Source organism: Symphalangus syndactylus, chromosome 13, assembly GCF_028878055.3.
Source record: "Symphalangus syndactylus isolate Jambi chromosome 13, NHGRI_mSymSyn1-v2.1_pri, whole genome shotgun sequence".
In the NCBI taxonomy this organism is placed as follows: domain Eukaryota; kingdom Metazoa; phylum Chordata; class Mammalia; order Primates; family Hylobatidae; genus Symphalangus; species Symphalangus syndactylus.
In genome coordinates, this window is record NC_072435.2 from 63,560,266 (window position 1) to 63,632,354 (window position 72,089).

The 72,089-nt window shown below is 39.4% G+C and overlaps 2 protein-coding genes across 2 annotated transcripts in view; both read right to left on the reverse strand.

The window, feature by feature from the left end:
- Positions 1 to 19,559: 19,559 nt before the first annotated feature.
- IL26 (interleukin 26) lies at positions 19,560 to 47,594 on the reverse strand. The gene is made up of 5 exons (XM_055235479.1): positions 47,372 to 47,594; positions 47,230 to 47,286; positions 46,934 to 47,068; positions 20,229 to 20,294; positions 19,560 to 20,142 (listed from the first exon to the last, which is right to left on the reverse strand). The coding sequence occupies exons 1-5, from the start codon at positions 47,540 to 47,542 to the stop codon at positions 20,056 to 20,058; spliced, it is 516 nt and encodes a 171-aa protein (XP_055091454.1). The 5' UTR covers positions 47,543 to 47,594; the 3' UTR covers positions 19,560 to 20,055.
- A 22,573-nt stretch (positions 47,595 to 70,167) lies between these two features.
- The window catches only part of IL22 (interleukin 22), a 5,370-nt gene continuing 3,448 nt past the window's right edge, over positions 70,168 to 72,089 (reverse strand). The window contains exon 6 of the mRNA XM_055238238.1: positions 70,168 to 70,805. Coding sequence (XP_055094213.1) covers positions 70,728 to 70,805 — 78 coding nt within the window. The 3' untranslated portion in view covers positions 70,168 to 70,727. The remainder of the gene's footprint in view (positions 70,806 to 72,089) is intronic.

A 72,089-nucleotide genomic window follows, 5' to 3' on the forward strand; every position in this document is an offset into this window, starting at 1 on the left:
TGATTTCTACTTTTTAAGACTCAGGTTGGACATCACTTGTTCCAGGAGGCTTTTTTTTTTTTTAAGGTGGAGTCTCACTGTGTCACCCAGGCTGGAGTGCAGTGGTGTGCAATAGCACAATCTTGGCTCACTACAATCTCCGCCTCTCGGGTTTAAGCAATTCTCCTGCCTCAGCCTCCTGAGTAGCTGGGATTACAGGCATGCACCACCACATAGGGCTAATTTTTGTATTTTTAGTAGAGATGGGGTTTCACCATATTGGCCAGGCTGTTATTGAACTCCTGACCTCAAGTGATCCGCCTGCCTCGCCTCCCAACGTGCTGGGATTACAGGCATGAGCCACTGCACCTGGCCTCAGGAAGCTTTTGATGATTCATTCAGGTTGAATGCAGTTCTCATCCCCTGTGCTCTCTTAATATATTATATATAGCTCTGTCACTGTACTGATCATATTATCTTATAATTTTATTTATGTGTTTTAAGCTAGGAAGTTTTCCAGGACAAGGAATTTTGTTTTACTCATCTTTGTAATCCCAACATTTAGCACAGAGCCTAACACATAACAGATGCAATTTATTATAAATGATTAATGAATAAAATATATGAGATTTTTTGGGAGGCTGAGGTGGGCAGCCAAGGTCAGGAGATAGAGACCATCCTGGCTGGCACAGTGAAACCCCATCTCTACTAAAAATACAAAAAATTAGCCAGGAGTGGTGGTGGGTGCCTGTAGTCCCAGCTACTTGGGAGGATGAGGCAGGAGAATGGCATGAATCCAGGAGGCGGAGCTTGCAGTGGGCTGAGATTGCACCGCTGCACTTCAGCCTGGGTGACAGAGCGAGACTCCATCTCAAAAAAAAAAAAAAAAAAGATTAAAAAATAAAAATAAAAAGAGATTTTTAACAGAATGAAAAGACAAGCCACAAACTGAAAGAAAATATCTGCAAAACATATATATTCGATGAACAACTGGTATCCAAATTATACCCTGAACACATAAAGTTCAACAATAAGAAAATAAACGGCTTGATTTTAAAATGGGCAGAAGATCTGAACACACACATTACCAAAGAAGATACACAGATCACAAATAAGCATATAAAAAGATGCTGAAAATCATATATCATTAGGGAATCACAAATTAAAACAACAATGAGACAACCACTAGATACTTATTAGAATGGCAAAAATCCAGAACATTGACAACATCAAATGCTGGCCAGGATGTAGAGCAACAGGAATTCTCATTCATTGCTGATGGGAATGCAAAAATGGTACAGCCACTTTGGAAGACAATTTGATAGTTTCTTACAAAACTAAACATAGTTTTGCCATACAATGCAGCTATCACACTCCTTGGTATCTAAACAAATATGTTGAAAACTTATGACCACACAAAAACCTGCACAGGAATGTTTTATTTATAGCAGTTTTATTCATAGCTGCCAAAACTTGGAAGCAACAAAGAAGTCCTTCAATAGGTGAGGGAATAAGCAAATTCTGGTACATCCAGACAATGGAATGTTATGTTGTGATAAAAAAGAAATGAGCTATCAAGCCACAAGAAGACAAGGAAGAAAATTAAATGCATATTACTAAGTGAAACAAGCCAAACTGGAAGGCTACTCAGGATCGCCTGAGCCCAGGAGGTGGAGACTGCAGTGAGCCATGATCTCCAGTCTCGGCAACAGAATGAGATATTATCTCTATAATTAATTAATTATATCAGTAGTTGTCGTGGAGCTCATGGTAAGGGAGAGAGGGATGAATGGGGGGACCACAGGTCATTTTTAGGACAAATTCTATTCTGTATGATACTATAACAGTGGATACATGTATCAAAACCCATAGAATGTATAACACAAAGAATGAACCCTGATGTAAATGATGAACTTTAGTTAATAACATATCAAAATTGTCTCATCAAATGTAACAAATGTTACACTAATGCAAGATGCTAGTAATAGGGGAAAATAGGGAGGGGGATATGAGAACACTACTCTGCTCAAATTTTCTACAAACCTTAAACTGTTCAAAAAATAAAAAATAAAGCACATATAATATGATTTTACTAGTGCTATCAACATGCCTTCCATAAACCTCTGGCCCCTCCAATTTCTAGTCCCTGCCCTCTCGGGATCCCGCCCACTGGTAAATCTCTAGCCCATTCACTCTTGGCTGTTGCTTCTCCTTACACTTTTCACCCACCTTTGAAGCACTCCATTTCCTCCTGTTTCTTTTGGCTGAGTTAGTCCACTTGCGGTGCATTCCACGCCCTGGATGTTTCCCCATCTTGTGTCTTTCTTTCTCCCAAAGGAAACTCTTTTGGGGTGATCAGTAAAAGGATCAAAGCACACGGAACCCAAGCGGCTTATTCATTTTGGGGTGTGGACTTATCACAGATGATAAACCTACATGGTCCAGTCTAGATGAATGGGAATAATGCATCTTTATTTTTGACCATCTCGCTTGCTTATTCCATAAGTAATTTCCTGAAGGTCTTAATTTTCTGGAAGCCATGCTGGAGGCAGGAGTGGTTTAGAAAGATGATCTTTATTATATTTGGCTTAAAGCAAAAGGATTTAAAACATGACCTTTATGTTATTTTTCCAAACTAATAATGGATGTGGTATTAGGGTAATATATCTATAGGTGAGATTCAAGGGCTGATTTAGTAAATATTAATTTCTAATACTTTATCATTCTCACTGCATTATTCTCCTATTGCTGTCACAACAAATCACCACAAACCAGGTAGCTTAAAACAACATAAATTTGTTCTCTCTCAGTCCTGGAGGCTAGAAGCCTGAAACCAAGGTGTCGGTAGCACCATGCTCCTATGCTTCCTTCTAGGGAAGAATCCTACCTTACCAATTCTGGCTTCTGCCTATTCTTGGCACTCCTTGGCTTGTGGCAGCACAGCTCCACTCTCTGCCTCCATCTTCACATGCCCAACTTCCTTCCATTTATGTGTATCTATGCCAAATTTCCCTCTTCTTATAAGGACATCAGTCATTGGATTAGAGTTTACCCTAATGAATTTGGGGAGGACCCTATTCAATCCACTGCAACCACCCTTCATGTACACATAGCTGGTTTCTCTGTCAATTACATATTACAGAGTGAGGACGTTGCCTCTCCTCTAACAAGATATTATAATAACAATTATTGTCAAATTATTTAATAAATGCTTACTATATGACAGTTACATGCATTAAATCATTTAACCCTCTGACAGTTCTATGAAATAGGTGCTATTTTTATTTCTATTTTGCAGATGAGCAGCCGAGAGAGTTTACATAGGGAAAATATCACCATTACCTAGAAAGAACAAAATAAGAGGAATAAGCAGTCCCCTTGTATTTTGGTTAATTAAAAGGGATGGATCTCAAGACAAAGGAAAATGGTTGGGTGCACGAGGGGCCAGATGCTGGAACCAGTTCTGAAGAAGTGTTCCCGGGGCCAAGAGGGCCAGGTGTGAAGACTGAACAAGCTGAGTGTTAAGAACAGCAAAGTTGGCCAGGCAGGGTGGTGCATCCTGTAGTCTCAGCTACCTGGGAGGCTGAGGTGGGAGGAATATGAAGGCCCAGGAGTTCAAATCCAGCCTGGGCAACACAATGAGACCCTGTCTTAAAAAAAAAAAAAATCAGCAAGCTGGGAAGTAAACTGGGGGCACATTGGGCACTTCATCATGAGGAAACCAAAATATCCTGCCTTGGCAAGCTTCAGGAGCCATGCAAGGACTGAACCAGCCTCACCCATCACACTGTGCAGGGCCACTCTTCAGCAACGACATCATGTGGCCGAAGAAAACACGGCCACAGAGGATTCCTTCATTGTGCAATTACCTATAAGAAGAAGAAAAGGAAGAAAAGAGGAAGAAGAAGGAGGAGGAGGAGGAGGAGGTCTAAAAAGGAAATGCTTAAATTCTTGCTGAAAGGTGAGTGAATTTTGGAGTTCAATGTAACAACCAATAAATAACATCTCTCTTCTCTTCTTGGTTCTCTACCCATTGAAAAATAAGACAGAGTGAAACAAATGGAAAAGCAAAGTATTATCCTCTTTCTGATAAAGCAAATAACAGCGAATGTAGCTCTAATTTGTGGGCAAATGGGGGTCTTAAAACTGAACCTCAGAATTTAATCTTTAACCAACTTCTGGTGCTGGACAGGATGGACACCCTCTCCAAGACCCTGGGGGAGCAGGACAAAGCCAGTGCCCCCACAGGTGGTCACTCCCAGAAGGAAAAGCAGAGAGATGTGGAAGGGGCTGGGTACACGTGCCCTGTTTGTCCTCCCAAACACAGCAGACAGAAGAGTCACTCTACCCGGGGCAAAGTGAAGGAGGGGGTGGAGGAAGATCGGGAATGCTGTGCTCATAGATCTCTCCTGACAAGAATGGGGAGAAAAGTTCTACACCAGCAAGGAAGGCAAAGCCAGAGAAATACGGAAGAGGTCTCAGGATCTGCACAGTGAGTTTGTAGAGCATAAACTCCACATCAGTTTATGCGGATAACTCCAAGAAACCACCTTCAGGGAGCCTGCTCGAAGTACTTGGCATGCTGGCTCCTTACACGGTTTCACTTAACATACTATTGTTACATAAGTACTTCTACCTATCTTTTTCTTTTCTTTTCTTTTTGTTTGGTTCATGCTTTTTTTTTTTTTTTTTTTTTGAGTGAATCCTAGGTCAGGAGGCAGTAGGGGGTAGCAAATTAAAGCCCAGATAAAAAACTCTGGTTCAAATCCTAGCTCCATCTTCACTAATTGTGTGACAATGGGCAAGTTACTTAGCTTTTTAGGATCTTACTTTTCTCAATTAAAAGTAGGGAAGAAAATAGCACCTATCCCATAGAGTTGCTGTAAAGAATAAGTGTTGTTGGGTGACTCATGCCTGTAATCCTAGTACTTTGGGAGGCCAAGGCAGGTGGATCACTTGAGCTCAGGAGTTTGAGACCAGCCTAAGCAACAAGGCAAAACTCTGTCTCTACAAAAAATACAAAAATTAGCCAGGTGTGGTGCCTCGCACCTGTAGTCCCAGCTACTTGGGGGGCTGAGGTGGGAGGATCGCTTGAGCCCAGGAGGTCGAGGCTGCAGTGAGCTGAGATTGTGAGGCTGCACTCCAGCCTGGGTAATAAAGTGAGACCCTGTCTCAAAAAATAAATAAATAAAGTGTTGTTGACATTTATGAAACACTTAGAGCTCTACCAGGCATACAGTGAACTAGGATGTTGTTGATGATGATAATCATAATTATTGGCACAGGCCAGGACTTGATAACTCTAATTTGTAATGTGAATCCTATTTAAAAGTATTTCCACTACAACTTAAGAAACTGTCATCAGGTGCAAAGCTCAGGGTAGACAGCAGAGAGTTGGATTTAGCCATGGTTGATTGGAGTTTTTCCAGGAGAATACGATGAAGGAAGACAAGAACAAATGACAGACCATGGAATTGAGGCTTGATAATGAGAGAAGTAAAGACATAAAGTGGAGAGGAACAGTGAAAAGTTGCTAGGAATGATGTTTTTTTTTTTCAATTCCATTGGAATTTAATGATAGCTAGAGTGGGTTATAGAAAGGGCAAGCTGAAAAGTCATAGAGTAGGAGTCATGTCATTGAGATAATGTGGGAAATGGGGGCTGTTGCTGTTACAATGCAAGTTCTAGGATCCTCCCGATGGGAAGAATGGGCTAAAGTAAGATAAAGGGCAAAATCTGAGTGGAAGGGAGATCAGGAACAGAGAGACTAGCATGTTTGAAGTAGCATATGTACACATATTGAAGTGTATGATACGAGGTGGTGTTGGAGAGTGTGACAGTGAACATAGGTAAAATCTTTCTAGAATGAAGAGGAGCACCTGAGGGATCAGTACATGATAACCATGGGGATTAGTGGATAATGTAGTCTGATGATAGGATATTTAAAGCAAGAAGACACTAAAGAGTTTTAAGAAGAAGAGAGGGAGAATGGGGTGCGCTTTGATGAAACACAAGAATGGTACTTAAAGGACCTCCACCTACATGCCCGAGGTGCAAAAGAAAAGGGAAAGAAAACAGATGCATCTAGAGAAATCTGCAAAGGAACCAGGTCTCCAAGGGACAGTCAGTTCAGTTACAGAAAGAAAGCAAAGTTCAGAGAAAGTGTTAAAGATACAAGGGATCTTGCTGGTGACTGACAGTGGGTTCAGGGGACACATTGAAAGGGTTTCAGAAGCTGGAGATAGGTGGAAGGTGAGGTGAGGGAAAAGGAAGTGCAGTGCCATCACAGAAATGAAAGCCTCAGGACAGAGGGGTCACCTGGATGTCCTGGGCTTCTTGGGCCCTCCGTCCTAAACAAGCATAAAGAGCATCATGGGATTATCCTTGGTAGTCTCAAAGCTGAGAGTGATGGGGAGGCTGTGAACATTGAAGATCCTACCAGGGACACAAAGTTTCGGGTCCCTTCTTCAATCCTGCCTGTGGTTACCAGGAGGTTGAGGGAGTGATGGTCTTATTTCCCAGAGGACTAGGAGCTCTGGGCTCCTTCAGGAAACCCTGGAGAAGAGGATGTCCAAGTCTGCATGAATACCAACAGATGAGGCCATCGGAAGAGGGGCTCCTAAGAAAGAGAAACCACACACAGAAAGAAAGAAGTGAATACGACCCATGCTCACACACCAACATGCCTACAGCCTGTAGGAAATATGAGAGCTAGGAGGGAATTTAGGAGTCTCTGAATTGAAAGTATTCATTTCAGTGAGGAGGAAACTGAAGTTCAGAGACGTAGAGTAAACTTATTGTAAGAGGAACCTATGTAATATGTCTTAGAAATCTCTCCTTCAAAATCATTATCCAAAAAGAAAAGAATGGGCCACTTAAAGGAGTATTGATTTATTAATCGGGAAATTTGCTTATGGAAAATAGGCAAAACTTGCTTCGAAATGCTTATCACAATCCACCTAAAATTTCTGTTGGCAGCATCATTATCTGTAGCTGCTTCAGTGGTGACACTAATAAATCCACACTACAGAATAGTAGTAAAGGATTTATTTTTCTTTTACATTTTATATTATGGTCACCAATTGTGAGCTCTGAAGTAAAATGTCCTGTTACGTGACAAATTTAAAACAATACATTTTAGAATTTACCTTGACAACACTGTCAGAGAAGATTATTTTAAAAACTATTGATAAATTAAAAATCTAAGTGAATTATATGCGTAAAAGCTTTCTTTTAAGTGATACTTGAGGGGAAAAAAAGATCATCCCAACATTTTTAGACATTGAACTTTACAAGTGTAGAAATGGTCACAGAAAGCCTATATTATTCTGAAATATATTTTGTTTCAGCTATGTTTGTGAAAGTTGACCAACTATTTGACAAATCTAGATTTTCTTAAAGGCACTCAACTAAATGCTATTATCTCCTGGGACTTGTCTTGGCCATTTTGATTATCATAACTCTCCAATATAGGCTTTAAGATTTCCAGATTCATACTCTAAAGCCCAAAATTATTCCCACTATAATTTAGAGTAGCCTTTGAAATAACTTACAGAAAGCATCAATTGATTCCATATCTAGGGGCCTTCTGAGTTGTTTATAACTTATGTATATCTACATATATATTTATTTATAAAATTTTATTTTTAATATAATTTACAACCAGATTTCTCTTAAAAAAAAGATTCAATCTATTTTAAAAGTATGATAATCAATTATATCATATAATTTGTGCCACAGTTCATACCTATCTATTGATTTAGAAACCACATTCAAGATAATCCTCTCTACCAAGAATTGGCCCCCAGTGTAGCAGCAAAGCACCATTAACTATCATTTCCACCGACAGCTGAGGTTGTGGTTTTGCATTCAGCACTTTTTTCCTTGTGTGGAGTATAGAACAAAAGATGTTACTAATGTAATAATGTGAGTCATCATCCGAATCTGTGGTTACTACTACCATGAAAAGTTTTCTTTCTCAGTAGGAAAGTGTCATTGGTCATTCCCAAGATGTTACAGATGAGCAGGAAAAAAGTGAATATTGTTGGCACTTACATTTTATCTAGGAAATAAAACTGAGTTCCTCACTTGTGGGTAAAGGCAAGTCACTGTGGTGACACACAGTGTTTTTTCAGTAGATGAGGTGAGCAGGAAGCAGCAATCTGAGATGTTTCTTCAGTGCATTTCACACTTCTGACATTCACTTTGTTTCAATAAATACAAATAGCAAACATAAAAATTATTATCTATATACTTATTAAAATCTCTTCTAATCTCCTCCAAACATATATATCATATCAGCATTTTGCTTCCTTAAACGTTTTTCTTATTCTTTGAAGAGAAATCCACTAGTTGTTGTTTTTCTTCTTCATTAGTGATACACTTTTCTAGCTCTGCTTCATCTCAAGATAATCATTTGTATGAATTGGTGATTTCCCAGCTGTTTTCTAGGTAACAAAGACATTTGATTTGACTAAGTGCCTACAAGGCCAATGTATTCTTGGAAGAAACAGTCTTCTAAAAACTCATGTTAAACAAAGTTAAAGAGTTGTTTTAATGTGGAACTTCTCCAACCTGTAACATTCTAATGGGCATTATAATTCCCCACACAGAAAATATAGTTTGCACCATTTTCTTAAACTTGTTAAATAAGAAAACACTTTTGTAAGTTTAAAACAGGAAAACTAATAATATGTTGAGGAAATACTATATATTCCATGCAACAGAGTGAGAAAAGCTGATTTCAGTCACACGTTTGTTTCTTTCTTAAGGGCAAAGTACACCATTACTTTGTGGTTAGTGCTTGCTGTTATATCTGAGGCATCTATATTATTATGATGACCATATATTCATGGTTTGGTGCCAATTTCAATTATGTGGTCCCACTATCCCTCTGAGCATGTTAGAACTTTTCAGAGTTTGTTGCCCAATTTTTCATTCAGAAAATGTATTCACTACATATATGGATAAATAATTTGGTAAATTAAAAGAACATAATCTTCCATAGTTAAGAAGTTGTTTCTGCCGTTTGTTAAAAGTAACCAGATAACTAAGACGCTTACCTGAGAGAAAATAAGGCACAACAGGTGACTCAGAGAATTGTAAAATCTTCTCGATTACGGCTTTAACTTGTTTCACGATAATTATGTGATGTTACTAAAAATATTTAACATTCCCAAGCCTGTTTCCACATCCACATAAATTACAAAACCAAAATTAATAATCTTTTTACTCTCTACTCCTTTGTCATTGTAAGGATCCTTCAGGTCTGTGCAAAAATGTCCCCTCATCGGTGAGCTTTTTCCTGAACAGCCCTTTTTTTTTTTTTTTTTTTTTTTTTCTGGAGACAGAGTCTCCTCTGCCGCCCAGGCTGTAATGCAGTTGCGTGATCTTGGCTTACTGCAAGCTCCGCCTCCTGGGTTCAAGCCATTCTCCTGCCTCAGCCTCCCAAGTAGCTGGGACTACAGGCGCTCACCACCACACCCGGCTAATTTTTTGTATTTTTAGTAGAGACGGGGTTTCACAGTGTTAGCCAAGATGGTCTCGATCTCCTGACCTTGTAATCCGCCCACTTCAGCCTCCCAAAGTGCTGGGATTACAGGAATGAGCCACCGTGCCCAGCCCTGATCAGCCTTTTTTTAAGAGCAAACCAGTACCTGCCCTGCCCCAGTCCCTGAAACCACCCCACTCCTGCTTGTTTGTTCTTGTTATTCTGACATCCTTTATGTTTACTTCTTTATTTGTTTATTTCTGTGTCCCCCTATCGAGAATGGTATGTTCACCTGTTTAACGTTTAGGACAGAGCCTGACACTTAATAAGTAAAACAAATAAATCTTTGTTAGCTAAATCAGTAAAATATGCAATGCAGTAAAATTTGAGGAAACACTTGGAAAGCTATATCAGAATAAAACAGCAGAACCGTAAATAGTTTCCACAAAATCAGGTACATAGAGAAAGCTCAGTATGTATTTATAGGCAATCTTTGATCACACTGGGAAATTAACCAAAAGGGAATATTCACTGTGGGCTACAGTCGCCGTGCAAGACTTAGTAGAGCAGAGGAGATCATGAAGAAAATATATAATTGATCTTGAAATAAAAGAGTAAAGAAGACATAGCAGATGGACAATCTGGCACACAGAAGGACATGAAAGCAGAAATAAGCTTGTCTCGGGTTGGGGGCTTTTTAAAAAACTAGACTGATCTTGAAGGAGGCATACATGTCAAAGGGTAATGAGAATTGGATTTTTAAACTTATTCAGTCATTTATTTGACAAACTCTTGTTGAACACCTACTCTATGCTGAATTTTGGGTTAGGATTGATGAGAGTAAAAGGCCAGATAAGGACTCCCTGAATGTTAGGCTAACAAGTGAGAAAACGCTCATGCTGCCTCATGGGATTATTTTAAGGATTAAGAAAACAGTGCACCCAAAGTACCCCATAGGCCACTCTGCTCTATGATCTTATAATCTGTATCATTACCCAGTTGGTGATTGGTCTGGTGAAAACAACATGTTAGGCCATGCATTTAACCAAATGGCCACAGCCAATATATTTCTGAGGATCATGCAATGTGTCAGAATTTAGAAAGCACAGCTGTGGGGAAAGCAGAATAGCAATAAAATAGATTAAGCACCATCAAAAACAGAGCTATTTTATGTTTTAAGAACAGAAATTTCTAAAAATAAGTTATAAACTCAACCTTTCCAGGAATGGAGCCAGACTCTTAAAAAGATATCTATTCTGAAACTAATAAAACATACTTCTACTACCTCCTTTAGAAGTTGTTGAGTGGAAAATTACAAGTGGTTAAAAGAAATAAATAGCTGTCTAAAGAGCTAACATCTATTCAGAGATATGGAGAAAAGGCAAACGTATGCCATGTTCCTCAAAGCAGTCTTCTGCCACAGATTAATAGCGAGAATTGTCCTCAAAACATCTCTTAATATGAAAATTACTACTTTTATCCTCAAAGAACTGATAATGCCTCTTTTCATTCTGACAAACTTGACAAAACTTCTGCTGCATGTAATAAATCATGCTTAATTCACCCACGAGACTCTTTTGAGCCCCTATTGTGTTCTAAGCTGTCCTTTAAATGTTAGTAATGCAAAGATCAACAAGGTATAATCCCTGCTTTCAAGGAGTCTTTGATTTGGTGGAAGCATCAGACAAGGGAGTTAAAGGTTTTCAATACAGTGTGACAAGTGGCATTCTACAAGTATTAACAGGTATCATGGCAGCAAGAAAAATCCAGAGAAGGAATCTCATTTGACTAGGGATGGGAGTGAGAATGTGAGAGGTGGCAAAAATGAATAGATGGGTAGGGTCACAGACAATATGCACGAGATCTCTCTTCTCATGAAGCTTACATTTTAGTAGAGTCAAAGAAAGCAAGATAATAAACAAGGAAATCAACAAAGAAACAAGATAATTTCAAAGCATGAGGATAATATGAAGGAAATAACCAAGGTGATTTGGAATTACTAGGAGTGGATGGAGATCCTTCCTCAGCTGGGTCGGGAACGTCATGTCAAAGGAAGAGACACTTGAGCTGACATGTAAATGAAAGGAACTGACTGTGGGAAGGCCTGGGGAAGGGTATTCCAGGGAGAGGAGCTAGCAACTACAAATGCCCAAGACAGAGCTGAACTTGCACTTTTCAGAAGCAGAAAGTTCAGCTGAGAGACAACACAGGCCAGGATACAAGGTCAGAGAGAAAAGCTAGGCAATTAATGTAGGTCTTTCTTGGCCAGATAATAAGGTTTATTCTCAGGGCAAGGGAAGCCATTAAAAGGCATCAAACAGGAAGGGATATGCTTTGATTTACACATCTTAAGTTCTCTCTAGAAGCTCAATGAAGCTGGATTCAAGGGCAAGGTATGAGTGGAAACAATGAGACCAGTTAGAAGGACTCTTCCAGTGTCCAGGTGAGACATGGCAGTGACCTGGGCCAGGGTATACTAATGGGGATAGGAGAAGCAGAAGGATTTGAGATATATTGGGGAGGTAGAACTGCAAGAATGTGCTGATGAATTTGGTTCAGGATATGCGGGAAAAGAAGAAATAAAAAATCCTTGTGATTGCAAAAATGGCCCTAGCAATTGAGTAGGTGACAATTCATCATATAATAATAACAACTTATGGGTATAAAGTTTTTATTATATAGCAGTCATGGCTCTAACCACTTTACATATATTACCTCATTTAAACCTCACAACAACCCTACAAGATAGGTACTATTCTCATCCCTATTGTACAGAAAAGGGAAGAGAGGGACGGACAGATTAACCTCACTTTTGTTAAATTACAGCCTCTATGTGAACCCCAGCTTTATCGGCTTCAGAGTCTGTGTGCTTAACCATGATTTCTTTATGTTTTGTATTACCAGGTTTTGGAATACTAGAGAATGAACTGATTTTAGAAGGAGAAACAAATTTTCTGGTTTTGACATATTGTTTTTGAGATGCCTTACATGGAAATATCGAGTACATAATTGAATGTGTGAGCATGGAATTCAGGGACTAGGTCAACCCTGGAGACATTAGCACACTGATAGTATTTAAAGCCATGGGGTTGAATTAGCTGTATCGAGAGCAATAGAGTACATGCAGATTACAAGAAGCCACAACCTAGCCCTGAGTCCTCCAATCTGTAGTATTCTGATAGAGAAGAAACTCACTTGCAAGATCAAGAAGCAGCATCTAAGTGAGACAGAAAGAATCCCAGAGGAGTGTGTGGATTTTCAGAACTGAGTGATTAACATGTTGGCTTGATTCTCAGCCAGTCTCTGGCCTCATGGTGGCAAGATGGCTGCAGTAATTCCAACCAATACTCTTCCAAGCTTATAGTTCATAGAAAAGAGAAAGACTCTTTTTCCAGAACTCATTTGTAAATCCTGGAATCCACTCTGATTTGGCCTTGTTGGGTCATAGGCCCATTCCTGAATCTTCACCAATCATGGTGACTAGAGGACCCTAGAATAGGCTCCCAACCACAACATATGGATGAAAAGCTGGGACTCGACCATCCTCTATGCATTGTACCTTGCAGGAAATTATTACCAAATTTTGAAAATGACTAAAAAGTACCAAAGGGACCTAATTTCTGTGAAGAGAATGCTTTCTCACCAGTTCTGAAAAAAGTCTCAAAAGGTCATCTTATTATGCAAAAGTTAATGACACTTGTGGCTGTCCATGTCTAACCCCCAAATATACCTTCTCAGTCTAAGCCACTCTAAGTCTAATCTAAAAGGACCAAATCATAAATGATATGGGTAAATGGAAAATAGAAAACATTAGAGCCTTATTTGAACGAACCACTTTGAAAATAGTTCTGTTTAAGGGATATGTGACCACATGGTTGGGAGCCATTTTACCTACCACTGTCATAGAGGGTGAGATTAGGAAACAGCCACGGTTGGAATTTTTAGCATCCTTGGCAGTGGTGTTCTCTTGGTTCTTGCCCCTTATCTTTGAACACAGAGTCCACTCATTTACTCATTCAAGAGAAGTTTATTGAGCACGTACTTGTGTAAGAAACTGTTTAGATACTAGACATACAACAGCGAACAAAACATATGAAAGTCTCTCCCCTCATGAAATTTAAATTCTAGTAGAAGAAGGCAGACAATATTAAATGGAAATAATATGTAAGTAGTTTATATAGTATGTTAGAATGTGGTACATGTTTTGGAGAGGGAAAAATGAGATGTGAAATGTCATGGTAAAAGGTTTGCAATTTTAAAGAGGATAGCCACATCTCTTAGATACTTTTTTCTATCTTTATTTGTGAAGAATTTATTTATACCAAGTACCTCTATTTATAAAGCATTTTTTCGTAGGAAGTTAAAAACATAAAACCAGTGATACACCAAGGTATTTAATGGAAGGGGAAGAGTGGGCTCCCGAAGACACCAGGGCAACATCTCTCATCCTTAAAGGCTGCTGGGAGTTAATGGATTGAAGTTAATTCATGGGAAAGTAGAGCAAGTATTTCTCATCCCAAATCAGTAGGATGATCTTCCCTCTTGTTTTGCGGGAGTGGGAAGCAGAGGGAGTTTGGAGAAGCTTTGCGCAGGTGCTGAATAGGCAAGTGAGGGGCTTGCCTTAACCCTACGGGATTCTCAGTCTCCACATCGACCTCCCACAACAGGTGCAAATGCTTACATTCATGGTGGGTTTCTCCCTCTGCCTTGGATACCCAAAGCAGCAAGAGCTGGTGTGGAGCGCTCCCCATTCTAGGCTGGGGGATGCAAGGAGAAGCCATCCTCACAGCAATCTCTTTCTGAGAGATGCTAAGGCGGTGGAGAGACTGCACAATGTGCCTTTCCAGGGGGTGTTTCTCTCTATTGATTATTTGAAATGTTAAACTTGATTACATTTTACTTTAATTGTACCATTTGAAATTAGATTCAGGTAAGATTTCAAACTTACATTTGGGGGAATGTCTCAAAAAAGAAAAATGTAAATAGAATCTACATATAAAAGTGATCAATTTAACAAGCTTTAAGGGGAATGCAAAGTAAAACAATATGATATAATTTGCAGCCATCCGACCGGCAAAAATATTCAAATATTGATAATATCCAGTTTTAGCAAGAAAGAATGTGGGGAAAAATTAGCAATGAAATAGTTATGAAAGTACTTTGGTAGTATTTGGCATATGTTCTGATCCCACAATCCTGCTTCTAGAAAGCATTTCCGTAAAAATAAGAGCACAGATTAGGACACACATTTACAGCCTGTGCTGTATGAACAAAACTGAAATTAACTGGGACTACTGAATAAATAAAATACATTATATTTGCAAAATATATAATTCATAGCTAATATGACATTTTTATTTTTATATAAAAGTATTTTTTTTATAACTGCCCATATGCATATACATGCATGCATACCCAGACAGGTGTATACACATATTTACATACCTGGAAGGATGTTCCTGATGTGTTAAATGGAAAGAGCTAGTTGAAGGGTAGAATAAATGATATGATAACATTTTTGTTTCTAAAAAAGGGAAAGATATTCTATATGAACATATATTTATATTGTTGCTGGAAAAATTTAAAAATTGTGGAAAAATCCCCACAAACTGCCATCATTGGCTCACTTGGGAAAGTAGAGGTGGAAAGGCAGTGAGCTATGATTAGTTTATATACCCTGGTGTTATTTCAGTTTTACAACAAACATATATTACTTTTTGTAATATAGGAAACTATAGGTTTGTAACTAAGAAAATATATATAAATTTCAAGAGGACAGATTTCAGATTAATATGAATAATTTTCTAATAGGCAGGATTATTTGGAGTTAGCGAGGGCTCTTCAAGAGGTCACTAGTCTTTCTTAATTGTAAGTGGTCAAGCATAAGTTAGATGGGGACAGCGTTAGGAAGGAGATTCTGGCATAAGACGCAAAGTTGGACAATGTGGCCTCATCGGTCTTTTTAAATTAAGACATGCCAGGCTTCTATAAAGTCCACATTTCAAGGCATTTCTGCGTTTGGCCAAATGAGATGCTAGACTCTCATTTCAATGCATTTTTGCGTCTTTATTTACTTCAAATTAGTAAGAAATGTTGAAATCTAGAGTTATCCTAAACTATTTATTTAGCTCTGATCCCCCCTCAAGCAGCAAATAAAATTACAACACAGTGTTGTAAGTGCCGTTCTGAAGATGTGCTTTGCAAGGTGCATCTAAGCCAGCCTAGAAGTGGAGGGATCAAGGAAGGGTTGCTGGAAGAGGTGACACCTGAGCTGAGTCTTAAAGGATGTTATCTCAAGGCTCACCTCCTCTGCAAAGTGCAGACCTCCACTTTGCACATGTCTCCATGATCGCTCGCATTGCACTAATTGTCTTTGATATGCGTCCTCCTTCCTAGTTTCTAAATTGCTAGGGAGAAACTATGAGTTTTATTTATCATTACCCCTCAGCCATGACTGCATGACTAGCAGAACATTCAATAAATATTTATAGAATCGATTGGTTTTCATTTTAGTTTATAACTCACAGCCATAGTGAAGGACATCCACTCTTATGAATTCTCATGATGAATAGTAATTCACAGCACAGTTCCGCATCTGCTTTTGAGTTTATTGTTGTTGTTGTTGTTGTTGAGACAGAGTGTCATCGTCGCCCAGGTTTGAGTGCCATGGCACGATCTTGGCTCACCGCAACCTCCACCTCCCGGGTTCAAGCGATTCTCCTGCCTCAGTCCCAAGTAGCTGGGATTGTAGACATGCACCACCAAGCTCGGTTAAGTTTTGTATTTTTAGTGGAGACAGGGTTTCACTGTGTTGGCCAGGCTGGTCTCAAACTCCTGACCTCAGGTGATCGGCCCACCTCGGCCTCCCAAAGTGCTGGGATTACAGGCATGAGCCAATACACCCGGCCTGTTTTTGAGATTTTCTGCTGCTACTCCAGCTCAGCCTGACTGAGCTTTCACTTTTTGTTCCTACCCCTGTGTGTGCATCTGAACAATCCACAAGCCTCACGAACTCCTGTAGTTTCCCTCCCTTCGAGCTGGATCCACCATGACCTCTTGACCAGGGCTGAGGGAGGACGTGGGTCGTGCCACTATCCTAGCACCCTCTGTCAAGAGCCACAGTCATCAGAACCATGGAGTGACTGACTGGGTGAGTGTGCTTTCGTCCCTCCATCTCCGGAAAAAATGACGGGAGCTCTGAAACCATTTTGAAACCTGAACATCCTGGCTTGACTTTTTCTAAACTGGTATCTGTGGGCAGGTTAAAATGATCTGGTTCTAATTTCATATATTTCTAAGTTTGAGGCAGAATGAGGCAGTGGAAATTCATTATAATGCAGTGTTTCCCAATGTGTGAGACGCGTTCTGCCTGGGGTTTGTGAAATGATTCTACATGTACACATATAAATGTGTTTTGGTTTGGAATGTATTTGTGTAAGTTATCTATTCTTAAAGTCATATATTTATTTACGCTTTAGTTGGGCCAAATAAAATAATGTGTTAATTTAAAGTCATTGTTACACAAATAAGCGTGTAAGTGCACTTGGAGAATTAAAGTCAGGAAGCACTGATATATTCCATTCCTCAGGGTTCAGGGCCTGCTCTAGGTGCTGGGGGCCCTAGAGAGAATAAAACAGACAAATGCCCAGCCCTCTAGAGCCAATATTCTGATGCAGTAGAGACCGTCAATAAACAAACAAAAGCATGCCAGCAGGAGAGGAGTGGTTTAGAGAAAAGCGAGCAGGGGTTGGTGGGGGGCTGGGGTGTCACTGTTTTGTGCAGGTGACCCACTGATGATGCCACAGAGACCTGAAGGAAATGGGGGCTGGCCTGGTCTCTCAACCCTGCTGAGGGTTCTTTGCAACTCTCCATGCTACCCACTGGTACTCAAGCTCCTTCTGCTCTACCCTGAGCTAGGCCTGATATAATGGTTGACAGACAAAAGTATCTTTTAAAAAAATTTATTATGTTTCTGTCTTTTCTCTGTGTCCTCACATGGCAGAGAGAAGCAGCAAGAGACGGCCAGACAAAACATCTTAATGGGATACTTAGTCTCTTTGTTTCATCCAAGAGGGATCTACCAAAAGGGATAACCTCCTACAAATGCTAAATGGGTTTAGGGTTTTGTTTTTTTTTTTTTTTTTTTTTTTTGAGACAGAGTCTCGCTGTCCCCCAGGCTGGAGTGCAGTGGCGTGATCTCGGCTCACTGCAGGCTCTGACCCCAGGGTTCACACCATTCTCCTGCCTCAGCCTCCCGAGTACCTGGGACTACAGGCGCCCGCCACCTCGCCCGGCTAATTTTTTGTATTTTTAGTAGAGACGGGGTTTCACTGTGTTAGCCAGGATGGTCGCGATCTCCTGACCTCGTGATCCACCCGCCTTGGCCTCCCAAAGTGCTGGGATTACAGGCGTGAGCCACCGCGCCCAGCCGGGTTTAGGGTGTGCATATACAGCAGCTCATGTGGGTTCAGGGATGTGCAGCCATTTCCTAACGTGTCATCATCCCTGGTTCTGATAAAATCCAGAGTGGGGCCTGTAAATCAGAGGGCTTCACCCCTGAGCCCACAGCAGCACCACCAAGACACGGTGTCCCCACTGTGCACAAGAATACAGCTTCTCTCTTGCTGCCCTTTCAATATTCCAGTCCTTACTCAAGCACATGAAAACTGTGCTTTTGCCCCTGGCATTTGAGAAGTTTGTGAATAAGCACCAGCACTTGGATATTGATTTTTCACACAATAGTGACTTTTAAATTCCTCTATTGCTCCTGACTGAGTTTAGCAACCTCTTGACTGTTCTGGAAAACCAGAGAACTTGGGAAACAATCGAACAAACAAATATGAAATTCAATCACCCAGCAACACTGGGGAGGCAAATGAAATTTTACTCCTAAGAATCTAAAGCCCCCATAATAAATACTTCTTTGCTGACTGGCAAATGAATGTTTCTCAGCCCTTCTCATGTCTGGAGACACCAAATAATGGGACAGCTTAAGAATGGTTTGTGACCAAGACTGGGGGCTACGTTGGCCTTCGTGGAAGTACAGCACACTTCAACTGAGCTGCCAGTGGTGCCGAATCCTGGAAAATGCTGAGAGCCCTAAAAGTGGATCAAGGAAAGGCTATCGGTGCATCATCTCCCCCAGTCCTTGGCAAAGCCAGGGAGCAGGTTCCTGATCCCCCAGATTCCAGCTCTTTCCAATGTTTTTCAGGAAAGAAGACTGCTCTGCTGCTGATGGCCAAGGAGCCTGCCCAGAAAGCTCTGGGTAAAAAGCAAGATGAAGAGAGTCCTCCAGTCTCCCCTCACCAATGCCCTGCAGCTCACCACACCTTTCCTGTCCTGTATACTTGTCTAGGAATGACATCCCCAGAAGAGATCAGACATGGGACCACAGTGTGTTGATGGGGAAAGGCAGAAAGGGATCACTTTGGAATATGAAATCAATCAAGAGAGGGTAGTTCCTAGGGAACAGCCTAATGACCCCATGACTGAAACGAAGAACTACGTGATGGGAAAGCAATGAAGAGAAAAGCTTCCAGAGACACAATCCATGAAGACCTTGGTGAAGTCCCACCTATTAATACAAAAGGTGCCAAGTCCCAGAATTGTCAGCGTGCAGCAGGGGCACAATGAAAGCCTTGTGGGAATGAATTGGCTGGTGGCCCAGGATGTGCCATCAGAAACTATTCCTGTTTTCCATGCTGTATGCCAATAGCACTGAGTGGAGTCCCTTTAATGCAAAACAATGGTTAGGCCATATTACTCATTTAACTGAAGGGCTAAGTATGTAGATGGGGTTTTTAGACATTATGAAAAGTTGACTGTGGTGGAATTTGAACTGCATTTAGACTTTTATTTGGCTTCTATGAACTTTCCTAGTTGTACGGCACCCTAAAGGTGTGTTATCAAGATTCAGCGTCATTTGATCTTGGTTACTTGTGGTCTTAGTGGCTTGGGTTTCCTGTCAAAGGCATTCCTGGTAAATCATTCCAAGCAGTTAGTTACTTTGTGTATCTTATTTGCTGTTATCTTGTAGTTACCCCTTGCACTCCATGAAATTCCAGCATGCTGTCATGAAAAGGACACCCAGGAGAAAGAAGCACAATTTATTTAATTAAAATCAAAATGTGTTAAGTACTAAGTTCGCACTGGGCATAATTAACAATTTTCAAACACTTAAATAGACAATCATATACATAACATCTATTTAAGTCTCAGTAACATTATATTGCATTCCAGAAATCTGTCATTCCCCCTCCACCCCCCACATCTCCCTCCACACACAAATATTACATGAGTTAATTCAGGTTATATACTTTAAATTAAGTTGACACAATGTACTTGTGAATAACAAAACATGTTCAGAATGGAAACATTATTTGAAAACACAGAAAATGTGCAAATTAGTGACAACTTATATCCAAAACTTTATTATACTAAATCCTTCTTGTCTATTCTGAATCACCTAACATGCTGTCAGTATTATGTTAAAAAGTTCTTAAAAGACATAGACGGTTATAAACATATTTCTAGCCATTCTTATTGTATTTCAAAATAACTGTAAAATCGATGTACTTGGCTTTGGTTTACTGACTGTTTTCCAATAATTTTTTAATCCAGGAAAGAAGAATATCCAGTTCACTGATGGCTTTGTAGATTCCTTTGTTTCCAATCTGCAGATAAAGTACAGATACAAGAGAATAAATTTTTCATATTTTAAAAAACAAAGTTTTTTAATATAAGGATTTAGCATTCTTACCCTATAAAATATTCTTTTCATCCTGGTAATGGATTTCATCTCTCTAGCTGATGAAGCACAGGAAATCTAAGAAATCAACAGTAATTACAGATAATATTGTTGAAGAGGCATTAATGATACTCTTTCATTCATTCAACAAATATTTATGGAGCAGGTATTATGTGCTGAGCACTAGATATGCACTGGCAAAATAAATAATGCATGATCTTTTTCCTCACAGAGCTTAAAGTTTCATGGGAAAGCAGATGACAAATAAAACAAAAATAAAAATTTACAAATTACAATTAAAGCTGTGTTAGCAACTCTGGAAGCTCTATGACAGGGATTTATAGGAACCACCTACCTTCAATTCGGTGGTCAAGGAGGGCTCTTTTGAAAAATGACATTTGTATTAGCCCATTTTCACACTGCTATAAAGAACTACCCGAGACTGGGTAATTTAAAAAGAAAAGAGGTTTAATTGACTCACAGTTCTGCATGGCTAGGGTGGCCTCAGGAAACTTACAATCACGGCAGAAGGTGAAGGGAAACCAAGGCACATCTTACATGGCAGCAGGAGAGCGAGCAGAGGGGGAAGTGCCACACTTTTAAACCATCAGATTTCGTGAGAATTCATTTACTGTCATGAAAACAGCACAGGAGAAACCTCCCCCATGATCCAATCGCCTCCCATCAGGTCCCTCCCTCCACATTTGGGGATCACAATTCAAGATGAGATTTGGGTGGGGACACACAGCCAAACCATATCAACATTTAAGTTGAGATATCAAAAATGGGAAGGCGCAGGCTATATGAGAAACTGAGGAAAGGAGAGAGGAAGGTGGGGAGGAGACACAAGAGAGTAACTCAGACAGAGGAAAATATGCTCCTCCGAGGCAAGAGAAAGCTCAGTGCTTTCCAGAAACTGAAAGAAAGAAAGAAAGCATGGCTGGAGCAATTAAGCAAGAGAAATGTGGGAAGCATGAAAGACATGAGAATGACAAGAAAAAAAATTTACCTTTTAAAAAATCACTCTGCCTGTCATGTACAAAGCACAGAACAATGTTCAGTGTAGACTACAAGGAGAAGGCACCCAGGACATTAATATTGCTTTCGAAATGAGGAGAAGCAGCAGGCTAGTATCTTGAGCAGCTGGCTTGTAGGCTGGCTGGCCAGGGGAAACTACCAGTCTGCTTTGAGCAAGTGAATTCTCAAACCCTATCTGAGCACAGGAATCACCTGGGCATCAAACAGGAGAAAGTTAATATCGTACTCTATTCTCCCACAAATTTCTATAGAACTAATAAAAGAAAAGAAAGGAAAGAAAACGTGAAAATGCCTAATTTATCTACTTCGTTTTTACTCATAAAACTTTTAGCACTGGAATAGACCAAGGAGATTGAATAGGCCAATTGTTTGCACTTTGCAGAAAGGGAGACCAAGGCCCAGGTAGTTAAGTCACTCACGTAATGTCCCACAGGAAGTCCTATGCTCGTGACAAAATACTGTCACTATCTAACAGTTAAAGGTAAGAGTTAAAACTCGTGAAACAAGTGGGTAAATGATAACATTTAGTCTCTAAATGTCCTCTCGACAAAAGAATGTCATATCCATAAAGATAACACTTAGTTCAAACACTTGAAATGAAAGTGGCTAAATGATAACATCTATAAAATGAATGAAACATGGCTGAGGTCAGCCAACAGGTCTCTTCAGGGGTGTTCATGGTGGTGACGGTTTTATGGCTCTGCTCAAATGGGGATGCTACCTTCAGGTCAGACCCTGCATAGGAGGGAAGAGACTCTTCCTGTGAAAGGGGCTTTCATGATTAGGCGCAGCAGAGTGCTGTGATCAAGGGGCTGCAGACACAGACTGCTCAGCTTAAGGTACAGGATTCATGAAACACAGTGTTAGACCTCACTGTGATAGGAGCCCTGACTTCAGAATGCTCTCTAGGTGTATTTCATGTTACATTTGCACCAAACTATACAACATGGGATTCTTTCTCTGGGATGAGTGGAATGTTCTAATCTGTCATTAGTGTGTCTGTGAATGCTCAGTAAAACTTCATCCTAATATTTAATGCATAGAATCCTTTTTAAAAGTAGTTCCTCCTGTTTCTAAAATCCTCATGTTTCTAAAATCATGTGTTAGGATTTAAAGATTTTTTTTTTTTTTTTTTTTGAGGCAGAGTCTTGCTCTGTCTCCCAGGCTGGAGTGCAGTGGCGCAATCTTGGCTCACTGCAAACTCTGCCCCCCGGGTTCACGCCATTCCCCTGCCTCAGCCTCCCGAGTAGCTGGGAATACGGGCGCCCGCCACCACACCCAGATGATTTTTTGTATTTTTAGTAGAGACGGGGTTTCACCGTGTTAGCCAGGACAGTCTCGATCCCCTGACCTCGTGATCTGCCCGCCTCGGCCTCCCAAAGTGCTGGGATTACAGGCATGAGCCCCGGCGACTGGCCAGGATTTAAAGATTTAACATTGAAGGTGAGAGACCAAAGAACCAACCACATTCTGGACACTACAGAAGTTAAGTAAAACTAAGGCATTCCTGTCAACTGTGTCTTCTGCCCAGGGAACGTGGATGTGCCATGCATCCCACAGCAGGTGGGAAGTGCCAGAGAGGTTTTGTCCCTCACTCACACCAAAGGCACATGCTACTCTAGGAAGAGTAACGAGAGTCAAAAAGGAGGAAAACACTGTTCAATTAAAAAAAAAAAAAAACCTAACAGTGCCAGTGTTGCCACTACAGCTACACTCTGGTTGAAGGGATACTTCCTGGTGCCATGAGCACTGTTTACTATGAGTGGCCCCTAGTAAAGATCTGACCTACAGAGTTCTCATTTTCTTTATACTGTTGTAAATGTGTCCACAGGTCCAGCAGGATAGCATATTTTACTGCCATAATTCAGATTGCTTTGCTTGGAAAGAGGAATTTATTAAAAGAATGATTTTCTTTTCTTTATATTTTTGAGTCTAGTTGCAGTGGCTGAAATTAGAATGTGTGATAAAAGGGTCAGCAGTTTTATCATAAGAATGGCTGAACGATTTGACAAACTCAACAGAAGCTGATATGATCTAGACCAGAGGCAATTTATTGGTAGGACTAGAATAACTAGAAATCAGCTCAGAGAAAAATTTGAGATAATCATGTCATAGGAAACATTCATTCTTTATTAAGTCAACATATATTTATCACATACTTACTATATGCTAAGCATACAGCAATGCCCCTGCCATATAGCACTGATTTACAGTTGACAATGAATGATTTACAGATGAACAATGCAGGATAACGTTAGGTGCACTGAACCCCCCCACCAATGAAGTTAAAAACCTGCATAAAACATTAGACTCCCCCCAAATTAAACTACTAATAGCCTACAGTTGACTGGAAGCCTTATTGATAACATGATTAATCAATTAACACATATTTTGTGAGATAGATAAATAGATGGATAGACTGTATTTTTATAATGAAATAAGCTGTAGAAAAGACAATTAACTAAGAAAATCATAAGGAAGAGAAAATATATTTACTAGTCATTAAGTGGAAGTGGATCATCATAAATGCCTTCATCCTTGCCATTCATGTTCAGCAAACTAAGGAGGAGGCAGAGGAGGAGTTGGTCTTGCTATCTCAGGGATGGCAGAAGCAAAAGAGGTGGAGGAAGTGCAAGGGGAGGCAGGAGAGGCAGGCACTTGGTGTAACTTTAAAGAAATACATAGTAATTTCTGTCTGACTTTTTTCATTCCTCTAAAAATATTTCTATACAGTACTAACCCTTCTTCCACCATTTGCTTTAGTTTCAGTCTTCGTATCATAGAAAAGTTCATGTCATAAAAGAAGTTAAAACCACTCTTGAATAATTGGAACCCTTCTGCCAATTGTCTAATGTCAATTTGTTTTCTGGCATTGCTTCTTCTATGTCTTCTTCCTCATCGTCTGGCACTGGCTCAGAAACACTCATCTCCATCAAGTCATCTTCTGCTAATTCCTATGGTGCAATGTCTACTAGCTCTTGAATTTCTCCAAGATCCATATCTTGATATCTTCAACCTGCCCCTGCCCCCACCATCTTTTTTGCCATCTCCACAATCTATTTTGTGATTTCTTTGATTAGTTCTGTTGTAAATTCTATGAAGTTATGTACAACATCTCAACACACTTTTCTCCAGCAGGAATTTATTGTTTCAGGCTTGATGACTTTCATGTTTTTTTCTATAACAATGATAGCATCTTCAATAGTGTAATCTAAACTTTGACGATGTTCCCTCCATTGGTGTTCTCTTCTATAGTGTTGACAATCCTTTTTGTAGAATACCACATGTAATGAGCCTAAAAGGTCCTTATGACCCCTTGATCTAGAGGCTGAATTAGAGATGTTGTATATGTGGGCAAGTAGATTACTTCAGTGCCTTCTCTGTTGAATTCATGGGGTTCTGGGTGGCCAGGAGCATTGCCCAATATCCAAAAAAATCTTTAAAAGGCAGTTGCTTACTGGCAAGGTACTTCCTGACTTCAGGAACAAAGCACCAATGGAACCAATCCATAAAAAAACGTTCTCATTGTCTGGGCCTTCATGTTCTACAATGGAAAGACTGGCAGCTGGTGTTTATCTCTTCCCTTCAAGGCCCAGAGGTTAGCAGCTTTATAAATAAGGGCAGTCCTGATCATAAACCTGACTGCATTTGCACAAAACAGTAAAGTTAGCCTATTCCTTCCTGCCTTAAAATCCTGGTGCTCACTTCTTTACTGATAAATGACTATAGCATTGTTTTCCAGAATAGGGCACTTCCATCTACATCAAAAACCTGTTCAGGCAGATATCCTTCCTTCCCAGTGATTGTTTTAATGGCATCTGGGAACTTGTCTGCTGCCTCTTGGTTGGTAGAAATTGTTTCTCTTGTTATCTTGACAGCTTTTTAGGCCAAATGTCTTTCTAAAATTTTCAAACCATCCTTTGAGGGCATTAAATTCTACAGCTGTAGATCCTTCATCTTTCTTTTGCTTTAAATTGTCATATAATGACTTCACTTTTTCTTGAATCGTATCAGGGTCTATAGATGTGCCTTTCTTTTAGCAGTCCTACAACCACATGAAAGCCGCATTTTCAATAGGAGATTCTTAAAAAGTTGTTTCTGGAAAAGTGCAAGGTTTTCACACCTGCTGGTGTAGCTGTAGCGGGGGATTCAGAAATTTCCTTTTCTTTTTTCACAGTGGTCCTTACCCTGGACTTGTCAGGCAACCTCAGCTGCAGACCTCACTCTGTGGTACATATCAAGCAATTCAACTTTTTCTTCTAACGTCATGACTTTTCTCTACTTCTTGGGAGCACTTCCAGCATCACCAGTGGCACTTTGTGTGGCACCCATGGTATTATTCCAGATTTATGATATTGCACAAAACACAGTGAAAAATACACAACAGACCACTTTTTACTGCGATGGGCAATTTACTGTAGCGACAAACTGCTCACATGAAGATAATTAACATTACACAGCATTTTAAGTGGATATTCACAGCATTTGAGCTCACTACAATAGCAACAGGAGGTGGCTACAGAATTGTTATAGTAGTACAGCATTACCACAAGTAATTTTGTGCAGCTAATTATCCTCATGTGAGCAGTTTGTCTCCACAGTAAATTGCACACATTGGTAATGTGCAATTTACATGCAATTTGCACACATTGATTGGTAGAAGCAGTTTCTACCAACCAAAAGGCAGCAGACAAGTTCCCAGTCGCCAGATGCTTTAATATTGTATCTTTACCTTTGTTTACAAACCAAATGGCTCCATGTATGGTCTGTGTTTGTGTGTATGGGTTTTGATACATTTTAACTCTTTATAATAGATTTGTGGATACTTCATGGTAGCAAATGATAAAATAGACTAGTAAATACATATTTTTATGCATTAATGACATATATTTTTCTTAATTTTTTCCATATTTCTAGGCTACACATTTCATCTGCAAGTTTGTCAAATTGTTACGAATCTCCAAAAAATTGTCTAATGTATTTATTGGAAAAAAGAAACCACATGTAAGTTGACTTATGCAGTTCAAACTTATTTATTGAAAAAAAAACACACACATATGAGTTGACCTATGCAGTTCAAACCTATATTTAATGTATAAAAGTACCCTGCATGAAAATCACCCCAGGGTACATTTGATGCCTCACAGTCTGCCAAGAGACAGAGTGGTGCACAATTACAATTCTATATGACAAATACTGTGATTAAAGCAAAAACATGACTGCTCCAGGAGACAGAGGAGAGGCAACCCCTGAAGGCTTCCAGAAGAAAAAAAGTGACTTGTGTCTTGAAAGATGAGTGGAAAAAGCAGGAAGAAGAGATGACTAGGCAGGGAAGCAAGGTGTTCAAAGGCTGGAGAGCGCAGAGACAATTTAAACACCCTTCAGGCCTCAGCTGAAAACCTCAGACTAAATCCAAGTTATGGCCCCCAACCTCCACCTCTGCTGCAGCACATCCTCCTACGTGCTCTCTTTGCAGCACCAATCACAACTTGAGACTAGCCAAGATGGGCAGAAAGCATTTTCTTTCTTTTTTTCTTGAGACGGAGTTTCGCTCTTGTTGCCCAGGCTGGAGTGCAGTGGCGCAATCTCGGCTCACTGTAACCTCCGTCTCCTGGGTTCAAGCAATACTCCTGCCTCAGCCTCCCAAGTAGCTGGGATTACAGGCACCCACCACCACGCCTGGCTAATTTTGTATTTTAGTAAAGATGGAGGTTCACCATGTTGGCCAGGCTGGTCTCGAAATCCTGACCTCAAGTGATCCACCCGCCTCTGCCTCCCAAACTCCTGGGATTACAAGTGTGAGCCACCACGCCCAGCCAGCATTTTCAATGAGCTCTATGAGGACAGAAATATTGTCTGCCAATTTTCATTGAGTCCCCTGCATCTGGAATAGTGTTCAGCAAATACTAAATAATAAATGTTTGCTGAATAAATCAATCAACAAATAAAATGCAAGCATCGACTTACCACCTCAGGGTCCACAAGCCTACTTGTTTCTTAAAAATTTGAAGCGTGGCCTAGACATTAGTGACCCTCATAACTTTGTCTAAAACAATCAGATAAACAAGCAGTACAATCCTTAGTTTTTTCCAATTTCCTTATGTGTTCAAAAAATCATACAAATTTGTATTGCGTATGATGGCTAAAGCAAAAATGGAAAACCTCTACTGATTGTTGGGGTAATCAGACCCAACACCGGGTCGTGGGGGCAATGAAGTCCAGTGGAGTCAAAGGAATGAGAAAAGACAGTTTGAGAGAGAAAGTGAGTCCGGGGGGCCAACACGAGTATAGAGGCTGCAAAGGCCCTGAGCTCTGGAAGCCCAGACTATTTATTGGTGATCAAACAAAGAAACAGGCGGTGAGAATGTGGGGTTGAAAGGGAGCGTTGCATTAAGCACATGATTTACAGCTGGGACAGTTTAGCATATGCTCTGCTACTTGAGATAATGGAGAGCAGGTTCTTTTAACTCAAGATACAATCGATCCTGGGAGAGCAAGGAGCTAGCAAGTCTAGGCACATTCCAGAGGCCACGAGGGGTTTTATGCCATGATCCCTGGATGCTATCCAAGCCCCGACAGGTTTTATGCCCTAGGCTTAGATTATGGTATGTCAGGGTAGCCTTCCACCCTTTTGCACAGAGCTTGGTGTTCCAAAGACCACGAGGGGTTTTAGACTCTGGACCCCGGACATGTTCGAAGACTCTTTTACATTATGTCAGACATGCAAGCCCCTGCCTCAGCTTCTCGCAACACTCAGCTTTTCTCCCAACACCAATAATTTGAGGAAAGGAGATAGTGGGTTATCAGTGGACAGCTACATGTATCACGGTTCCTCAGAGAATTAACTGCCCAGACTGCATTCTCACAGAGAATGGCCTCAAATCCTCTCTCGACAAAAAGGATTTTATTAGATTATACTCTATCATGTTATAAATATACAGCCAGAGGGTAAGTGAAAAACCATACATAAGACCTTCATTTTTATAGACCTCAATATACAACTTCAGACTGGATCATAACCACTCTTCTTGTTGTTTTTTGTTTTTTTAGTTGACCTTAATGGCTAAGATGGTTTCTACTCTGACCACAGCCTTGGTTTCTTGAAAGCTTTTCTTCTCCAAAATACAAATGATAGATAAGAGTGACAGATAAGAGATTCGACTAAAGACTAAACTTAAGAGATTTGACTAAAGACTAAACTTAATTTTATTGTTTTACTGCAGATACAGACTCTTAAGCAAATCTTATTCACTGACTTTTTGCAGTTGTTCACATGGGGTCCTACAGATATTATCTGAAATGCCTTTAAAGCCATACTTGAGAAAATTATGCCAGTGTAATGTTCAAAAAATAGATTAAATAAATAAATACCAGTTTGGCAAAAAAAAAAAAAAAAAAAAAGCACAAGCACTAGGACACCAACACAAAACTACTGACGCCAGAAAGATTTATAGGAAATTTTGAAAGAAAATAACAAAATTAGCATAATTTGAAGAAAGCAGGATTATATTTACAAGCAAGTTTTCATCAAAGGAGAAAAGAGTGACTAAATTATTAGCCAAGTGTCTCTCTGCAAAACCAAATTCATAATCAGACATTTAATTTTAATAAAAAGACAAATATCCAACAACTCAGTAGATATTGAACAGAAAAGTTTACAAAGCATCATTATCCAATTTCTATATTCTCTATAACTACAAAGATCATCTGATATAGATAAGCTAGCTTACCGAGAATAATCTTAAACCCTTGTAAAACATTTCTTCATGTTCCAACCATAGAAAAAAATTAGAGTTTTTTAATACTTTAAATACAAATAGATACTATAGTAGGATAACGTTAGTGCAGGTTTTTACATTTTTCAGTGTTATTATCATTCATCAGAATTAGTTCACACTATTTAGCATGTGAATTAAATTCCTAACTCAGCAATAGAGCTGCACCCCATAATTTTTTATTGAGACATAATAGATGTAAATATGTTCAGGGTACATGGGACATTTTGATGCATTCATATAATGTGTTATGATTAAATCAGAGTAACTTCCTCCCACTGTATTTTTGAGCCTCTCTTCATCTTGCCACACCCCTACCTCTCCCAGCCTCTGCTCACACTCAATCTATTCACTGTTTTCATGAGATCCACTTTATTAGCTCCCACAAATGGGTGAGAACAGGAAATAGTTGTCTTTCTATGCCTGGCTTACTTCACTTAACATAAAAACCTCTGTTCCATCCATGTTGCTGCAAATGACAGAATTTCATTTTTTTCATTATATCACATTTTCTTTATCCATTCATCCATTGATGAGCACTTAGATTGATTTCATATGTTGGCTACTGTGGATAGTGCTGAATAAACATTTGAGTGCAGGTTATCTCTTCAAGAAATTGATTTCCTTTCTTTAGGATATATATCCAGTAGTGAGATTGCTGGATCACACGGTAGTTATACTTTCAGTTTTTTGAGGATCTTCCATACTGTTTTCCATAGCGATTATACCAGTTTACATTCCCACCAACAGTGTACCAGGGTTCCCCTTTCTCTACCTCCTTCCCAGCATCACTACTGCCTTTTAAGTTACAGCCATTCTAACGGGGGTGAGATGGTATCTCATTGTGGTTTTGATTTGCATTTCTCTGATTAGTGATATTGAGTATTTTGATATGCCTGTTGGCCATTCGTATGTCTGTTCAGATCTTTTACCCATTTTTAAATCAGATTATTTGCTTTTTGCTATTGAGTTCTTTGAGTTCCTCATATATTCTGATTAGTCCCTTGTCAGATGGATAGTTGCAAATATTTTTTTCCATTCTGTAGGTTGCCTTCTTACTTTGTCGATTGTTTCCTTTGCTATGCAGAAGATTTTTAGCTTTACGTAATCCCATTTGTCTATTTTTTTCTTTGGTTGTCTGTACTTGTGAGGACTTACTCAAAAAAAAATCTCTGCCCAGACCAATGTCCTGAAGTATTTCCCCAAGTTTTCTTCCAATAGTTTCATAGTGTTAGGTCTTATATTGGGCTCCAATCCATTTTGATTTTATTTTTCTATACTGTGAGAGATAGGAGTTTAGTTTCATTTTTCTGCATATGGTTATCCAGTTTTCCCTGCATCACTTATTGAAGAGACTGTTCTTTCCCCCAATGCATATTCTTGGCACCTTTATCAAAATATGAGTTGGCTGTTAATGTATGGATTTATTTCTGGGTTATCTATTCTTTTCTATTGGTCTATGTTTTTTGTTTTTAATGCCAGTACCATGCTCTTCTGGTTACTATAGCTTTATAGTATGTTTTCAAGTGAGGTAGTGTGATGCTTCCAGCTTTGTTCTTTTTGCTCAGTATTGCTTTGGCTTTTGGGGGAGTCTTTTGTGGTTCTGTGGTTCCATGTAAATTTTAGCATGTTTTTCTATTTCTGTGAAGAATGCTAGAAGTATCTTGATAGAAATTGCATTTAATCTGTAGATAGCTTTGGGTAGTATTGATATTTTAACAGTGTTATTTATTTCAATGAAGGAACATGGAATATCCATGTTTTGTGTGTGTGTCCTCTTCAATTTCATTGTTTTATACACAATTTCATCAATGTTTTATAGTTTTTCTTATAGAGATCCTTCACTTCCTTGGTTAAATTTATTCCTAGGTATCTTATATTTTTGTAGCTATTGTAAATGGGATTGCTTTTTTATTTCTTTTTTATATTGTTCACTGTTTGCATGCATAAATGCTATTGATTTTTGTAACTTGATTTTGTATCCTGCAACTTTACGGAATTTTTTTATCAGTTCTAACAGTTTAGGTAGAGTCTTTAGGATATTTTGAATATAAGACCATGTCATCTGTGAAAAAGCATAATTTAACTTCTTCCTTTTCAAATTCAATGCCCTTTATTTCCTTCTCTTGACTACTTGCTGTGGCTAGGACTTCCAGTATTATGTTGAATAAAAGTGGTGAAAGTGGTCAAACTTGTCCTGTTCCAAATGATAGAAGAAAGGCTTTCAATTTTTCCCCATTCAGTATGATGTTAGCTCATCATATATGGCCTTTATTGTTCTGAGGTATGTCCCTTCTATATCTAGTCTGTTAAGGGTTTTTATCATAAAGGGATATAAATTTTATTGAATACTTTTTCACTATCTATTGAAATGATCATATGGGTTTTTTTCTTGGTTCTTTTCATGTATCACATTTATTGATTTGCACATGTTGAGCCATCCTTGCATCCCTGGGATGCATCCCACCTGATCTGGTGAATGATCTTTTAAATATGTTGTTGAATTTGGTTTGCTAATATTTTTGTGAGGATTTTTGTGTTTGTTTTCATTAGAAACATGGGCCTGTAGTTTTCTCTTTTTTGTTGTGTCCTTGTCTGATTTATATCAAGGTACAACTGGACCCACAGAATGAGTTTGGAAATATGCTCTTCTCTTCAATTTTTTAAGAGTTTGGGTAGAATTGGAATTAATTCTTTTTAAAATGTTTGGTAGAACTCAGCACTGAATCCATTAGGTCCTGGGTTTTCTTTAATACAAGACTTTTGTTACAGCTTCAATCTTGTTACTCACTATTGGTTTGTTCAGATTTTCTTTCTTCATGGTTTAATCTTGATAGGTTGCATGTGTCTAGTAATTTATCCATTTCTTCTAAGTTTTCCAATTTGTTAACATATAATTGCCCATAATATTCTGTAATTCTGTAATAGTTATTTGTATTTCTGTGGCATCAGTTGTTATGTCTCTTTTTTCATCTCTGATTTTATTTTGTGTTTTCTCTTTTTTCTTAGCTAAATGTCCACTGTTTATCTTTTCAAAAAAACTAGTTTTTTATTTTATTGCACTTTCCTATTGTTTTTGTAGGCTCAATTTCATTTGTTTCTGCTCTGACATTTATTAGTTATTTCCTTTTACTAAATTTGGTTTGTTCTTACTTTCCCACTTCCTTCAGATACATTATTAGGTTGTTTATTTGAAGTCTTTCTGCTTTTTTGAGGTAGGCATTTACTGCTATAAACTTCCCTCTTAGGACTGCTTTTGCTGTATCCCATAGGTTTTGGTATATTGTGTTTCCACTTTTATTTATTTTAAGACATTTTTAAATTTCCATCTTAATATATTTATTGACCCATCGATTGCTCAGGAGCATATTATTTAATTTCCATATGTTTTCGTTGTTTCCAAGATTCCTCTTGTTGTTTGTTTCTGTTTTATTCCATTGTGGTCAGAAAAGATACTTGACATAATTATGACTTTTTGAATGTGCTGACACTTGTTTGGTAGCCTAAAATATGGTCTTTCTGGAGAATGTTCCATGTGCTGATGAAAAGAATGTGTATTCTGTAGAATTTGGGTGAATTATTCTGTGAGTGTCACATAGATCCATTTGGTCTAATGTGTAGTTTAACTTTTTCTGTCTAAATGATCTGTCCATTACTAAGAGTGGAGTGTTGAAGTCTTCTGCTATTATTGTATTGCAGTCTAGCTCTCCCTTTAGATCTATTCATGCTTGCTTTATATACTTGGGTGCTCTTATGTTGCATGCATAGATATTTATAATTGTTATATCCTCTAGCTGAATTAACCTCTTTATCATTATATAGTGACTTTCTATCCTCTTTTCACGGACTTTGGCTTGTAGTCTATCTGATAAAAGGATAGCTAGTCCTGCTCATTTTTTGGTTTCCATTTGCATGGAATATCTTTTATCCATTCCTTAACTTTCAGTCTATGTGAGCCTTTATAGGTGAAGCAAGTTTCTTATAGGTGGCATATTGTTTGGTCTTGTTTCTTTATCCATTCAGCCACTATTGCCATTTAATTAGAAAATTTAGTCCACTTACATTCAATGTTATCATTGATAGGTAAAAACTTACTACTGACATTTTGTTACTTGTTTTCTGGGGGTTTTTTTTGTTTTATTTTGTTTTTTTTAACTCCTCTCTTCCTTTCTACTGTCTTCTTCTGTGGTTATTTTCTTTGGCAGTATGTTTTATTTTGTTGCTTTTAATTTTTAGTGCATTTATTATAGTTTTTGCTTTGTGGTTACCACGAGGCTTACAAAAAACCTCTTATAAATATAATGAGTTATTTCAAACAGATGACAACTAATATTTGATCAAAATAAAAAGGGACTAGACACAAACCAAGGAAATACTTTTAAAAACTATACTTTAACTCCATCCCCCAACACACACACATTTTGACTTTTTGTTGAGGCGGGTATAGGTATCCTACCCAGGAACTCAAGATGATGGGGAAGCTGATTGTCCACCTCAATCCCACGTTTTCCAGTGTAGTAATTGTGAGTTGGGAGAAAATTTTCCCTATGCTTGGTGCCTGGCAGACTGGGGGAGGGGCATTGTGGGTGTAAAATTCCAGTTCTATTACTATCTGCCCAAAATTTTTTCACTTCTCTGAGGCCTCAGGAACTGTCTTATCCTCATATATTACCATTCTGTGATATTGCTACTGATAATCACAGTGCTGTGTATTTGTTTTTGGTTTTCAGGATGCAGAAGAAGGGATCGTGAAGCCAGCTTGCTTTTCTCCATCATTTTTCATGCCTCACAATTTTGACAGAGAAATTATATATCATTAACCAAGAAATGAATTTGTCAGCAAAACAATTCAATAATATAATTAGGAAATACCTTTACCAAAAGTAAAACCAATTACTCATAATTTATTTATCTTTTTTTCTTGAGACAGAATCTCCCTCTGTTGCTGAGGCTGGAAAGCAGTGGTGCAATCTTGGCGCACTGCAATCTCAGCCTCCTGGGTTCAAGTAATTCTTGTGCCTCAGCCTCCTGAGTAGCTGGGATTATAGGCATGCACCCCACATCCAGATAATTTTTTATTTTTATTTTTAGTAGAGACAGAGTTTCACTATGTTGGTCAGGCTGGTCTCAAACTTCTGGCCTCAAGTGATCTGCCCACCTCGGCCTCCCAAAGTGCTGGTATTACAGGCATGAGCCACCACGCTCAGCCTATTTATCTTTAAATTAAACAACTGCTGGCTAGGCGTGGTAGCTCACGCCTGTAATCCCAGCACTTTGGGAGGCTGAGGTGGAAGGATCACAAGGCCAGAAGATCGAGACCATCCTGGCCAACATGGTGAAACCCCCATCTCTACTAAAATACAAAAAATTATCCAGGCATGGTGGCACGCGCTTGTAGTCCCAACTACACAGGAGGCTGAGGCAGGGGAATCGCTTGAACCTAGGAGGTGGAGTTTGCAGTGAGCCAAGATTGCACCACTGCATTCCAGCCTGACAACACAGCAAGACTCCGTCTCATAAAAAAATAAATAAGCTACTACTATAAATTATACACATTATACAAGATAATACTAATATTAAGCATTAAAAAAGTATTTGATTACTTAAGAGAACCACTCCTTTGTAAATTGTTGAGAAAATGTAATTGGAATAAAAATTAATGCTCTGTGCATGAAAGGCAATAAGGGAAGCACTAACAATTTTGCAGAACTACTACATGCTAGGTACTTAATTCTCCCAACAACCTTAAGATGAGGCTACTGTTATTGAAGACATAGGTTTTAGACTTTGCAGTTGATGAAAGAATAAGACAGGATTGGTCTCACTCTTGCTTTATCAGTTCAACCAATTGCAATTTTTACAATTTTAAATTACAGGGATGAATAATTGGTAATATTTTAAAAGTTGATAAGATAGTTGCAATTGATGATACAAGTTACTTATTAAACAGCCTACAAAAAATGGAAACACAATATTCTGTTTGCCAATTTTTGCCAGACTTGAAAATTAATTACATGCAACCAATATGAAGAAATGTGTCTCTCTAAATACCAATTACTGTTCAGGCTCTCAAAATGTTAATTAAAGTAGACGATGAAATCTTAAAAACTAACAGAAATTATTTTCATTTCTATTTTGATCACTAGCAATTAGGTAAATTATTTTATGAATCCAATAAGGTGACTGCTAAATTCTCTTTCAAGTCTGAGAGTATTTGAGTCTATAAGAATCTCTAAAATGTCTTCTTACAATACACAATTTTCCAAATATTATGGCTAGAAGAGAGTATAAACATAAAGAAGTTTACATTACACATAACTTATTTTTTGAACAATTATACTATCTGAATTACCCAAATCAAACTAATTGGAAAATACATTGTATTAGGTGCTGCAAAATGCTTAGAATGTTACCAGAAACAATGAGAGGATGTCCAAATACAGTGGTAATGGGAATTCCAGTCCTTGGAGTCTATCATGATAATTTGTCATGGTGTTTTATCTTAAGAGTGGCTCAAGGAAACGGACTTGCAAGGAAGCCCAAAAGGCAGGTACCTTAGAAAAATCAGATAAGTTTCACAAAAATAAGAAATAATTTCAGTTCATGAATAATGAAACAGAGAAAATGACAACAAAATTAATAATTCGTTGGTCATTATGAGAGAAAATCAAAAAACCAACCCCTTATGTTGAAAGCTAGCAAATAAAGAAAGATAATTAAGTATTTAACCTCGCTTTCTTATATGATAAGTTCCTCAGAACATCCAAATAGAAGTAGATTCTATTTATTGAATTATCCCAGCTTATAAGTAAAGAAGATAAAATAGAATTTAAAAATTATTAATTTGTAGTGCCTTATGAATTAACGGATCTAGACAATAATTGTCGGTGGTTGTTATCACTGTAAAAATAAAGATCATACATCATGTGACCCAATGAAAGTAGATAGTGCTACCTATAAACTGTTCTAGCTAAAACATCAAGCTAAATCTGATCAAGTCTCTCTATATAATTGTTAATTTATGGTAAATAAAGAGGAGAATATATTAAATGACATTATGAAAATGCAGTCAGAAAATACAGACTATGAGAAACTCTGTAAGACAAATGGCCAAATGTCCTGAACAAATAAATTTCAAAAAGGAGGAAGAGGAGAAGGAAAAGAAGAAAGGAAGGTGAAATCATAGGAAATATGGTATAGTTTACAGGAATGTGGTGCTTCAATGAGGGGCAAAATCAGCACTAGACTAAGCAGTACTTTGGTCCTGCCTAACAAAGCTTAAAAAACAAGATCTGAAAAGATCAGACTAGTTGCAAGTAATTTAACTGTGTCCCAGAAGAAAACTCAAGAATATTTATAGGAATATAAAAATGTCTAAGATCCAACAAGGTAAAATTCATAATATTTGATATTTGATCAAAATTACCAGCCATGCAAAGATGCTGTAAAATATGACCCATAACAGGGGAAAAATCAATCAATTCAAACCAACCCAGAGTGGAAACAAATGTTACAATTAATCGATAAGGATATTTTAAAAGTTTCTATAACTCTATTCCATACGTTCTAGAAGTTAAGTAGAGCAATGGAAAATATTAAAAAGACTCAATTCAAACTTGTAGAGATAAAAACTACAATGTATGAGGTGAAAAATATTCTGAATGGGACTAACAGATAGGCACTACAAAAGAAACGATTAGAGAGCTTGAAGATGTAGCAATAGAAACTATTCACAATTAAACACAGAAAAAAACTGGGAAAAAAACAACCTGCAGAATCAGTGAGCTGTGGGACAACTACAAACGGGCTAATATATGTGTAATTAGCATTCCGAGGGGAGAAGAGACAGGAGATACAGAAAAAATTTTTTGAATAAATAATAGCTGAACAATTTCAAATTTGATGAAAACCACATACTCGCAAATACAAGATTCCCAATCAACTACAAGCACAAGGAACATGAAGAAAACTACACCAATTCACATCATAATCAAATTGCTTAAAACAAGTAATAATGAGAAAAATGAAAGGCATGAATATGTTATGAGTAAATGGATGGAAAAAGACATAGCACACTAACATTAATCAAAAGAAAGCTGGAGTGATTCTATTAGCATCAAAAAAGAAGTGGATTTCAGGACAAAGAACACTATTAGGGACAATAAGTGTAATTTTATAATGATAAATGTGTCAATTCATCAAAAGAATATAACAACCATAATCATTTATGTACCTAATAACAGAACTTCAAAATACATGAAGCAAAATCTGATAGAACTTCAAGAAGAAACAGAAGTTCACAATTAATGTCGGAGATACCAATAATTGATCAAATAAATAGAAAAAAGCGAAAAAGCAAAAACCTGTCACAACTAAAACTAATTGAAATGTATAAAATACTCAGCCCAACAATGGCAGAATACATATTCTTTTCAAATATACATAGAACATTTACCAATCACAATTAATGTCGGAGATACCAATAATTGATCAAATAAATAGAAAAAAGCGAAAAAGCAAAAACCTGTCACAACTAAAACTAATTGAAATGTATAAAATACTCAGCCCAACAATGGCAGAATACATATTCTTTTCAAATATACATAGAACATTTACCAAAATAGACCAAATTCTGGGTTATGAAACATGGATCAGCAAATATAAAGGGATTCAAGTCATACAAAGTGTGGTCTCTGGCCAAAATGATATCAAATTAGCAATCAAAATTAGAAAAGTATCTAGAAAAATTCCCACATACAGAAACTAAATAACACTCTTCTAAGTAATCCATATATAAAAGAAAAATCAACAGGGAAATTAGCAAGTAATTTAAAGCAAATAAACGTGAAAGCACAACATAGCAAAGATTGTGTGAAATTTAAAGAAGTACTTAGAGGGAAATTTATAGTTCTAAACTCCTATAATAAAAAGTTAGAAAATTCCAAATTAATAATCTCAGCTTCCACCTAAAGAAAAAAAAATTTCAAGTTAATGACCCAAGTTTCTATCTTAAGTAACTAGAAGGAGCAGACTAAATATAAATCTAATAGAAGAAAATGAATAATAATGTTCAGAAGAAAAATCACCGAAATAAAAAACAGAAAAGTAATAAAGAAAAATCAATGAAACTAAAAACTAGTTCTTTGAGAAAAAAATAAAATTGATGAATTTTTAGCCAGACACGTGAGAAAGAAAAAAATAAAGACAAAAATTACCAATATCAGGAATAAGAGAAGTGACATCATCCTGTACTATGCAGATATTAAAAGCATATTAAGGAAATATCATGAAAAATTATCTGGCTATAAATTTGGTGAATTCAATGAGATGAATAAAATCATTGAAAGACACAAACTACCAAGGTTCCTTCAAAAAGAAATAGATAATCTGAATAAATAACCTTGCATCTACTAAAAAATAGAATACGTAGTTTAAAATCTTCCCACAAAGAAAACTCTAAGCAAAAATGGCTTCACTGGTAAATCTTGCCAAACATTTAAGAAAAAAAAAATAAGTCTATACTAACACTTTCCGAAAATTTAAAAAATAAACCCTTTTCAACTTTATGAGGCCAGGATTATGCTAGTATCAAAGTGACACAGATATTACAAGAAAACTGTAGACTAACATCTCACATATGTAGATGCAAAATTTTTAAGCAAAGTTTTAGCAAATTAAATCTAGTGACGTATGAAAGAAATAATATATTATTGCCAAGTAGAGTCCATCCCAGAAATGCAAGATTGGTTTAACTTTGAAAATCATGTAATTCATTGTTTCAATTGTGCAAAAATTAAAAATCATACAATCCTGTCAATGTGTTAAAAAGGCATTGATCTAAATGTGATATTTAAAATTAGGAAACTTCTAAATGTAAAATTTTTCATGACCTTTGTGTTAAATAAAGATTTCTTCAATATGACACCAAAACATGGTCCACTAAAGAAAAAACTATTATATTGTACTTCATAAAATGTAAAATCTCTCCAAAAGACACTAAGATAATGAGAAGCTGTCACAGATATCTGATAAAATATTTACAAATTATATCTCTGATAAAGGACTCGTATCAAGAATATATTGTAAAACACACTCACATACTCAAAACTCAACAATAAGAAACCAATCGACCCAATTTTAAAAAGGAGGGCACACTATTTGAACAGCCATTTTATCAAAGATGCTATTGTGTGGTAAATAATCAAAAGATGCTCAACATCATTAGTTATTGTGGAAATGCAGATTGAAAACACAATGCCATACCACTACTCTTCAGCTACACTGGCTAACATTTTAAACACTGATCTTATCAAGTGAGAGCAAAAAAAAAATGAGCACTTTGAACTCTCATACATTACTGCTAGAAATGTAGAATGATAAAAAACCACTGTGGGAAACAGTTTGGCAGTTTCTTACAAAGTTAAACATATAACTAATCTGTGATCAAAACTTTCCACTCCTAGGTATTTATCCAAGAGAAATAAAAATATTTCTCCAGAGACTTATGCATGAATATTCATAGCAGCTGGGAGAGGAGGAAGCAAATGCCCATCAATAGGTGAGTAAAGAAATTGTGGCATATCATTACAATGGGAGGCTACTTGACAATGAAAAAGAAACACATTATGGATACTTGCAAAAATATGAACGAATCTCAAAATAATTATGGGTGAATAGCTAGGTGAAAAGAGCCAGACCAAAAAAAAAAAGAGTATAACACATATAATAGTACAATTTACATTAAAGTGATGGGTATGTTTATTATCTTAATTGTGGTGTTGGTTTCACAAGTGTATACATATGTTAAAACCTTCAAATTATACACTTTAAATTTGCTCAGTTAATTGTACATCAATTAGAAGTCTAGACACAGTGGCTCACGCCTGTAATCCCAGCACTTTGAGAGACCAAGGCAGATGTATTACTTGAGGTCAGGAGTTCGAGACCAGCTTCACCAACATGGTAAAACCTCATCTTTACTAAAAATACAAAAATTAGCCAAGTGTGGTGGTACCCGCCTGTAGTCCCAGCTACTTGGAAGGCTGAGGCACGAGAAACATTTGAACCCGGGAGGTGGAGGTCTCAGTGAGCCAAGGTGGTGCCACTGCACTCCAGCCTGGGTGACAGAGTGAGACTCTGTCTCAAAAAAAAAAATTATATGTCAATTATACCTCAATAAATCTACAAATAGATACATCAGTACATTTTAAACATACACAAAATATATACAAAGAGCTACATGCTATGGTTGTAATTATACTTTTGCATGGGACTCCTCAAACTTTTAGCAGGTCTGTTAACCCTCCTGCAAGCTTTCTACTGTGTTTTCAATAAATGACACCAGCACCCACACAACCGGCCCCCAAGTAGAAATCTTGGGGTCATCTTGGGCTCTCCTCTCTCCCTCAGGCTCTCCTCACTCTTGCCTATGACATTGGTGTGCCACCACTTCGGCACATTATTGCAAGTCTCATCTCACGGTTTCCTCTGTCTTGGGCCTCATCTCTACATACATCCCCATACAGTCACCAGAGAGTTCTTTCTGAAACATCCTGTATTTGATCATGCCATGCCTTTCAATGGCTTTCCCTTATCCTCAGGATAAAATCCAAACTCCTTAGCCAGTCTCACCAGGCCCTCCTTTACCTGACCCTACTAATATCCCCTGGCTAAAATCTGACCAGCCTACCTTCTCTTAACGGTCCACAAGCCCCTTTACACCCATACTCAATTACTTGCAGCTTCCTGAATATGGCATGTTGTTTTATACCACCACACCTTTATTCAGGCTTCTTCCCCTGCCATTCCCCTGGAAATTAAGCTCAAGCATCATCTCCTTTAATAACGCTCTTTTGAGTTTCCCCCCACATGTACCCCTATCCCTGCGGCAGATAGAATTAACTACTTCTTCCTTTGGGTTTCACAGTGACTTCTTCAAACAGAAAACTTTAAGCACTCGCATATTTTGCATTTTATGATTCATGGAATTTTTTGTTTACTGTTCCCATCCAAAAAGAGTTTAGAGAGCCTGGACCAAATCACACTTGCCTTTTTTGCCCCAGCACCTAACACAGTGGCCAGCAAATATAGAATTAGGCCAAACTGCTGTAAGACAGTTTGCCAAAAGTCAATTCACTACCTGCGATGGTTAATATTGAGTGTCAACTTGATTGGATTGAAATGATGCAAAGTATTGTTCCTGGGTGTGTCTGTGAGGGTGTTGCCAAAGGAGATTAACATCTGAATCAGTGGACTGGAAAAGACAGATCCACCCTCAATCTGGGTGGGCACCATCTAATCAGCTGCCAGTGCGGCCAGAATAAAAGCAGGCAGAAGAACGTGAAAAGACTAGACTGGGTTAGCCTTCCAGCCTACATCTTTCTCCCATACTGGATGCTTTCTGCCCTCAAACATCAGACTCCAAGTTCTTCAGCTTTGGGACTCAGACGGGCTTCCTTGCTCCTCAGCTTGCAAATGGCCTATTATGAGACCTTACGTTGTGATTGTGTGAGTCAATACTCCTTAATAAACTCCCCTTTATATATACATCTACCCTATTAGTTCTGTCCTTCTAGAGAACCCTGACTAATACACTGCCCAACCAATTTACAAAATGTACTTCTTTTAACCCATTAGTTTTAGTTATTTCAATTTTTATTTTGTCTTTATAATACCATTGTAGGGTAAGTTCAGTTTTCCTCTGTCTGAATTCCCTGCTTATTCATGAGAAGAATGTATTCATAAAAAGAAATCATTCGTTGACTAGTTATAAGCAGAATCATCCTGTACCATTGAGCAAGGCATGCCTCACACATGAATACCCCACTTAAGAGTGCTGTATTCATTGTACCTTGCTCCTGCAAGGCTATATCCCTTTTTCTGCTTTGTGCAAAGGCACTCTATAAGCTAAGAGTGGCCCTGGTCATAAATAATATATTATTAAAGAATTCTTAAATATTTATGGCAGGACTGCTAGCTGTAGGCCAAAATTTATTGTCTCTTCTTCCGAGCCATGAGCTAAACTACATTTCCCATGATTCCTTGCAGTTACTTGTGGCCATGTGATGAGTTCTTGCAATGGAATGTGAGCAGAGTGAATGTGTGATTTGGGGAACAAGACCTCTAAGAAGCTGACACGTCTTCTGACTAGTCTCATCCCTCTTCCACTGACCCAAAGCAGAAGGCTTAGGAGATGAGAGAGCTGCAATATGGAACGAGTCTGGACCCTTGATTCATAATGTGGAGAAATGCGTCACCATCTAAAACACCCAGACTTTTACATTGGTGAGAAATAAAGTTTTAAAATGTGAAGCCACCAAAATTGGAGGAGTACTTCTTACAGTTAGCAGTTAGCATCCCTCTAACACCAAAATCGGTACATATACTCAAATGTGCTCTGGACTATGGAGAATTTTTTTTTTTCTTTTTTGAGACAGAGTCTTGCTCTGTCTTCCAGGTTGGAGTATAGTGGTGCGATCTTGGCTCACTGCAACCTCCACCTCCTGGGTTCAAGAGATTCTCCTGTCTCAGCCTCCCAAGTAGCTGGGACTACAGGCACGTGCCACTGCGCCCGGCTAATTTTTGTATTTTTTCTTGAGATGGGGGTTTTGCCATGTTGGTCAGGTTGGTCTCGAACTCCTCACCTCAGGTGATCCACCCATCTCGGCCTCCCAAAGTGCTGGGATTAAAAGCGTAAGCTACCGTACCTGGCCAAATTCTTATATATTCTCCCTTGTATACAAATATATTAATCTTAAATATAGTCATAAGAATTCTGCATGCTGAAAAACATTCCGATCTTAGGATTTTTATGCCCTCAAGTCTCCCCTCTCCCTGCTACTTGATCTTTATTTCCAAAAGTAAGAATTAGGAACAGAAACAAACACAACAGTCCTCAACACGAAAGCTTCTTTCTCATGAAGACAAAACAAAGCCAGTCAACTAAAACTAAATAAATAAAAGAAAAACCTAACTCAACAACTTGGTCGTTGACAAATTCATCATTTGGCAATTGTTCTGGAGCAGGCACATGGACAGTTTTTTAAGTATATTAAAGGAAAAGAGGAATGGGGTGGGAGAAAAAAGAAAGGAATGAAGGAAGGAAAAGGAAGGAAAGCACGTGGTCTCAGCCATTTGACGAATATCCATCAAGTGCAAATCCATACCCTCAAAATGTGGCAATTACTTATTTCATCACCTTTATCAAATAGTAATGAGTGACACAATGTTGCCTATGAACAGGAATAAAAAAGAATAAATGGAAAGGAGGTGGATAGGACCACTTGCTCACCATGAGCATTTTATTTTTATATCTGAATTTTGAACTATCTAAAACCTAGAAATGTTCAATAGTGGGCTGGTGATACGAATGTCAAAAGAGTTATACTGTTATCTGCGGCCAGTAATCATAAAGTTCCATGCAAATGAACTGCAAGTGAAATAGATATTGATCATCTCTAGCTGACAGCATGTGATCCAGTATCTAATTCCGGGTTATACCAGAGTTCATCTTTAAGTTTTTCTTTCTGATGATACAAAACAACACCCACCAAGGATAACTCAAATATAATCCAGGTTATATTCCAAGGTAATAAGATTTGGTAATATAGTACATAAGTATTCCATCATTGGAATTGCAATATTTCCCCAACCCAAATACTCCTATTAAACCTACCAGGGAAGGCTACTTTAAATTTAAAGGAATAATTTAGTACTTGGCTCTTGATATGTGAAAATTTTCACCTAATTCAGCATGTAATCAACAAATCCAACCACAGTCATATCCTATTTGGTAAAGTATAATTATCTGAAAAAAAGTTACCATCACAAATTAAAATGTCTTTGCAACTTTAGCAGAGTAAGCATCTTTTAATAACTCTGGTATCCATTAAAAATTGTCAACAGAAATAAAACAGGTACACTGGTAAGAGCATGTAAAAATTCCATGCCCAAAGAGCTGTAGTAATCCTTACTATTACCTTTAATGTATTAAGATACAAAATACATAATTATTGGATTATTCAAATGATTTAAAGCAATTGATATCATATGTTTTGCTTTTTTAAAATTATTCCCAAGGTTTGGGGCGGGGAGAACTTTCAGAAGAACGCAAACCGATGTTTTATTGTTGGCATAATTTCAAATATTAAGTGCACACATTAAGCAAGTAGGCTGTGTGCCAAAATTCTGTGTAAATCAGCTGTTCAGAACACAGACAGCATTTAACTCTGCAGCAGCACTACCAATGCAGCATTCATTGCTCAATCAATCCCTCAAAATCCTATTTAGCCTGTAGCATCATACTAACCTAAGCATTATCCCAGAGTACCACGTCCAGGAAACAGAATGGGCCATTTCCTCCTGTCTCCCCATCATGGAAGAAGCCTTGGATCAGTTTTAAAATATGTCAAGGTTCTGCAGAAAGCTTTCTAAAGCTCAGAGCCTGCAGAATGGAAGGCCCCCTCTTACAGTCCCCCCTTTCAAGAAGGGACTTGACCACTTGTGACTTGATCACTACTGCTCTGAATCCCCAGGGCTTTGTTTTACTTATTTTTCCCACAACAACCTCAACAGTATGGACGGCAGGGGAAATACAGCTAGTATAATTAGTTTCAATAGGTTGACCATTTATACATTGATTACATTTAGCGTCCATTTTTATTAAGAAAATATCATATTTAAATTAATGTTGTTTACTTCATGTTTTATAACTTCTGTCTGCTAAGCCCTCTCCCAACCACTAATTCAGAGCTTCATAGAGTAGATGCTCAGTTAATTTGTATTAAACAGACAGATACCAGCTTCTGTTGCCAGAAATATAAAATTATGTTTGGCTGAAAGATTAGACACCAGGCCAGTTACATTTTTCCCTAAATCAATGTCTGCAGTCTTTCTAACGCTCAGGCCAATCCTGACGCTTTATGTTTCACAGGGGAGCTTGCTTTACCCCAGGGCATAAACTTCACAGCTTGTAAGACAACTGATGCTCACACACTGATGGGCTTGAGGTGGGAGGAGGGAAGGGAAAGCCCGGAGTTACGTGCTCCCTGGCGAGATTGATGAGATGATGTGTTCGTATTTGGCCACAGGAGGGAGCCAGACCCTTTGGTAAGCAGCAACAACCAACCAGAGCGGCGCCACACTGTCCCACCCACTTTAGGAAAACTTCCCCAGAAACAAACCAAGAAAAACCAGAGTTCCTAGACAGATCTAGGTTTCCTAAGCTTTTCATCTAGAATATTGTTCGTTTTAGGTTATAACTGTCGCTATATGTTGTCTAGCTATTTGGGTCAACAAAACCAAATTAGTAGTGAAAACCTGACATGGATTTGGGGGTTCTGGGGAACCAGACACTCTATACTGTATCAGGCAAGGATTTAACAATGCAACTTAAATTTAAGAGACTATTTATAGTTACAGATGTACTTTCTTCATAAGGTAGTCTTATAGGTTAAGCATAGAACAAAATTTCCGGCACCGGAACTGGCCCAGAGAATTCTCCCTGTGTTTTGCAAAGAGGTATCAGTTTGTAATTTCTTTTTATCAGTGTTGTGATTTTAATAAAATGTGAGAGTTTATGAATAACCATGCAGTCCAAACCTAAGTAAGGATATAACAAACACAAACTAACCAAAGAGATAGAGAACTTAACTTTGTCGGGTTTTTTTGTTTTTGTTTTTGTTTTTTTGCTTGTTTTTTTCTTTTGAACCTAGCTGATCTACTCACACTCATAAAATGCCTCATGTACTCTGGGCTGAAATTTGGGTTACGGAGCACTTTAGTTGACCACAAGAAAAAGACATCTTAACTCTTAAAAAATAAACACCCCCCTCTAATGGCCTAGTGTTTAAGTCTCAGTGACCATGATGCCCAGGACGGAGAGCTCCTTTCCAACTGGCTTCCCAAGGATTGCAATAAGGCTCCCCACCCAACCTTTGTACCATCTGCAAGCTACAACTGCAGGAGGCTGGAGAAAGCATACTTGGACCCCAACTAAGGGCACAGAAAAGCTTCAATATTCCCCACAGAGGCAACTCAACTAACATCACACAGATTCTGGCTCAGTGTTTTTGTTTTGTTTTGTTTTGTTTTCTGCACTGGTCTTTATTACTGTGGAAGTTTTCATAGAAATGTGATCACTTTTACCTTCTTAATTAATTCTGCACTGCTTGTTATGACAGTGACCATACTGAGGCATCAAATAATTTAGGTACCAAAGAAGGCATCTCTATCCCTTTTTAAGTTTTTTACTGAGATTATGCCTTAAAAGGGGCACAACTATTTTTTTAAAAAGATAAGTAAATAAGAAAAAGGGCATCAGTTAGTTATTATTATTATGGGAAAGAAGGAAGGAAGGAGAGAAAGAAAGAAAAGGAAGTAAAGAAAGAAGGAAGGAAGGAAAAGAAAGAAAGAGAGGGAGGGAGGGTGGAGGAAGAGAACGGGGAGGGAGAGGGAAGGAAGGAAGGGAAGGAGGGAGGAAGGGAAGAAGGGAGAGAGGGAGGGAGGGAGGAAAAGAGGGAGGGAGGGAGGAAAGGAGAGAGGGAGACTTAGAATAGTGTTTGGCACAAAGTTGGTACTCAAGAAATATTAAATGGATGAATGAATTACTTGGGAACACATAATGAGAGAATGATTTTAAAGTATTTATTTGAAAACCATTTCATGTTACTTTAGCTCTCTTCAGTGTGTTTTATAAGCCATTCTTTAAGAAATAATAAATAGCATTCTGAGTAATGTACAGTTATTTGATGCTGTTTCCCTGGCGATGACCTCTCCATTTGGAATACAAGCCAACAATTACAAAGTTCGCTTTACTCACCCTTTGGTGTGTAGACAGATTCTTACATGCTGACTTCTAAATAGGTTTCTAGGATCAAATGCACAGTATTTGTTGTGTATACTTACACAGTGGCTCAATTTCTGCCTAAGGCTATGAAAGTCCTCCACAAAGCGTATTTTATTGCAACCTTGCAATTGCAGTTGACCAAAAACGTCTTCCATGAAGAAAGACAGAAGCTGTTCTTGAAATTGGCAGTTTTTCTAAAAACAAGATACAAGAAATTGCATATGGTAAATTATGAATATTTTTTTAATGTCCCCCTGATCATTACTTAATTACTCTCTGAAAAAAATTTAAATGCAGGGGGAAATAAACATCAAATAAGTGGAAATGTAAAAAAGAAGAAGACTTTCTGACTTACCATAAATTGCTTTTTTGTTTTCTTTTTTAATAATCGTATATTTTTTATGCGGTCTTCCTACAATAAAACAAAGAGAAATAAGTTGTATCCAAGATTGTAAATGTCCTTGAGGTCATGATTTTAAACAGAGCCTAATACTTACTGGAATCGTTGCTTTGAGCCATGCTGCTTTGATATAGAGAGCGTCAACAGCTTGGGACAGTGTTCCCCTTGGGTAACAACTTTTGGTGAAGGAAGATTGCCTGTGCTTGGCAATGGCAAGAGACAGAGTGACTAACAGCAACCCACACCTCAAAATGAAATTCACCAGCATTTCCCTTCACCCCACTCAGTGTGTGTCACTCACAGCGGCCCAAGAGATACTAGTGCTGGTTAGATGAGAGGATAACCTACTTAATGTAGCCCTCAAAGCCACCAGTCCAATGAGGTGCTGTGAAAGATAATTTACAGTTTATATAGAGGAAGATCACTTTGGTTGTTCTATTTTTTTAAGAGCTTGCTTCATAATCAAAAAACGCTGATCACACCATCAACTGACATTATTTAAAAGCTCAGCCTTACTGGTAAGATTGGGTTCTCATTTCCAAAAAAAATCAGAATTTCAGTTGCCTATCACAGCAGCTTGCATTATTTTAAAAGGCATGCCAATAAAAACAGGATGATTTCCAGGGGGCTGTGTCATAATTTTTTAAACCCCATGTGAAAAATCTCCTTTTCTACCTAGAATCCAAGAAAAATTTAACAAGGGGGTGGAAATGGGCAGCCCCAGGAAATCTGCTCACGATTCAAATGGATTTTGTGTTTATTGCTTGCCACATCCTTCACCCAGCTTCCCCCAGATGCCATTATTCTTCAGATAGCAGCAAGAATATTGCAGAAACAGTAACTCCCCTTAACATATTCAAGATATGTTTGGAACTGGACCTGGGACTAAGGTCCACAATGTAATAAGTTCTCTGTCATCTCTGTCCACATTTACCACTCAGACTTTCCTTATAACTCCCAACTTCCAGGAGAGTGCAAATTCCTTGAAGAAAGAGACTGTATATTTTCATCTTTGAATCCAGCATCTACCATGGCATCTCATCTAAAGAAGTGCATCCATTATTAATTAAGTAAATACTTTTGTCACATCATGAGATGCTACCGTAACTGCTTTATTTTTTAAATTTCTTCCATTCACACATTTTTATTAAAGACCTGCCTATACAAAAACCAGTGCTAGGTATGAGGGAACCACCAAGGTGGATTCTCCATGAACTCCCATCCTCAGTTCTGTCCCAGTTCTTCCTAGACAGAAAATATGGCTCATTCTGGGTAGCAGCCCCAATATAAGAAGAGGGCAGCCCAGAGTCATATTCTGAGAAGCAGAGATAGGTCACTAAAGCCTAGAATGACTAGAGTTAATGTGTATCAGGGATAAGTCAACACTAGTAATCTGGTTGTGAGTCAAGAGAGTCATCAAAACTAGTCAGTCAATAACAAGCATCAGAACCCAAGACTAAATTCCAAATGAAAGCAAGCAGCGCTGTCAAAAAAAAAAAAAAAAAAAAGCAAGAAGAAAAAGGGAAAATAAGAAAAATGCTTGGACTGATGTCTGCTCTTTCAAAACATGAGTGGATCTCTTGGAAGAATCCACACCTTATTTCCCTGAGAGCAAGATCACTGGTAATGGCACACCCTATCAATTGAGATGAGAACTATTCACAAAAAAACTATAGCAGAAGTCAGCTGACTGGGAGTGCCGAGTGAAGTTCACTGAAATTTTATGAAATTCAGAAAAAGAAAGAAGTCGTTTCAGTTGGGAGTGGCTGAAAGGGTGTTTGAACTAGGACATGAAATACACAAAGGGATTTATTTATTTATTTGAGCAGAGGAATGCCTAGTACTATAAGTTCCTTTGGAAAGAAACAGTGTGAACATGGAGAGATCAAAAGCTCAAATGCCCTTAGAGGACAAGGATTAATACAAACACACTGGGTGGGTAGATACCGGACAATTGTGGCTAATATGCTTATATTGTCACCAGTCTTAAAGTGTGCCTAATCACATAGCCTGTTAATACACTGTGCTATAAACACAGAGTGCAATAAAAGGAAGACACGAAATGCCTCCCAGAGCCATATACTGCCTTGAGCAGCCAGTTTCAGATCCCTGGTGTGTACCAAGAAAACTTGTGGCTAATATTGATAACTCAAGTGACTAATATTGATAAATTAAGTTGATGTGGGTTCTGGCTGTTTTTTAACTTCTGGTAGTTACATTTCCATAAATACCTTACATCCCTCAAATCATCATCACACAAGGAAAATCCACATTTATTCCTAGAATGCCTCTGCTTTGGTTTACAGCCAACTCAAGAAAACTGTGGCCATTTCTTTATGAATGACCGTATCACCCACTGGATCACAGTCATCCTCCATCTTGGACAGCAAACCTGCCTCGTTAAGGTCCTTTGATAAGCAGGAAAATCTGACCTCAAAGGGTAAATAGTGCCCACTAAAAAGGATGTTCAAAACATGGGTCCTGAACACAGTTCCAAAGAGGAGCCCCCAAAGTGTCCTAAATAACAGAAGAGCCGTTAGAATAAATGCATAATACTGTAGGAGCACCAATTGAAAAGATAATTCTCTGCTTCACTGAATGTATATTTATTATATCACTTTCATGAGTATCTTTTTTTTTTTTTTTGAGACAGAGTCTCGCTCTGTCGCCAGGCTGGAGTGCAGTGGCACCATCTCGGCTCACTGCAATCTCTGCCTTCCAGGTTCAAGTGATTCTCCTGCCTCAGCTTCCAGAGTAGCTGGGACTACAGGCGTGCGTCCCCATGCCCAGCTAATTTTTTGCATTTTAATAGAGACGGGGTTTCACCATGTTGGCCAGGATGGTCTCCATCTCCTGACCTCGTGATCCACCCGCCTTGGCCTCCCAAAGTGCTGGGATTACAGGCATGAGCCACTGCGCCCAGCCACTTTCATAAGTAACTTATACAGAAAGTATAAGAGTTGTTATTAATTACAAAGAGATTGGGTTTCAAAACTCTAATTCACTCTGATTCTGTATGGCCTTGGGGAAGTTATTAGTCCTCTCTAGGCTTCCGATTTTGTCATAATTAAAATGGAACAATAATCATACCTAACTACAGAGGGTTGTCATGAGCAAAAATACAGCAATCTAAATAGAATGTCTAGCACAAAGACAGCTGTAGAGGCACTCTGGAAGTGGCAGCTACTGATTTATTATTTATGAAATAATAAATAATAAATGCATGTGTAATACTCTGAATAATGTTAAAGTTTATCATGAGCCTTCAGGAGCTTTCAGAAATGGTTGAAGAAAGTGAGAAAAGTGAAGGAAATGCAACAATCTGACAATATGTCCAAAAAATACATAGGCATGAGGAATTGAGTTAATCCCACACACATCCAGAGGTTGGACCATTAAGTGGATATTTTAGGGAGGTCACTCTTGTATAATGTACACGAGAATATTCAAACAATTGATCTGCCCAAAAATATAATTGACTGCCCCAATTTCCAAATGCCAGAATGGCGGTCATTTTCCTTAAAGTTTAAGTCCTCTCCCACCCAAAGAATGCTAGCTGCCCTCTCTGATGGCCCAGCGTAGCCCATGAGCAAACTCAGCTCACCAACTCCTGTGCAGAATCTTAGCTTGCTTCGAGTCTTCAGTGACACCGCTTTTTATCTGCTTTCCTCCTATGGGGAAAAAACAACTAATTGTTGTTACTAACCTATTTGGTTGACACTGAAACACACATTTTTTTTTTTTTTACATTTTAATGTCTCTTAGATGACAGTGTGCATTGTAATCCACAGTTATCCCTGCCTGTGCAGTCCTGAACTTGGTCACAACCACTAATGATGATATCACTTCACTTGAACTGTGTGCATGGTTGTTACAACAGGTGTTTAATTGCTACTTAAAAGGTCTTCAGAAAGATTATGATTCAGCATTAAAACAAATGTTAATATGTTCATAGAAAGACACAAAACAGCAGTGGAGCATAAATTTGATGTTAGAAAAGTAAATATTTGTTTTTGGAGAAATGACCAAAATTACATATTTACTTGAAAACCAAAAATCAAGTGCTAAATCTTAAGAAAGAATTGCCTCGTAGTTTAATCAGTAGCACTTTTTCCTTTATTCGTGGTAAACAAAGTAGTGGTGCAATTTCCAGTGTACAACATCTTACATTGGTTGAAATATGTTATTTAATGATCTCAGTGATTGGCATAATTTCTTAGGATCCTAAATCCTAAAATCGATGCAGCTGTGCATAAAAGTACATGTATCTATTTTTATATAATCATGCTATAAAAACTGAAATTCAATGTATTTTTTCCAGAATAGAGCCAGAGGATGTAGATAAGAAACAGTAATAGATAGATTAGATTAATATGTTTGATGCAATGATACCGTGGTTTTGTCTCTCCAGAAAGGACAGGCCCCACTACATTGGACAATGGTAGGCCTGGTAACCAACAGGATGGTAAATCTGTTTACCATCATGATGAGAAGAGGTTAGAGAAGGAATGAGGAGTGTTGTAAATGGACTGCAGAGGAAGGAAAGGAGACGTGGAAGCTGGACAAGTGGAAAGGCATGTGGAGGAGAAGCACACGAACATTCCCTGACAGCTTCTGCCTGAGTGTCCTGGCACTCAGTTAGCTGACTTGTACTCCGCAGGTTTGCATGTGTCATCATTAACATAGCCATTCATCAAATACTTATTGAGTATTCCAGGCTGTACTAGGGCCACAGATGCATTAATAAACAAAACACACAAAATTCTTAATTTCATAAAATGTTCTAGTGGGGTGGGGGAACAGGCAGACAATAAATAAACATAATAGATGTAAGTTATATGGCTTAAGTATGTTATAGCCAGTTGGAAAATAATAGTTGTTTTGAAAAAATAGACTAGAGTAAGAGAGGTAGAGGTGCTGAGATAGGAGATGATTGTAAATAGATGGTCATACAAGGCCTCAATGCAAAGGGAACATTTAAGTAACATCATGAATAGAGTAAGGGGAGTGAGCAATGGAGTTACCTGTTTAAGCCAAATGCAACTCTCACTGCAATAGGCTAAGGGAAACAGCATGCTTAGCAGGTTCGCCGTAGCTAGAAAGGTTGTGTGGGTTGTTCTAGAACAACGGAGGAGGACAGGGAGGATGTCAGGCCAGGGAAGAAACAGATGAAGATCATGCAGAGCCTTTTAGGCTGTTGGTAGGACTTTAGCTCCTACTCGTGTTATGTGGGAATTTTGAGAAGAGGAGTTCTATCATTTGACTTATATTCTTTAAAAAAGAAAATAGGACTCAAATGTCCATTAATGAATGGATGCAGAAACCAGTTGTGGTGGATATATATATATATATATATATATATAGAGAGAGAGAGAGAGAGAGAGATACACACATATATATATGAAGATTATTCAACCATTTTTTAAATGAAGTACTGATACAGGCTATAACATGGATAAATCCTGAAAACAGTATACTAAGTGAAGAACACTAGCCTCAACAAGTCACGTATTGTGTGATTCCACTTATATGAAATATCCAGAATAAATGAGTACACAGATAACAGAAAGATGGTTGCCCAGGGCTGGGAGGAGTGCAGAATGGGGAGTAACTGCTTAATGGTATGTGGTTTTCTTTGAGGGTAATGAAAATATTTTGGAACTAGATAAAGGTGATAGTTGCACAACATTATGAACGTACTAAATACCAATGAATTGTTCACTTTTAAATGGTTAATTTTATATTATGTGAATTTCACCTCAACTGTTAAAAAAGGAGGAGGAGAGAAGGAAGGGCAGGAGGGAGGGAAGAAGGAAGGAAAGAGAGAGCAAGAAAGCAATAAAGCAAGCAAGCAACCAAAGAAAAGAAGAGCCCCACCACAGACGCAGCAGTAGAGAGAGAAGCCACATCTGAGTCATATCTCTACCAAGTCTTATCTGGTACTTCCCTTCTTCTATAATCCAGAATACTTTTTCAACTATATTGTCAATGTAAGCTTTTTAGTAGCTCTAGAAAAACATGCTTAAGAAGCAGAGACTCATACCTCATCCAGCTTTTAAAACATATTTAGATCCAATTAAATGCCTTTTTAAGAGGTGAAATCATGACCTAATCACTTGTTTGTTGAACCAGAAATTAGTGGAATTAAGAGACACCTTGAATATCATGAGTGACAACTTAATATTCCACAGGCAGTTGGGGGGAGACAATTTTTGTTTCCTAAAATACAGGCATAACCAAAGATTTCCTATTACATTTGAGAATGTTGTTAGTTCTTAAAGCAGCTGGCATTGCTCCATTTTAGAGGAAGAATCTGAGCTGCAGGGAAGTCTCATCACACGCCCAGTGGCACACAGCTCAAAAGTGGCAGAGGATTCCAATCCATGTTCGTGGAACTCCAAAGCCCACGTGTTTCCCACTGTCTGTGCAGCCTCCCACCACATTAGAGCAGTTCCCAAGGAATGTCTGAGGCTGTGGCAGGCACTATAGAAAATAAGAGATGGGACAGTAACCTAAAAGAAAGGAAGAAATGGGAATAGGAAATACCTAAGGAATAGTAAAACTTAAATGTTTATGGTATTTTAAAGCTCTTGCATATATATTATAATAACAATATCTAACTTTATATAGTACTTCCCAAAGCCACCTCTTTATTTGATCTTCCAATACTGCTATAAGAAGTAGAGGGGATCTTGTTTTCTCCAGTTTACAGGTGGGAAAGCCGATACTGACAGAGGTTATGTGACCTGCCTGAAGGCACAAAGCCAGGAAGTAGCAAACCTGGGCCTTGACCCATGTCTTTGAACAACAAACCCAGTGGTATTCCCATAGTACCATCTTGCCCCTGGATTAATAAATGAGCGTTACACATGTATCATTCCAAAATATCCTTATAGGCAGTGTGAGAATAAACCTACTTTTGAGGAAAATTTTGTATGCTCCAATAGCTGTTATTGCAATATAGCAATACTCTTCATAGCTTTATAGGTTTGGGGTTATTTTAGCATTTTCAGATTTGACAAACTGGCATTATACATATTGGCTACTCATTCTCTGACAATGAAAAATACATCATCTACATAATCTGCAAAGAATATGGTGCCCTAACTATATTTCAAAAATAAGTCAGAAGCAGATTGCCCATCGTCGCCCCCACCAAAGGTGATGGAAAATAGCTTCTCTGCTGTTTTCATCTTCACTCTTAGTCCAGCAAAAGAAAAAGGAGAAAAGAACGCACAGTGCACAAATCCTCTCAAGTTTTATCAAAGCACAGGTGACATCAAAATAACCTTTCCATTTCATTTTCTAAGTACATCAACAAGAAGTTTCACAGTAATAACATAAGAATTGAGGTGATGTTTAGAAGTCACAATTGTGAGAGCTCTAGAAATAGATGTATCTTTTCTGTCAAAACACATTAATTGTTGCTTCAGCTCTTCGACCTGTGTCCCTGAGGCAGTCAACATGAGCATGTGAATAGACTCTGCTTGGGCTGAGCAATGAATTTGAGCCTGAACTTTCAGGGCACCAGGAACGCTATTTCTCCCTTAAGGATCCCCCTCCAACCCAGAGTAAAAGCCAATATCCTTTCTGCGGCCTAAGGACCTATCGTATCTTGCCTATGCTCCTTACCCCTAACCCTCTTTGCCCCCCAACCTCTATTCCTATTCCTCCTCCTGGCTCACCTAGTCCAGCACAATAGGCTCTTCACTCTTTCTCAAACCCATGGAGCAGGCCTGAGTCTCAGAGCCTTTGCCCTTGCTGTTCCGTCTGTCTGAAATGCTTTTCTGTATAGCTAGCCCTTTCAAGTCTTGCAAGTCTTTGCTGAAATATCACCTTCCCAGCAAGGTTTTTCCTGGATGCCTATTATAGGCCAAAGGAGGCGTGGGGGTCATGTGTTGTCCTCCATGCCCTCAAATTCTTTTTTTTTTTTTTTTTTTTTTTTTTTTGAGACAGAGTCTCGCTCTGTCGCCCGGGCTGGAGTGCAGTGGCGCAATCTCGGCTCACTGCAAGCTCCGCCTCCCGGGTTCACGCCATTCTCCTGCCTCAGCCTCCGAGTAGCTGGGACTACAGGCGCCCGCCACCGCGCCCGGCTAATTTTTTGTATTTTTTTTTTTTTTTAGTAGAGGCGGGGTTTCACCGTGGTCTCGATCTCCTGACCTCGTGATCTTATGTTGAGGTCCTAACCCTTGGCATCTCAGAAGGTGACTGTGACTAGATTTGAAGATAGGATCTTTAAAGAGGTGACAAAGTTAAAAATGAGGTCACTAGGTTGTGCCCTAATGCAGTATGATGGGAGTCCTTATAAGAAGAGATGAGGGCACAGGTAGAGAGGGAAGACCAACTGAAGACAAAAGGAGGGGCCATCTACAAGCCAAGGAGAGAGGACTCAGCAGGAACCAACCCTGCCAACACTGTGACGTCAGACTTCTAGCCTCCAGAACTGTGAGAGGATAGCTTTTTGTTATTTAAGCCACCCAGTATGTGGGGTTTTGTGGTGACAGCCCTAGCAAACTAATACAGTGCCCTAATTAGGGTTCACCCCACTTCCACTCCCTCTATCTCTTTTTTCTGTTTTATTTTTTCCAAAGCCCTTATCATTATCTAACATATGATATATTTCATTTGTGCATTTTGTTTGCTATTTATCTCCCTTTGCTAAAATCTAAGCTCTATCAGAGCAAGGATTTTTGCCTGCTTGTTCATTGCTGTTACCCCAGTTCCAAACAGTGACTGGTCCATGGTGTGTGCCCAGTAAATACCATTGGGTTACTGGAGACACCTCCCTACCATCACCACAGAATGCCCTGTGGGACGAAACAGACTATAGGGCTGTTGGGGCCATGAGGAGGAGGAAGAAGAAATGTGGGGACATTTGGCATAAAATGATGAGCTCTGCTTTCAGAATACTTCGCTGGAAGCTTCTTCTTGATCCTCTTCTGAGATTGGGCAGCCACAAGCAGCTCTTTATCTCCTAATTTTGCCTTAGACATCTACAGAGCCCACAGTGGGCATCCCCTCCCCTGCCTTCATCATTGTTTCCTGTCTCTCCTCTGCATTTCAAACCAAAGCAGAGGGTAGGAGGGCAGATGAGCTGAGCGTCTGGGCTAGATAGGAGCCTCTAGTGCAGCCCTGCGTTGGCTGATGCCGATGACTTTTTTTTTCTCTCTCTCTGTATCTTTTCTCTCATCACTTCCTACACACCATCTGTTCCCTTTACTGCAGTTACATATGTCTGTGTTTCTTTGTATTACAGGCCTAGGTGCTCTCTGATGGTGGGAATCCACTAATAAGAGGTGTCCAGTTCTTCTAGCAAACTTGTCAGTGCTCATGTCTTCCATGGGTTGTGCCCTGAATCAATGCATTTATTAATTCTTTCAAAATGCAAAATAAAAATTATGCGTTGAGCCTCTACCAGGTGCCAAGAGATATCTTGTCTATGCCTTACCCCCATCCCTCGCCTCCCCACAAATTCTTAGGCTCACGGAGCTTAGATTCATACAGGAAATTGGCTCAGCCCAGGTTCCCCAGAAAATAGAGCGTAAGGATCAGTTTGTGTGCTGAAGCTCTATTAGGGAAGAGTGAGAGTGATGGAAAAAAGAAATTAGGTCAACTAGGATGGGGAGCAAATTCATGTCAATGCATAAGTGATCTAGCCAGTGCTTTATGAAGAGAGACAGCTAGCCTTTTGGCCATGTAGGACATCTCCACAAAGGCTATGCAGAAGCATGCCTTGGATCAGACCAGGGCAAGGAGAGAGGGGAATGAAAGTTAGACGCCAACTTCCTCGCCTGCTCTAGGAGGAGTTAACTTCTTCAACCTCTGGATGGTTCCTGGTCTCTTTAGCAGCCAAGGGGAAAGTAAATTCCACAACCTGTTCCATGGCACTTTATCTGAGTCCAGAGTGGAAGAAAGAGCCAGAGATGATCACTGCAGTGGCAATAGTGGAGCAAGACAGACCAAGAGAATCTGAGATGGTTCCCATGATGATACAGAGATTTATTGTCTATTGTAATAAAAAAAACTTACTGTTATCAAAAATGGCTAACAGCAATGTAGGTTCTTCAATATAACAAACATATCACTCTGGTGGGAGATGTTGATCATGGGGGAGTCTATGCATCCATGGGGCAGAGGGTACTTATGGGAAATCTCTGTACCTTCTGTTAAGTTTTGCTGTAAACCTAACACTGCCCTATTTTTAAAATGGCTAACAAGATAAAATGCTACGAGAGTCACAATTTTATTTTATTGTTCTGCAATAACAACTGTGGTTGATATGGAAATTTAATGCAATTTTTGTTAACTCTGGGTCACACCCAGTGCTGAATACATCTGCCATCTGCCACTCATAACAGATCTTAATAGTTGCCCACAAAACCAATGTCTTTTAATCTTGGTCACGGAATTTTGCTTGGGTGTCAGTGTGTCTAGTGCCAGGAGATGAACTGTGGATGATCTAAGCCCGAAGTCAGCAAACGATGACCCAAATCTGGCCCGAAGCTGGTTTTTGTAAGGCTTATGAGCTAAGAAGTGTATTTACACTTTTAAGGGGCTGAGAAGAAGGAGAAGGAGGAAGGAAGATAAGGCAGGAGGAGAAGGAGTAGGAAGAGAAGAAGGGGTAGGGGAAAAGAAGAGGAGAAGGAGGAAGACGAGAAAGACAAGGAGGGGAAGAAGAAGAAATATAAAACAGAGACCATATATGGCCCACAAAGCCTAAAATATTTACTATTTTTCCCTTTACAAAAAAATTTTGTCCATTCCTAATCTAAGCCAATGATTAGAATGAACATATGAGACATATCTGACCAAACAGATTATGAGGGGATTTCTGCCTATAGGGCAGGTCCATTTGGAGGGAGGGCAAATCAGCATCTCCCTGGGCTCCCCGCCTGGGGAGAGGGAGAGGAGCTTGGTGGCGGTGCACCTTATTTTTCATTTCTGAACATCATTAAAATTCAATTTAAACAATTATTCTTCCAGCCAAGATGGAAGTGATTTAATTTCTCCATGAGGTTAGGTGTACTTCTCATTTTAAGGACAAGGAATTTTCCATTCAAAGGTTCTGGGGCAGTGAAGAGCAGATCTCATGCACTCTGTAGACAAGCCCCATTAGAACAACCTTCTGAAGATGAAAGCCTGGAGAGTTTGGCAAAACCAGGGGAAGAAAGCTCAAGATGATTCTACCATGGCTTTAAACCACAAGGCTCCTAGCAGCCTTCACACGTCAGCAATTATCAACAAAAGCAATCCAACTAGGCTATAGTTGGGTCTCCTACAGTTTGAGTGTTCCCTTTGAGGGAACACCTCTTGTCTGGCTGTATCAGAAACAACTTAATTGCTGTGTATTTAGTTTTTTGAATGGATTTTATTCCATACCATCAGTGGCACCAGCTTTCCTATCATTCTTGTGAGCACCTGGTGGTGGGAAGTTTTCGTGAGTATTAGCTGCCTAAACTCACCAAAGAGAAAGTGAAAGTACACAGCGTTGATGGAATTGTCTTCTTAGCCTGTAGCAGGTTAGCGGCTGAGGCCCAGTATGAGCCCAAATCCTGTTAGTCCACTAAGCTCCCTTTGCATAAGTCCCGTCAAGAACTGAGTTTCCAGGGACTAGAAATAGAAAACTGAAGAGAATTAATGTTACCAGCTACTGGCCATTTCCCACTGCATTGCCCACACAAGCTGCGCTCCAGCCACACGGACCTGTGGCCCTCGCTGAGCACTGTGTCCACTTTCACATCCCCAACTCTTTACTCATCTGAGTCCTTGGGTCCAGAAAGCCATTCAATCCTTTGTGCATCCATCTCAAGCATTTACTGAGCACCTATAAAGCGCCAGGCATTTTCAGGCTATAGGGGCTTAAATGTAGGCAACAGTTTCTGTCCTTAAAAATTCTCAAGATAGACACATGATGAGGGATTAAACTACAGTGTGGTAAATACTAAGAGAGGTGTAAATTATACCTTGAGAGCCCTGAAGATGCAGCAATTAACTTTGGCTGGATTGCAAAGGGGAAGAAAAAAGGGAAATTTCACAGTGTTGTCATTTGAACCCATTTAAATCGTTCTTGTCCTCCAAAAGATCAGCTTAAATGCAACCTTCGGTGCCTTACCAGTGATGATTGTCATCTTGTTGGTGCCTCAACCTGTAGCACATGTCAGTCCACTTGTGCCCTAGGCTGTTGCATGCCTGTCTTCCTCGCAAGACAACTGCAGACTCCTTCAGGGCAGCAACCAAATAAAATCTGACCTTGTGTTTTCAAAGCCCATCTCGCAGGATCTTGTATCCCTATGATCTAAAAAATCGTTTAGGAACCAAATTGAGTTGAAATTTCTAAGGATTTCACTGAGACAAGCAGCAATGTAAGAGTTCTAAAATTCCTGGGCAGTTACTGTGCTTAAAAATAGCATCTGCAGCGATGGCAAGATGAAAATGTCACAGATGGAAGAACAGCTCACAAAAGCACCTCACAGCATGTGAATTTCAAAAAGAAACAGTGCCTACTGGTAAGGACTCAGCTGGTCAATTTCTAGGTGCTATAGAGATTAAGCTGCACACACATGGCTAACATAAGATTCAAGATGCAGAGAATGAACCCAGATGGTGAAGTCCCATAGAAACAATGAAGGGACTGTGACTAATAGAAACACATTGGGTCACCCTGAATGTTTTCAGTAGCTGTAACAAGAAAGGAGGAGGAAGATGGGCCACACACAAGAGAATCAGCCAAAATGCAACGTTAAGAGGAGTCAGAATTATTCCAGTGAAAGAATCTCTCATCCTGTAGCTTGCATAGTAGCCCAAATTAAACAAAGATTCCTATGAATGCCCCTGGATGCTGCAGAGAGGGAAGAGCTGACACAGAAAGGAACAAGGGCAGTCCTGGGACTGAGGGGGAGAAGGGAATTCTAGGCTTCTGTAGGGGATAGTGCACATTGGCCTCTACTTCTTTGTGGAGAAAACTGTTGGAGAAACAGGAAAACAAAATATAGAACAGCATTTAAATTTTAGAAATCAAAATACTATTGTTTCCAAGTTTGTTTTGTTACAGAATCAAAAATTTACGCATGACTCAGACATACCCAAAATTGGTTTTATTTATTGTCCATAAATGATTTCACCGAAATTCCTAGACTCCATCCTGCTGCTGGGTGGGGATTGAGGAGGGGTGGGAAATGGAAGGGGGAAGAAGAGTAAATAGGGCAGAGTCCCAGTAGAAAATGGATGATATATTCAAACTGGGGAATGGATAAGAGTTTAATAATAGATTGATTTTTTAAGGCATTGTGTTAATGTGTTTGTGCTGCTATAACAAAATACCACAGACTAGATAATTTATAAGGAACAGACATTTATTTCTCACAGTTCTGGAGGCTGGGAAGTCCAAGATCAGGGTGCCAGCAGGTTTGGTGTCTGGTCAGAGCTGGCTCTCTCTGCTTCCAAGATGGTGCCTTGTTGTTCATTCTCCAGAGGAGACAAGCGCTGTGTCCTCACAGGGTGAAGGTGGAATGGAAAAAAGAGGGCCTTTTAACTGTGTGGAGCTTCTTTTAAAAGGGCCTGAATCCCATTCACGAGGGAGAACCCCTCATGACTTAATCACCTCCTAAAGGTCCCACATCTTAATACTATTGCATTGGAGATAAAGTTTCAACATGAATCTTGGAGGGAACACAAACATTCAAACCATAACAGGTGTGGAAAGAGCTCAAGGAAACCAACAAGAAATAGTGCAATTCCCTGAGACTAGCAACAGCTAGCTGGCTGTTGAGGTCAGGGTTGAAAGCGGTTTTCAGAACTAAGAAAGATATCTATATGGAGAAGGGCTGTCTGCAAGAGCTGAGGCTTTTGGTAGAAGTACATAGCCAACCAGCATGGCAGCCTGGCAGGAGAGCTCCAAGGGAGTAGATACGCTGACCTTATCCTCCCCACCCCCCAGCCCACCCTTCGATCTCCTGGTACTTCTTCCATTAGCCAAATGCAATCAAAAGCCAGAGAGCATGCATGCATATGAACCAATCCATATATGTCAGCCTCTTTGGGCACCAAGTAGAGTGGAAAAGTACAGAAAATGGATCTGGAGGGCCAGATGGACACCTTGCATCCCTTGTGTCTTCAGCATCCAGTCTTATCTTTATCCAGGTGAACAATGTGTATTGGCAGCATAGGAAACATATAGAATCTCATCAGCTACCATCTCATTATAGGATGATGTCATTGTGGTCATATTCCCACCTGAAAACAAAAATATTAGCCACCACAAGTACTCTTCAAATAAAAGGAAGGAAAGGAGGGGAGAAGACAAACAATGAACAGAAATCCTATCTGCTACAGTTCCTGCTTTTATAACAATTCACAAGACCCAAGTTAACAAGTGTGGATTCTTTCTTCCACCACCCTTACCCTCTGCCTGTACCACAGTAGAATGGAATCCTTTGCCTGGTAAAGTGACTTTAACCCTCATTCCCATAGAAACAGAATGCTTAATGATTCTGTTTCTTCTGAGTTGATGCAATTTTCCAGTGAAAATACTCCTGAACAAGGGGCTATTTCAAGAAAATCCAGTGAATCTCTTTGGTTCAGGCAGAAGATAAATTCACGGAGGCTGTGTTTGCCTCTGAGACAAGAGGACTTCAGCCTTCAACCCTTGGTATTACTTCATGCTCCTCATCTAAGTGTCTTCACTCAAATCTTAAAAACTTCCTTTCAGAAAAAATCACCTGTCTTCCTTCAATTCCTATATGGAGCACTTTCTGCTAGTGAATAATATAGTATAAATGAAGAACCAGAAGAAACACTGAAGAATTACTTTTCCTGTTAGTGAATGTGACCCATACATAACTCCTATTTCCCAGGCAACCCATGCTGAGTGTCACAGTAAGAGTCACATGCCAGATTTCTCTGGATGTGCTCCCTTCCACTCCAATGCAATCATTGCCTCTTTCCTAGATTCTCGTCCTGGGCTTGCTTCTATCCTTACTCCTCCTAGATTTACGCTGCATTATCAACCAGAGTGATCTTTACAAAACATGAGTCATACCAAGCCTTCCTCATGCTTGAAACCCTCTGGTGGCTTTTCCTCAGCCTTAGAACAAAATCCAAAGTCCTGCTTTAGCTTGCAAAGATGCACATACCTGGTCCTAGTCAAATCTTGGGCTCATCTTAAGCTTTGCCCTTCACCCAGGCTACTCCAGTCCCAACCTTCTTGCTACTTCTTGAATACACCAAACTTGCCTCATCTCAAGGTGATATCCCCAGATATTCACATGGCCCATGTCCCCACCTCATTCAGATATCTGCCCTCCAAGAGGCCTTCCCTGATCTCCTTACCTAAATTAACCCCCATTAAGTTCTACCCCCCGGCCCTACTTTGTTTTTCTTCATAGCAGATATCCATGCTTGTTATTATGCTGTATGTCCTCTGTTATATTTACATTAAAATGCAAGTTCTATGAGGACATGGGCTCTGTGTGTATGATGTTTACCACCACATCCCATGGCATCAGGTTAACGCCCAATAAGTACATACTGAAAATTAAATAAGTGGCCAAAGTAAATAAATAACTAATTTCATGTGTGCTAAGTACAACAAAGAAAAATGAAGTGGGGTGAGGGGAGGGTATGGAGGGTGGTGAAGAGGTTGTGTTTGATAGGGTGGCCAGTATAGATCTTTCTGAGGCAGTAACATTTGAGCAGGACCTGAATGAAGGGAGGGAATGATCATGAAATATTAGTGGGAAGATTGTTCTGGGCTTAGGAAAACAGCCAGTGCAAAGACTTCTAGTCAGGAGCTAGACTGGTGCATGTGAGGACCAGCCAGTAGGCCTTGTGACTGCAGCAGAGAGCTCAAGGGAAGGGTGATAGCAGATGAGATTGCAGAGGTGGGGTGATGATACGAACTTTCAGTTTCATTCTCACTGTGAAGGGAAGCCCTTAGGGGAAGCCAGGATGTGCCCAATCTACTGTTTTTAATTTGTAAGTTTACTTTGGCTTCTGAGTTAAAAACACACAGTAGGAGGAAGTTCAGAAACTTCAATACTATGGTAATTTAGAGGAGAGATGATAGAGGCATGGATGGGCTTTAGCCAGAATGAGAAGTGAACAGATTCAGCCATTATTTTGAAGTTTGAGCAAACAGGACTCCTGACGCATTCAATGTGCAGGGTTAGGGAAGGAAAAACCAAGGTTGACTCTAGCTACTTCTGAAATATATCTGAATATAAAGTCTCTCAGTTTCTTACCTTCCAATTTGAGGGGTAAATATTCCTCCACTTGTGGCTCAGTTTCCAGAAGACTGGCCAAAAACAAATATGATATCAACTTTTGCTCTAGTCATTTCACGGAGACTCATTTGGAAAAGGAAAGACTCCTTAACCGCAGCTAACCACAGAAAAAAAATATTATAATTCTATCATCCCTGAAAGGGAACATCAGTGCCTCTCAGCATTTGGAACCTGCCATAGGTGAGCAGCAACTATCTGAGGCCCGTGGCACAGGTGGTAAAAGAACTTACCAAGACAGTTGTAGGTAAAGAAAGGCAGATTTATTAGAGAAAGTATGATAATATGTTGCAACAGTGCAATGGGCAAGTTAGTAAAAGAGGGGCTAACTGCTGGGAAGCAAAGGCTTGCTGGGGATTTTGTAGACTGGAATGTGGGCCGAAGAGTGCTGCCTGCAGTACTGATAACGCCAAGGCTGCAGGGAGCTAACTCGCCGGTGTCTGGTAATAAGCTGGGCGCAGGAGGGCTATATGTCCTGGACCATGAAGAAAAGCAGACTTTATAGCTTATCTACTTGCTTTTTTTGTTTTCCCTCAGTCCCACCAGCCTAACTCCTTTTCCCTAATTAGGACTCCACATTTCCCCCCTAACAGAGGTAGAATGACAAATCTATGGCATGTGGGTGAAGGTCTCATCTTCCAGCTGCTTCCTGCTGACCAGAAGTGGAGAGTTGGCCCTACCTAGGATTGCTGCTCAGTTAGGAGGTTCCATGGGTCTAAATCCCTAAGTTGGGACTTAAATTGGGCAAGGCTGCTGTGAGACTATGGGGGAACCGCATTTGCAGCCTAAAATTTTGTTCTGCTGCATCCAAAGGAGAGTCATGGAGTTCTTTTAGAAGCTGATATCCGTCGCTGCAGTAACATTTTGGTTTGAGATTATTGTGTTCCAGGAGACACAACATGAGATATTGCAGTAAAAATATGTGGTGCAAGTAAACAAACTAATATGAACATTATTATGGGGGGAGAAGTTGGGCAACCCATGGCCAAACCCAGCTGGAGAAGTTTTGAATAGTTGTGCCAAAAAAAAAATCTTGAGGAACTCTTTTTGGAAGGCCCTCTGATACTTTGATATTCTCTTTTATCTTTTTTAAACTTTCTTCTACTTGACCTGAAGTATTGATGTAAAAGCAACAGGTTTCATTTAACAGCACACAAGTGCCTCCTACCTTGGTGATAAGCACATCTAAAGGGTGTTGATTCTGCAAGACAACCCCTGACAATGAAATTAGGGCCTGTTGCTGGGCCTCAATGGCTGTGACTTTAGGTTTCCAAGATTGCTGGACTAAGATGGTGAGTGTATTAGTCTGTTTTCCTGCTTCTGATAAAGACATACCTGAAACTGGGCAATTAACAAAAGAAAGCGGTTTATTGGACTCACAGTTCCATGTGCCTGTGAAGGCCTCATAACCATGGCAGAAGGTGAAAGGCACGCCTCACATGGCAGCAGACAAGAGAAGAGAGCTTTTTCAGGGAAACTGCCCTTTTTAAAACCATCAGATCTTGTGAGACTTAGTCTACTATCATGAGAACAGCCCCCATGATTCAATTACATCCCACTGGGTCCCTCCCACAACATGTGGGAATTCAAGATGAGATTTTGGTGGGGACATAGCCAAACCATATCAGTGAGACTACAAATGCTGTGCTTGAGCATGGGTATACCTGCAAACCAAGAGTCCACTGGCTATAGAATATTCTAGACCATTTCTCTCCATAATGGGATTATCAGTGGCAAGGATGCCAAATGGTGGGAGGTTAAGTTCCACTTCTGTTTTCTTTCTTCCGATGACCTTTAGAGGGCTCCACTTAGGAAGAACACCAAATTTGGAACTTGGCCAGAGGTTATGAAGTTCGAGGAGTTATATATATGCACTCCAGGTGTCGCTGCAGCTGTAGTGCAGGTGCCCATCCACTTAATAGGCAAGGCTAGAAACATGTTGGATACACATAAAAAGAAGAACCAAATTCCTTTTAATGAAACTCCCAAGGAGGGACTTTGTAACCAGGCATAGGTGTGATTAGTTTGGATTCCAGTATAATTTGCATAAATAGGGGCATTTCATGGCCCCTGGGGATTAAATGTGAACGGGCAATGACCAGAAAAGTAGTTATCCATACATAAGGGAGTAAAAGTTTCACTTGTTGTGTTGTGTAAATATGGGGCCTGACAGATAAGAGTTCTAAAATATTAATTGGTTAAAGGAAAATTGAGGAAAAGCCATATTAGTGAGGTTAAGAAGTTTCAACCCCTATTCCTATATATTCCATCCCAGTTGCTAAACTATTTATAAGCGTAAAGGAATCGTTTTAAATTTTGCTGGCATTAATTTTGTTGTTTTTCCACCACAGAGAAAACCTGTGGAGGTCCACGGTGAACTCATCAGTCATCATACAGCTCCCACTCCTGGTGTGTCTCTTTATAGTTGAGGGTGTAATTACAATGGGCTTGTGTTAAAGTCCCTAGGAAAGGGCCAGGCCCTTCCGAGTTTCTGAAGGCTCACTTTACAGGCCATTTCTGGTGCCTTCCCTATTCACTGGGTTACAGTGGATGATTGCCATGAGAGATCAATTGGCCTAGGTCCCCCTGTATTTTTGGTGTGCATGTACATAGTGTAGTCAAATTCAGAGTATCTAGTATTGGGCTTGTGTGATAGTCATTTCTTCTATAGAGAGTGGAATGGCTAGGAATGTAATGTTATTCTCGAGTGCCTGCCTATGTGGGCATGTCCAGCAGTTAGTACGATGTGTTATGTTAGTAACCTGAGATATTACTGGGTAGAGCAGGTGCCTGGTTGCAGCCATTGAGGCAATAGTTAGCCATGATAGATACCAAAAGAACAGAGCCATATTTAAGGAAAATGATAATATATGGTAAACTTAGAAAAGAAGAAGGGCTGCAAAGAGTATGAGAAAAACAGTTCAACAAATACCTAGTATCTTAGCACATCAATGTTGTGGTTTAGGGGTAAATAACATTACTAGGACAAGTATAAAGAAATTTCAGGCCTGATACCTGTAAACCCAGCACTTTGGGAGGCTGAGTCGGGCCGATCACTTGAGGCCAGGAGTTCAAGACCAGCCTGGCCAACATGGTGAAACCTTGTTTCTATTAAAAATACAAAAATTAGCCGGGCATGGTGGCAAGTGACTGTAGTCCCAGCTACTCAGGAGGCTGAGGTGGGAGAATCGCTTGAACCCAGGAGGCGGAAGCTGCAGTGAGCCAAGATTGCACCACTGTACTCCAGGCTGGGTGACAGAGCAAGACTCCGTCTCAAAAAAGAAAAAGAAAAAAAAAAAAGAAATGTAATCTGGGTAGTAGTTTTGGAGGTCTCCCTGCAAATAGCAATTTTGTTCTATTTCCCTTATAAAAGCATTAACATTAAGAGCGTGAAGCTGCTCAAGGGAGGCAGATGGATAATTACTGAGACCTTGCAGTAAAATTGAATAAAAAGAGCCGCTTTACGAGTAATATTTAAAAGAGGTGTTGAATTTATATTCAATAACTTTTAAGGAGGTTAAAAATTCTAGGCTGCTTGGTTTAACAAAACCTCTTTTACCTTTTTTCTTTAAATGAGTTTTCAATGTTTATATTCTAGTTAGACCATAAATAATGAGTCTTATCTCAGCACTAGCAGCTTAGTAACAGCAGATTTAAAGCAGGCAGAAAAAAGAGGGGGAAGACAGAGAGCTTTAGGAGACTCTACTTAACTCTGTAGTGCAGATTGACCATTTGAGCTCTGAAGTTTTCTTGTTGTAATTTGCCCATTAGTTTGAAATGTGCACAGAAACAGGCCATAATATGTAACCAGCTGGAGATTTAAAGAGAATGACAAAATCAGGGGTTATGACATTAGAAATTGTCTTTCCCTTTTAAAGCTGGACCCCTGGAATGAACAGAAAAAGAGAAAAAGAAAAGCAAAGAACGGAGAGGAAAAGGTTCAGTTTTACAGGAGGGCTTGTGAGACTTCCAGCCACTGCACAGCCTGTGGAGCAGGGCCAGCACCTCTACCACTTTCATTTATCTCCCATCAGGGAAAGCCTTAGCACCCCAACCCTACACCGTGTGAGATGAATTTCTCCCACTTCCACCAGTCACCAGTTAAGGTGACCTGTTCCAGCCAGAGCAGAGAGCCCCTTCAGCTTAAGGCCGTTAGGAGTTGGGATTTTGCTCCAGGGGCCCTTCGGCTCTGAGGGCAATCCCGTTTCCAGTGGCAGAGCTTGTGGCAGAGGGGGCAAGCCATATGGGGCTTTTTTCCTTTTATTTCATTGGGTCAGTTTGCCTTTCTTCTTGCCTGCTCTTCTGCTCCAGTGGTGGTTATCTGGAGGACAGTGCTTAGGGCAACTTGGAGGGGGCTGGGGGCTTGTAAAGCAGCCAACCGTTAAGCCTGCCTCTTGTCTCTGTCTTTTTCTTTCTTCTTAGCTTTGTTTTCTTTATTCTGCTTTTGGTTATAAAGACTAAGGAGGCTAATTTGAGGATTTCCTGCATAGGAGCCATGCTGTATTACACAAGAAAATTAGAAGCTTCTTTCTGAGAGTCTGAGGGTTAAATTTGTTCCAATGCTTTAGAATGCAGCCTAGAGGTGAGTCTGAAAGAATAGATGGGGTTGTCCCATGGTGGGACTGGAAAACACACCACTCAGGGCCTCATGAACTGCATTTTTAGAGTCCCAAGTACTCACCACTACATCACGGAACCTCACACTGAACTGCATTTTCTCCTGGGGCATCCCACCAAGATGAAAAGCGGCCCACTTGAATCCACCAAGGGACTTGGGTGCACTTTCTAAAGGGGCATCCCACATATTAGTAAAGACCTCTCAGCCACTTGGGGGCCTTAAGTTGGATGATTAGTCCAGGTACTCACTTAAAGCTAGGTGATCAGCCCAGATACGAGGAAAAAGGTAAAGGAAGAACTCCGCCTGGCGCCAGCCCAGGGAAGGGGCAGGGAAGGGAAGACTCACTGTTCTGAGGCTGAGTTCACCTTATTCAGCAACATCAGAACAGAATGGCTGGCTGACTCCGTGGGGGAATTCAGAATGAGAAAGAGAGGGTCTGAGGCACCCAAAACGTGTGTGAATTCACTGTGAATGAGCCTCTGCTACCAGTCATGCCACACTTAGGGATTAGGGACTTCTGACCAGAGAAGAGAGGAAAAAGCCTTCTTCCCTAATGGGAGAGGCAGCTAACCCTGTTCACCCTCTAACCTTTAGGCAACACCAGAGAACAGCCCTGGCCAGTTATCATCAATTGCCAGAGAGATACTAGAAGCTGGCTGCTGAAAGACTGAAAAGAGAAAATAAACTTAGGTGCCTCACCTGAATGGGCATGGCAGTCAGATGCTTCCACGGGGACACCTTTCAGCCCACCAGAGTGTAGCTCTGGCCAGAGACCTACAACTCTCTCCATGCTTAGATGCTATCCACTGAGGGTTCCAAGTTGGGAAAGAGAGAGAGGCAAGAGGGTTCCCTATGAGGAGAAAGAGCCCCCATGCAGAGAGAGTTCCCCATAAGGAGAGAGAGCTCCCCATACAGGCCACCCAAATTTGTGGGTGAGTGACGAATATCTAAGGCTGGTGGCACAGGTGGTAAAAGAATTTACCAAGACAGTTGTGGGTAAAGAAAGGCAGATTTACTAGAGAAAGTATGAAAATATGTTGCAAGAGTGCAACAGGCAAGGTAGCAAAAGAGGGGCTGACTGCCAGGAAAAGACAAAGGTTTGCTGGGAATTTATTCTATGTGCTCCCCTCTCACCACTAGGCTGGACCTAATCCTGCAGGAACTTGGCCAACAACTGGCAAGTGACCTGCAATGCTGGTTCCTGATTTCTTGGAGAAGAAAATACCTTAGCAGCTGATGACTGACTTCCGATCATTGACTTTGACCTTGTATGAAAAGACCTACACAATCTTTCAAAGCCCTTCCCCCAGGAACGGCTCTTCATTGCTGGCATCCTTTGTCCATTCTTCTTGGTAGAACAAATCCAACCTTTATCTCTACGTCTTCTCTGTCTTCTCTGTAGCATTGTACAAATTTTGAAGATGAACCCCTTTCCCTCTCTATGTGTGTGTCATAATATCTTGCCCATCTTCCACCTATGAGACTTCCCTATCAGGGCTAAACTTACTAGTAGGAATGACTCCCCAAAACACAGCTTTCCTGTTCCTTTAGTGTCTTACTTTCAGGGAGACTGGAGAGTGCACCTTTTAGTGAGCCTGAACTAGAACTAAAACAGTTTATCTATAGCAATAGAGGCTACATGTATTTCTCTCCAGCAACATCACTACTTTCTTTTATCCATAAATGACTAATGATAAGTTTTTTTCAATTTCTCACCTTTTTTCTTTTCAAAGGTACATGCTGAGTCAACATAATAAATCAGTATAGGCACTATAGCAGGGAGCCTTGAAATCAGATAGACCTGGCTCAATAAGGGTCAACTACTTATAGTTATAACATGTTTCTTAACATGTCTCTAATGCAGCTTTCTCATTTGTAAAATTGGAATAATACTAATAGCTACCTCATTTTCTTAGAGTCAAGAATAAAGTTATGGGAATGGTAACATGACAATGATGATGATGATATTAAAGGATAAAAATCACAAAACCGCAAGACTTAGGATATCCAAGTGTTTATTGAGGTCAGATAAACATGTTATAGCTCTATAATTATTGTCATAAATATCAATATTAGCCTTATACTCAAGTAGCAATATCAAATAATGTTTCTATAAATAAATCCGTATTAATAAAATGATATAAATAAAATGCAGTCTTATAATAATAATAAATACATTTATAAATATAAAGTACTGATTATGGAAACATGAAGTTATTTAGGGTTTTTTTCCCCTAAAGGAATGGAAAGTAATCTTTTTTATGGAAAAAGACAATTGTTTAAAAAATAAATTGTTTTCTGTGTATAGAACACCAGTTACAATAAAATGTTATCAATAAATATCTATGCTTAGAAAGTCTACCTTCTGGTCTTATAAACAAAAGTGGCACTGGTTTCCTTTGTAACTAAAGCAGGGGTTCATTTGGAATCCACCCATCATGATGGAGTTTGGCTTCCCATCTTCCTTTTGGTTAAAAAAAAAAATTGCTTTTGGGCATCTAATTGTTATTTCTAGCAGGGAAAGGGGGTTAGTTATTCATTTTTCAGCTTTGCTCTGGTCAAATGCAGGCATTTCTCAGAGACATAAACAGCAAATCCAGTTCTCCAATTGCTTTGATCTCTCCACTCTCTCCAAGCTGTGAAAATAAGAATGCAAAAGTATTTGAGCATTTATGCCATGTTTTCTAAAGTGAACAAATTAGAAATTGCAAGATTAGGTTGATGGAGACAGAAACCGAATTTTAAGCATTTGTAAAACATTCATAGTAATATCCCTTTAGTATTGTATGATTTGCCAAAGAGCTTAAAATGATGGCTCTCTGGACTGAGAGGCCACCAGCAGGCATCAATTTCAGATGCACCTCACACTAATGAAGCTGTTTAAAAGCTGGGCAGAGACTTGACCACCCCTTCTTAACCAGAGCAAGCAGACTGAAGTGAGGCTGGGATCTGGGGGATCCCGAGTGCCACCCGTTATGCCTTGGCCTGTTTTGCAGCTCCAAAACTATCTATGACAGATTATTTATAAGGAGCTTGTCCAAACCGCAGCCCACGGGCCGCACATGGCCCAGGACAGCTTTGAATGCACCCTAACAGAAATTCATAAACTTTCTTAAAACATTATGGGATTTATGCATGGACTTTTTTAGCTCATCAGCTATTGTTAGTGTTAGTGGATTTTATGTGTGTCCCAAGACAATTCTTTCAAGGTGGCCCAGGGAAGCCAAATGATTGGACACTCCTGATTTAAAACATCTCAGCTCAAATGACTTTGAACCATGTATTCACCAATACATTAAGGCTTTTTCTGTTTCCACCTTTTTGACAAATAGTAAAAGAAAAGTTTTCACTTTTGTGGGAAAAATGCCAAATAAGTCTTTTCAACTTGCTTTAGTTAATAGAAAACCAGATACAGGTCCTAACATTCATTCTTTCTCCCTCCAAGTCAAATGCAGATGAAGATCCCAAACTTAATCGAAGAGGAGACCCAAATTCAAGTGAAAAGCATTCCCTACTGAAATTCCTCTAATCTATCATATTTGCATTATTTCAAGAAAAACCTTGTCACCATTGTCCTCTATATAATACATGGTTCTTTCTTTTCCTGCTTTCTTTCGTGCTTTCACCTTTCTTTTGACATAAAGCCAAAAAGATATTCTTTTCTATCTCAAAGACTCCAAGACTATAAAGAATTTTAAAGTTTATCGTCCCCTACTGTCTGTCATGCATTTTACTACCAGCCTGCGTTCTGCTTTTACCGCCAGCGAGAGGGAATTAATGCCTCCCAAGACCACCCTATTTCAGACAGCTCTGGCAGTTTCTCCTCCTGTTGATCTTTCTCTGAACAACCTTCCTCTCCCTCCTGTGCTTTCTGAAGCTACCAGCAAAAAAGCATAATCACTCTTCCACATGGCAACCCA

What these genes read in the sequence shown, in the direction of transcription:
- IL26 (XM_055235479.1), bottom strand. Translation starts at nt 47,542, where the DNA reads ATGCTGGTGAATTTCATTTTGAGGTGTGGGTTGCTGTTAGTCACTCTG. An exon ending in GGCTCAAAGCAACGATTCCA is followed by an intron (nt 47,287 to 47,371) that starts GTAAGTATTAGG and finishes GTTTTATTGTAG; the next exon opens with GAAGACCGCATAAAAAATAT. An exon ending in TGAAAAGAATATTTTATAGG is followed by an intron (nt 20,143 to 20,228) that starts GTAAGAATGCTA and finishes CTTTATCTGCAG; the next exon opens with ATTGGAAACAAAGGAATCTA.